Raw genomic sequence first — 71,148 nt, 5'->3', positions numbered from 1 at the left:
GATTAAACACTATATGCACTTGGAGATGAGCTCCCAGATCAACAGATACGGCGAAAGTCTCTTCACCCACTAAATGCCCGTTTCTGTATTGTAGTCGAAAGACAGATTGACGGTTCGCCTTTCCATAGGCTGTAGAAATTATAGTTTGAACGCAATAAAAGAAATTCAAAATGACGCAAAGGATTTCGGAATAAGTGAGATACCTCGGTCGTGGCGCAACGAGAGTGGTAAGAGCGGCTATGGTCCGAGACTGGAGAGAGTGATTTGAGCGAGTGTGGACTTTAGTAATTTGAGCAGTGGTGGAGAAAGAGGGACTTGAGCGGTGGGTTGATTGAGCAAAATGAATCTTCTAAGAGAGCAAGTGAGTTTTTTTCAATTAATTTGCTCATGTTCGGCTAATCAAATAGAGCTTCCAATTCATGCCAGATAATTTGCTCATGTTCGGCTAATCAAATATAGCTGCAACACTACACCGCCAAAATCATACATTGTGAATTTGGTTATCTAACGATTATAATCTGTTTATTTTATAATTATTATTAATAGTAAAATTGAGTCCATCTGATAATGACAGAAGCAGCCAAACAATACTGAACTCCATGGGCTATGAGGGCTCATTCCACCTTAATTTGATGATTTTCCTCCTAGAGACTCGTTTTTTTAATTATTCCATTCCACCTTAAAAAGAGCTTAAAAGAGGTAGAAGAGCATTGTTTTTTGTTTCTGTTTTGGGGCAGTAGCATCATATAGTCGTTAATTAATAGGGTTATATAGCTGTATAGCCATTTTGTTATAAGAGATTTAAATTTAGCCAATTTTTTGTTAATTTTTAGTAAATAGTCACACTCACCAATTTACAAAAGGTAAAAAGACCAGACCAACCTCAGTGTCAAATTCCCGCTCATTATTTTCAGTCCATTAATTAAAATGGAAATAAAATATTAGGTCGTAATTTCTGGCACAAATCAAGGGACCGTCATTAACAAACGTAATTAAACAGCACCACGAATCTTTTCTTCTTATGTCATCTTCTTTCTTCTCCGGGGAGGCAACAAAGAAGATGACAGAAGAAGAAAAGATTCGTTTAAAAGAGGAAAATATTCATTTGTCCACGCCGTGATGTCGGCCATGGTGTTCTCCGCCGTGGCCATGTTCGTCCAGAGCGATGAGGATGGGATTACAGGATTTCTTGTATTATGATGATCCTTCAGTTTTTTTTATCTCTTCTTTTTCTTCTTTTTCATCGAAATTGCTGGTGATTTTGAGTGTATGAGATTTATTTCAATGATTCTGAATTTGCTGAGATTTTAGTTCTGGTGAATTCTTATCTAGTATTGTAAATACGACGTTGATTTACAGTTAATACCAATTGTTTCAGCGTAATGCACTGTAAATACAAAGATTATTTATAGTATATTCGTGTAAATAAACTGAAAAAAATTCTGAAAATATTTTGGACGTTCTAAAATTATGATAACAAATAATATCAATAAATGAAGAATATATTTACAGATTTTATCTATAATGAATTGCCACGAAAATAGAAGCTACATAGCTAAAGTCAACGTTGAAAATTTTCAAATACACGTTAACAATCTTTCCAAATCGGTTAGATTCAAAATTTTAAAAATAAAATGCCTAATTCAATTAGTGGGCGCAATAAATAAGGGCAAATGTGTAAAACTAATTCAATTAATAAGATGTCACGTAATTGAATTAGTTTCAGTTATTCTTATCAAGTATTGTAAATACGACGTTGATTTATAGTTAATACCAATTGTTTCAGCGTAATGCATTGTAAATACAAAGATGATTTACAGTATATTCGTGTAAATAAATTGAAAATTTTTTTGGACGTTCTCAAATTATGAAAATAAATAATATCAATAAATGAAGAATATATTTACAGATTTTATCCATAATGAATTGCCACGAAAATAGAAACTAATTAGCTAAAATCAACGTTAAAAATTTCCAAATACACGTTAACAATCTTTCCAAATCGGTTAGATTCAAAATTAAAAAAAAAAAAAAAAAAAAAAAAAAAAAAAAAAAACTGCCTAATTCAATTAGTGGGCGTAATAAATAAGGACAAAAGTGTAAAATTAATTCAATTAATAAGATGCCACGTAAGCAAGATGACTATTTACGGGAAATTAACAAAAAGTTGGCTAAAACCAAATTGCTAGTGTTTAAGATACGTAGTCAATTATATGTAATTAATATTCTTTTACTTTCTATTTTTCACCAATGATTAAAGGGAAAATAACACATTTATACCCTGTGTTTTAGTGAAATGTCGAGTTTAACCCTCGGTTTTCAAAAATGTCGAGTTCATACCCTCTGTTTAACTAAAATGACGAAATTATACCCTCTGTTTAATTAAAATGACGAAATTATACCCTGAAATAGACAACAGTGTCACGAATATTCTTTTTATTGACTTTTCATTGACGTTGACTATAATATTTATATATAAACACCAATTATCTTTATTCATTCGCGCCATATATGTAATTTATTTAAAAACTAAAAAATAAACAACAGTCTCTTAATCGTGAAGAACACAGAAAGAGGCAAATGGGTAAACATCGATAGTTGATAGTCATCAAAATCGCATATTCGAACAGAGAATCCAGGATTTAGAGTTTCAATTCGAACACGGAATGAAGTCATTTCTTAGGAGGTATGAGTTTTATTATTTAATTTCAATTTAAGGCTATTTTTATTTCAAAATTGAGAATTTGTAAGTTAGGGCACTGATTTAGATTTGATTTGGTTTTTCTTATATAAGAGATAATATCAATGAAAGAGAGATTTGTAACGCTGTTATTCATTTCAGGGTATAATTTCGTCATTTTAGTTAAACAGATGGTATGAACTCGATATTTTTGAAAACCGATGGTTAAACTCGACATTTCACTAAAACACAGGGTATAAATGTGTTATTTTCCTATGATTAAATTTGTTTTTCAGAACTGGATGGTGAATGGAAGCAAATCCCGGGTGTCGAACGATGGGAAAAGTATATAGGTATATAAATAAACTAAAGGTTTTCTACCAATTTTTATTAATCATATCACACATTTATGCATTTTTATTAATCATACCACACATTTATGCATTTTTTAAAACCTATGCCAAAATTTCGAAATTTGAAAATAAAACTTCATTTAGTTTTAGAAAGTACTGTCCGGTTTCAAAAAATTTTGAGTCATTTAAAAAAATTTATGTTCTCAATTGCACAGACTTACGGTCATAGTTGTTACGCAAAAATCAACCCAAGAACTGTAGCTTCGAAATCAACCCAAACTAAGAAACTTAAAAAAATTGAAATTAAAGAAACTCTAAAACTTACAATTGAGAAATATCACAGGTCCGTAAAGTGCGACGATAGCCAACAGCAAACAAAAAGATGGCAACGTGGGAAGGCCGTGCGTGGTGAGATGGGATTGATGGAGAAAAAGCGTGGGACTGCTTTTTTTTACGCTTGCGCGAGTGAGACCAGAGGAGAATGATGAGTGATTTAACTGGGAATAGAGGAGAGAGATTGAATTCATTTTAAAGGTAATTTTGACAAGCCATAAGTTCAAAAGCTTAGGTTTTTTCTAAAGAGACCAAAGTATGACTTGGTTTTCAAACAAAGTACTAGTGTCATTTTTGCTCTTATCACATTTGTAATCCCTCTTATAAAGCTTACATTCAGTCCGATTGGTCCCATCTTTCTCTTTGAAATCCTCCCAACCATTAAACCACAAATAAGACTTTATTTCCCGAAACAACACTTGATGCCGCAGCTTAATTTTTTCGGCCATTACAGATTAAGACTTGAAAAAAATATACAAAACATTAATTAAGTGAATAACATCAACAATATTATAAGACGAGATAATTGCTAAAGGGTCATAAGAAAAATAAAAGATATTGATATACAGTTGTGAATGTGAGTGGGTATCAGACAGACCGATGCTAAGAAAATGTGTCAGGAATATTAGAGTTCCAAACAAGGAAAAATTATATCCAAATATGTTCTAAAATTTATGTTAAATAGACAAATAAATACCCGTTACCATTAGCAATTACCAAAACATTTCAAGTATTACACACACTCGTACAAAACATCAACACCGAAACCGAAGTCACAACATAACAACAGCAACCTTCCATCCACAATAACACTATCCGAGTTGTTAACCAAATACGCAAAATACCAAAAATTATAACACACCAACATAACAGACACCAAATATTATGATCAAAGATTCAAAAACAGTAGAGCCAGATCAAAATTAAAATAAAATAATAAAAAATACCATCGATCGCGAGTGGCGATGATGGTTGGGAAGAACGGTTTGAAACAGAGCAGATCAATGATAAAGATGTGGAGTGATGGTTGCCGAAGGGACGAACGATGAAGTAGAGATGATGGTTCACCGGAGATGAGCATATCTAGGTCAATGGTGAACGAAGGGAGCAAACTAAAGTCCTGTTTAGAAGCTGTTTTACTCGTACACTAGCACAGCTACTTATTTTTTTTTATTTTTTATTTTTCTAATTATGACCCGTCCAGTTCAACTGGGATTTCTAAATTTTGACCATTTATAAACACAAACCAAACGGTTTAAAAACCAACGGACAGCTTCAGTTTTTGGGTTTTCTGCACAGCCGTAGAGAATACTATAATAGGCTTTCCTTAATGTGCAAAGTTTCCAAACCTCAATCAGAATACGCATAAAATTATCCAAGGGTAAATTTAATATCATAGTTAAAATTCTCCCATAAAATACAACCGAGAATTATTCAATTAACAAAATTTTGCAACTTCATGTATAATAAGCCTATATCCTAGTAGAACAAAAACAAAAGCCGTGCTATCTCAGCAGCAATAATACACACAAAATACAAAATGCATAAACACTGCAAAAATTAGGACCACAATTTCATGCCGATCACGGGTTAACAAACTTGACACTTTTCTCGATCGATGATTTCAACTCCGGCATCAAGCTTTCCAGTCCTTTCTTTTTGAAGTCTGAGAGATGACCCAGTCCCAAAACCTCTACTCCATTCTTTCCAAGACGAACCTACAAAAATAACAACGAACACGATTATTCACCAAATGGTCATGAAACTCAAAGCAGGACATTGGACATAAAATATCACCAATTCTGGGTTTGGACACTTATATCACCATTTAATTACGGTATCGTACTATTTCATGAAGAATAAAAAATGGTGATAAAAAGTATCCAAAATAAAGTTGGTGATATTTGCGACCAAATCTTTGTTATTGGTGTTCATTGTCCAACTCCCCAAAAAATAAATCATGCAATCTAATCTGTAGAATTTAGAGAGAGGTTGGGAGAAATTCTCGATGATATTAACGTGATCAAATGATCAGTTTTATACACGTTACAAGATAGGAAAAAAAAAACATAACTACTTGCTAATACTCAGGTAGCTTAACAACCAAGCTATTTATTCTAACAAACCCTAAAGACTAGGAAACAAACTTAACAAGATAACTAATAATAGGATAACCCGGAATTCTATACTCCCCCTAAAGCTCGGTGATAGATGTCGATCAAAGCGAGCTTAGAACAATTTTCCATGAAGGGTTGTCGTGGCAATGGCTTGGTGAGAATGTCTGCCGCTTGGTTTTGAGAAGTGACGTACTGCATGGAGATGATACCTTCTTCGATCTTCTCGCTCAAGAAATGTCAGTCAATTTCAACGGGTTTTGTGCGATCATGTTGAACTGGATCCTTGGCTATACTTATAGCTGATTTATTGTCGCATAGCATCTTCACTGGACCATCAACTTGAACCTTCATATCTTCAAGGAGTTTCTTCAACCAAATTCCTTCACACACCCCGTGAGCTAGTGATCTTAGCTCTGACTCAGCGCTGCTTCTTGAAACCACCGATTGTTTCTTGCTACGCCACGTGACTAGATTCCCCCATACAAATGAACACATGCCTGAGGTTGATCGTGAGTCGGTCTTTAATCCAGCCCAATCCGCGTCAGTGAAAACTTGTACTTCACGGTAGCTGTGTCTCTTGAACATCAATCCCTTTCCTGGTGACGATTTGAGGTATCTGAGGATCCTCATCACAGCTTCTAAGTGTTCCTCAGATGGATCATTCATGAACCGGCTCGCCATGCTTACTGAGAAACTTATATCTGGTCTAGTGTGAGCCAAGTAAATAAGTTTTTAAACAAGTCTTTGGTATTGACCTTTGTCTACTCATGTCTAAGTATTTCTCTTGTTCAACTTTACTATAGGATCCATCGGTGTGTCTGAGGGTTCACAACCTATCATACCTGTTTCTTTGAGTAGGTCGAGGGTGTATTTTCTCTGTGATACAGTGATTCCGAGCTTGGACCGTGCTACTTCCATTCCCAAGAAGTATCTGAGCTCTCTAAGGTCTTTTACCTCAAATTCTATAGCCAAGACTGCCTTGAGCTTTATTATCTCTTCTTGATCATCACCAATGAGGATTATATCATCCACATAGACACTTAGGATCGTGCATTTCCCTTGACTTGAGTGCTTTGTGAACAACGTGTGATCTGCATGGCTCTGAGAGTAATGACAATCTTTGAAGACTTTAGTGAAGCGGCCAAACCAAGCTCTTGGACTTTGTTTGAGTCCGTAGAGGGATTTGTGGAGATGGCATACCGAGTCTTTGGATCTTTTTTCTTCAAATCCTGGAGGCAAGTCCATGTAAACTTCTTCCTCGAGGGTGCCATTGAGGAAAGCATTTTTCACATCTAACTGGAACAATGGCCAGTCCAAGTTAGCTGCGATTGACATTATCACTCAGATTGTGTTCAACTTCGTCACATGTGCAAATGTCTCTTGGTAGTCAATTCCATATGACTGTGTGTATCCTTTAGCAACGAGGCGTGCTTTGTGTCTCTCAATCTAGCCATCTGACTTGTACTTCACGGTAAAGAGCCATCTGCACCCAGCTGTCTTATTCCCTTTAGGCAGTTCAACAATGCTCCATGTCTTGTTCTTCTTGAGTGCCTTGATCTCTTCATTTGCAGCTTGTCTCCACTCATGCCTTGTCATAGCTTCTTGTATCATATCTGGTATGGAGACTTGGTCCATTTGAGTCACAAAGGCTCGGTATTGCGTGGACATATTTCCATAGTAGATGAAATCTTGGATTTGGTAAGGGCCACACGCACGAGTTAGCTTTCTCAAGGCAATCGGAAGATCGAGATCTGTTATACTTTCAGCATTACTAAGCATAGATGATTCAGGACTCATGTTACCTTGATTTGACTCATCTGTTCTCGCTGGGGATTGAGTAGGAGAAGCTTCATGGTGATGCTGAATTGTGTGGACCTCTTGAGGCATATGGTCTGGATGAGGGTCAGGATTGATGGGAGTTTGCTCGGTATAGGGATCCAGAATAGTGTCTATTAGGCTTATTTGGTCAAGGGTTGAGTTAGGATCTTGGTTTTCATGAGGGAGTGAGATCAGATTTTCTCTTGGTCCTTCAGAATTGGCAAAGAAATGCATAGTCTCATGAAAGGTCACGTCATAAGATATATAGATTTTCTTATTTTGAGGTGAGTAACACGTGTATCCCTTTTGTGTAGAGGAGTAGCCAATAAAGACACATTTGATAGACCTAGGGTCAAGCTTACTATGATCATATATGTGAACAAATAGCGAGCACCCAAAGATTTTAGGAGAAATGGTAGATATGAGCCGAGTGGTAGGAAATGACTCATGGAGGATCTCACAAGGGGTTCTAAATTTGAGGACTCTAGAAGGCATCCTATTGATGAGGTAGGTTGCTGTTAAAATGGCTTCCCCCCAAAGGTATTTAGGCACTAGAGATGTGAACATGAGAGACCTAGCAACTTCTAACAAATGTCTATTTTTCCTCTCGGCTATCCCATTTTGTTAAGGTGTCTGAACACATGAACTAAGGTGAATGATGCCATGCATTTGAAAATACTGGTTGAGTTGAGAATTGAAGTAGTCTTTGGCCTTATCTGAGTGAATGATCTGAATATCTGAAGAGAACTGGTTTTTGATCATTTTATGGAATTGGATTATGATTGAACGAGTCTCAGATTTTTCTTTCATAAGGTACATCCAGCTAAGTCTAGTGTGATCATCAATAATGGACAAGAACCACCTAGCCCCATTTACATTTTTTACTCGTGAAGGACCCCAAATGTCACTATGTATGACTGAGAAGGGTTTTGAGGGTATATGTTCCTTAGGGCTATAAGTACTACGAGTATGCTTGGATAATTAACACACATCACACTGAAATAAACTTGTATCTTTATTGATAAAAAAATTTGGAAACATTTTCTTGAGGTACACGAAATTTGGATGACCTAGTCGATAGTGATTCATCATTATATCCCTATCATTTTTAGAGGAGGCTAACTTATTTTGCAGGATTGAAGTTGAGGCTACTTTGTGGGAATCATTGTTGGTCTTGAGGAGATAAAGTCCACCACACATTTCAGCACTGTCAATCGTCATCCCTGATCTCTTTCTCTGAATAGAACAAGACATTTCATAAAAAATGATTAAACAACATGAATCCTTAATCACTTTGTAAACTGATAAGAGATTGCAGTGTAATTTTGGCACATATAAGACAGATCTTAGTGTAAGTTGTGGAGAGACTGTTACTGATCCAATCCCAGCTACTAAAGCCTTTGAACCATCAGCTATAGTGACATACAAGCTCTCATCACTCGGAGTGTAATTGGTGAATAGATTGAGATTGCTGGACATGTGATCCGATGCCCCAGAATCCATGATCCACACACTAGAGAGGTTTGTAGTCACATGGAAGGCTGTTAGGGCTTGAATAGTTGGAATCATAGTACCTCTTTGTGCCATCGAACCAGATGAACTTAATGTAGAGGAATTAGCTGATTGGTTTGCTTTTCTGATGAGGCAGGTGAGCATCTCCAGCTGCTCAGGACTGAATGGACTGGTGGATGCTAAGTTGGCTTGAGTGTCCGATTTTTTTGAGTACCTTGAGGGCTTCAAGTTTGTAGGTTTTCCATGGATCTCCCAACAAGTCTCTCGCGTGTGCCCTGGCTTCATGCAGTGATCACAATAGGGTCGTCCCTTCTTAGCCTTGTTGTAGGGAGCCTTGGCGATGAAGGCTTGTGACTCTTCGTGGGCGATCAAGGCCGAGGCATCGTGACGATTTGGTGATGATGATGAGAGCTGGCTTGTCATCATGAGTTTCCGGCGGCTTTCTTCATGTCTGACCATAGAGAATGCCTCGCGGAGTGATGGTAGTGGCTTGATGCTCAAGATTCTCCCCCTTGCTTCGTCTAGCTCCTTGGTAAGACCTGATAAGAGCTTAAAGACCTGCTTTGTTTCCAGGATTTTGGCGTAGAGGACTGAGTCTTCAGGGCAGCTCCACCTGTGCTGATCATAAACATTAATTATCTGCCAAAGTCTGGTTAGATTGTTATAGTATTGAGTGACTGAGGCATCTCCTTGCTTCAAGTTGTGAAGGAGATTCTCAGTCTCAAATGGCTCAGACGTGTTTTCTGAATCTGAGAATGTGACTCGAGCTGATTCCCAGATTTCTGAGGCAGTTGAGTAGAGAAGGAAATTCTCTCCTATCTCCGGTGTCATGGAGTTGATCAGCCACGACATGACCATGTTGTTCTCGGCCTTCCAGATTCTGTACTTGGGGTCATCTGTCTTCAGTGCCTTGGCTTCTCCGGTGAGGTGGTCGTCTTTGCTGCGACCACAGATGAACATTTGAACAGATTGGGACCATTGGAGGTATTTTTGGCCATTTAGTTTGTGGCTAGTGATAGTGTGCGGCTTTTGGTCGGCAATGGATGAGTTTAGGGTTGGTGTTTCGGAAGAGGAGGCAAGGGTGTGGGGTTGGCCATATTTTGTCATGTTGATCGGATTTTAACACCGCTCTGATACCATGTAGAATTTAGAGAGAGATTGGGAGAAATTCTCGATGATATTAACGTGATCAAATGATCAGTTTTATACACGTTACAAGATAGGAAAAAAACATAACTACTTGCTAATACTCGGGTAGCTTAACAACCAAGCTATATATTCTAACAAACCCTAAAGACTAGGAAACAAACTTAACAAGATAACTAATAATAGGATAACCCGGAATTCTATATAATCAAAGTCCTTAAAAACATTGACATTGGGAGGAAAAGAAAGGTACGTAGTTCTGTCACGGTTGATTGCACGTAAGAGCATTCAACAACATCTGGAACTCTGTTAAGTCCCTTCAGACAAGCAACGGCAAAAAGGGCTCCGAGATATCTTATTATTTCATAAATCTTAAATAAATAATCACGTCCTAATAAAGGTCTTACAAAAAAAAAAGGGCAAACATTCATTAGGAAGAAGCATTTAATCATAAATTCCATAATCTGTAGACTGAAACCTGAAAAAAAAAAAAAAAAATTATTAGAACTCGTAGTCACTGCACCCATAGTAAGAAAAAACAAAAACCACACTTGCGTTGGAAAAACACCAAGGATCATGGTGTCATAATTGTGGATTGTGGAATCGGCGAAGCACATGTGTGATTTAAGGACGGTAGGCTTGGCTTGATGATCAAACGAAATCAATGAAATGGAAAGAGCAACGTCATCGACCCCCTCACAAGCCCCGGGATTGAAGCCTCCTGTTTCGACCACACAAGCCCTCAGCCTCTCAGTCTCTTCCTTGGCTTCCAGCCTGCCGATTTCCCGGTGCCTCCAACATAGCGGCGTGGGTGGAATACCGTTCATGATCGATCGTCGCGCTTGCACCGACTCGCGGCTGTCAATGATTTCCGGAGAAGGTGATAAGACCAAGTCGCCGTCCTTGATGCAGCGCTTGGGATAGGGAGAATGCTTGTGCTCGAACAAATCACGCACCTCCCAAACAGCTCCTTCGATTCCGAAATTGAAGCGGAACGAGCCTTGACAAGTGTTCACGAATAGCTGGCTACCCTCAGCGTAGTAGGAACTCACTTCAACTGATATAGAACCGTTCTTTCGAGGCAAACATTTCGTAAAATCGATCGGGAGATCCGGTACGAGCGACCAGGAGTCCGTTTTGGGATCGTAGAGCTCGAAATCATGCTCGCCCGGCCGAAGGAAGGAAGAAAACACGCAGACGAGGTTGTTGTTGATCAACGCTGCGCGAGGGATCATTTTGGGAAATTTCATTGGGGATATGTCCATCATGTTTTCCTCGAAATACTTCATAGTCCTGTTGGTCGGCGGTAATTCGCAAATGAATGACTTGAGGGACCATTTACCGTGACCCAAACCGCCAAACATATACAGAGTGGAATTTATTACACTGAACGCCATTTCAATCGGGAAATTTTTGCCTATGCAAAGGTCCGCCTCTGTGCGCTTCATAGCATCTATATCTTTCACGTCCTCAAGAGCTGAAAGATCCAACATATAGATATAGTACCGATATTGGCTATGCATCATAGGACGGAGAACGACACATACTTTCTCCGCTGCCATCGCTACTGATCTGCTAGAATGAAAACGAAAAATTGAGGAAAATCGAAAAGGAGATCGGGATTCTTAGGTAACCAAACATTCAGATTTACTAGAATGAATACGACAAATTGTGGAAATTCGAAAAGGAGATCGGGATTCTTGCCTTCGAACTCCCGAGGGAGAGCAGAGAATCGATCGATATTAGGGCTGTTTTACCATTAAATTTTGTAAATCCTATCAATATACATCCTTCCGTCTGATTTTTTTGCTTTGGCCGTCGTGTTTTTGAACACGTGCTAATCACGTGATGCATAGTATAAGGGCAATACAGTATAAAAAAAAAAAAAAAAAAAAAAAAAAACACACATGGAGATTCGATTCAATTCAGGAAACGGAACCTTAAAAAAAAAAAAGTCCAGCGATTATATAACCCAATAAAACTTAAACTTTTGCAAAATAACTATAGTTTGCAAACTAAGAGCAAAATAACCCAAATTTCCAAAAAGCCCAATTATACCATCGGCCCAATAACGATTCTGAACCCTAATTCTTCTCAAGCTATTCTGAACCCTAATTCTCCCCGACTCTCTCTCCTCCGCCGTGCCGATGCTCATGCGCCGGAAGGAGGTCAAGGACTACGGCACCGCCAAGTCCATCGAGGGACACTTTTCCGCCGGAGAGACCTGCCTCGTCGTCGAGGACCTCGTCACCAGCGGCGCCTCCGTCCTCGAGACCGTCGCGCCTCTCCGCGCCGCCGGGATCGTTGTCTGCGATGCATGGAAGAGAATCGGAGGGTGACTGTTTCGGCTCCGGCGGCGACTCCGACGAAGGCGTGGAGGTTCGGATTGGTCTGGATAGTGGATTCGGCGAGAGAAGCTGTGGTCTGGATCGTGGATTCGGCGAGAGAAGCTATGGTTAATCTTTAGCTTGTTTGAATTTTGTTGTGGTGGATTGTAGTTTTATAACCTAAGATTAAATTTAATGAAGGGAGATTAATCAACGAATCTGGATTGATATTAGATTGTGGAAATTGATCAGCTTATTGATTAAAGATTAACATGGATTAATTAATTTTTTCTTATTGTTGGTACGAAATCAATCAATGGATTAATATTACTGAAGCTTGGATTAATTTCATTGGAAGATTAATCCAGGCTGGACTAAAATTAATCCTACCTTAAACTCATGAAAAATATGAACAAAATTAATCTTGTCAATCTATTCCAAATATTCTGAATTAAACTACAATGTCAAACAGTTTTCACAGCCTAAACATTCCTAAACACTAAAATAAACAAGATGACACTTCATTGATAGCATGTTTATAACATGGATTAATTTCATTGAAAGATTAATCCAGACTGGATTAAAATTAATCTTACCTTAAACTCATGAAAAATATGAACAAAATTAATCCTGCCAATCTATTCCAAATATTCTGAATTAAACTACAATGTCAAACAGTTTTCACAGCCTAAACATTCATAAACACTAAAATAAACAAGATGAATTCATTCGAAGAACGCATCCTCTTCTTCTGAGGCCTACCGGGAAGAGTCTTGAGCTTAGGCGGTTTGATAACGCTTATATCACCCGCACGAACCAATGAGGCCTGATTCTCGTTTACAGGATAGACGCATCTGGAATAAGTCGACCACCTCGAAAAGCGTCTATAAAACAAAATCGTCTGCACTTCGTCTTCCTCGTTTCAACAGCCAATTTTTTTTAAAAAACCAGTCCCTCTCTCTCTCTGCCACCTCCGCCGCGCTCCGCCGCCGCCAGCAGCTCCTCCACCAAGCCGCGTGCGCCACCAGCCACGCTCCGCCGCCGCCAGCAGCTCCTCCACCAAACCACGCGCGCCACCAGCCACGCTCCACCGCTGGTGGGACCTCCGCCGCCGCCGCGCTCCGCCGCCGCCAGCAGCTCCTCGGCCACCAAACCGGTATTCCTCTCTCTCCCGCTCACTGAATTCGCTCCCTCTCTGCCTCGCTCTCTCTCTTAGTGTTTCTCTCCCTCTCTCACAGCCTCGATCGTCGTCCCGTGCCTCCGGACCTCGCCCTGTGCTCAGCCCCGGCCCCGCTTAAGGTGAAAAATTATTTATTTCTAACTTTCTAATTTTCTGATAATTTTTTTTTTATCGAAACTAGTTAATCCAAAGATCCGCAAGATAAATATTATTTTTTATCAACAAAAATTTATTGTAACTAGCAAATTTTCAAGTTTTTTTCTCATTAAGATGCCATGAATTTAGCTCTCTCTATACATTATATCCGTTGGTATCGAATTTTGTGGTATACCAATATGGTTAATGATTTCTCCATTATCATATACATATTAGTCTCATTATTTCAATGCATGAGTGAGATATATAAAATTTATATTTTTATTTTTTGTATTTACCCCGAAATCATATTGGCTATATTATATTATTCTCATTGTCCAAATAATAAAAAGGGAAATGGCCGGATGTAGTAGTGTTTGTAATGATTTGGACCAAAATGTAGAGTTTCTTGTTTTGGACACTTTTAGTAGTTGTTGAAGTGAGCAAGTACATATTTGCCCTTGAGTTAATTTTTTGTTTTGAAAATACCCATTTCCCAAATACCGAGTATATCAAAATCAAAACGAAATTGAAACCCATTTTCATCTCCTTCTTCGCGCGTATCTAAAACCCTCACCCAGTTCGCCTAAATCGCCGGGTGCCCTACCCCACGTCGCCGAAATCCCGGGATCTGTCACCCACGTCGCCGAAATCGCCGGGGCCGTTTCTAATCTCTCCTAAAAATCTCAAGTTTGTTGCTCATTATTCTTTCAAATCTCTACGAATCCCATTTTTTGAAACCCAAAATCGCAGAAAATGACGGCCAAAAAACGCGCGCCGGTTCGGAAGAGTCCGAGGACGATGAAGAAAGCTCCGGCGCCGCTGAAGAAAAATCTTTCTCCGGCCAAGAAGCCAACAAAGTCTCGAGTGAAGAAACCAAAACCGGTCATTGACTCACCGGCGTCAAATTCAGATGAGACATCGCAATTTCAACTCAGAAAACGAAAACCAACTGTAAATGAGGTAAATTTCTTCACTTTGAGTGTTTTGGGTAACTTTTTTATGCCATGCAAAACTGAATTTGGGTTATTATTTAGATTTCGTTGATCTACATTTTCTGTGTTTTGAAAACTGCATAGGTTATAATTTCTGTAATTGTAGACATTTAAAGCTATAGTTCATAGAATTGTATATGTTTATGTCTACAATTTCACACCATTTTGTTGTTGTAGACTATTTTTCGACATCTACAATAGCTGTAATTGTAGACTTTTATTTCTAGAATTTTTGTGAATGTAGCCATTTATATGAACTGTAGATGTAAATGGCTACAGTCATCAGAATTGTAGACATAAAGGTATACAATTTCAGAAATCGTAGACTCTTTTTTGTATGAGTACTGTTTGTGTAGATATAAGTCTGGTGATATGTGTAGATTTTCATGTTTTTTTCTTCACTTATGAAGTAAATTTCTTCACTTTGAGCGTTTGGGGTAACTTTTTTATAGCATGCAAAGATGAGTTTAGGTTATTATTCATGTGATTGTAGAATGTTTGATCTACATTTATAGTGTTTTAAAAACTTAATAGGTTATAAATTCTGTAGTTGTAAACATTTATAGCTATAGTCACTAGAATTGTAGATGTTTATGTCTATAGTTTCACACCATTTTGTTGTTGTAGACTATTTTTTTCGACATCTAAAATTTCTGGAATTGTATAGTTTTATGTCTAGAATTTTTGTGAATGTAGCCATTTATATAGCTATTTATATGAACTGTAGATATAAATGGCTACAGTCACGCGAACTGTAGACATAAAAGTCTATAATTTCAGAAATTGTAGACATAATAGTCTACAATTCCAGACATTGTAGACATAACAGTCTACAATTCTGGAAATTATAGACATAACAGTCTACAATTTCAGAAATTGTAGACTGGTTTTTGTATGAGCACTTTTGTGTAGATATAATTCTGGTGATATGAGGAGTGTTTGTGTAGATTTTCATGTTTTTTTCTTGGCATATGCAGGGATTTCTGAGGTTTGTTGCCGAAGAACAGATTGTCGACCATAATTTCAGCTTCTTCGGCGCATTGGACAAGTTTGAGGAGACGATGGCCATGTCTCCTGAGGAGAAGGAGTTGTTTAGTGCGTCATGTTTCGGCCAGTTCCTTGATCATCCAAAAATCACCAAATCATCTAAGATTATTAATCACCTGTTGATGAGGGTTGGTGATTTTGAGGGGGTCGAGTCAGATGACGCGATCTACATAGAGATTGGTGGGGAACCGAGACCTTTTACAGCAAAGCAGTTCGCGGAGATAACTGGTCTTCGCTACGTCGATGACTACAGCCCCTGTGACGTGGAGATTACCGATGTGGAAGGTAGCTTGTTCAAAGAAATCTTCCTTGGAGGCGTCGTGAAGAATCGGGGAGTGTTGACGTCAATGCTAAGTAAAAGCAAGTCTTGGGAGAACACTCAAAAGCGAGTGAAGTTGTTACTACTTCACTTCCTGACGAACATTCTCCTCGCCGCTCCGGCTCACACCCCGATACAAAACATGTCTTGGGCAATGCTTGTCGAGGACTTGGATGAATTCAACAAACATCCATGGGGGAACGTGGCGTGGAATTTCTTCCACGGACAGGTGCGGAAGTATGTTATGAAGATGGCCTCCAAGGCGGAGTCGAAGCAAAAAATCAACTTCCCGGGTTTCGTCTACCCGCTTCAAGTCTGGGCGTACGAGTGCCTGCCTGTGCTGACTGCTCTAAAGCTCTGCCAACAAGTGTCTGAAACCGCCGTACCACTTATGCGGCGGTGGAAAACAAATGCGCATGTCTTGGATTCAAGACTGAAGGAGATTAATTTCCAGGATGTAGAATTCAGACCACTTGGCGCTGAGGTTGAGGATATACTCCCTCAGAAGAAGAAGCAGAAGTTTAAGCAGAATCATGTACTTTCCCTCGCGTCCACCTCCACCTCGAGGTCCAACAATGATGATTCACGGGTGAGTACATTACCTTCCTATATATCTACAATAACCACTACTGTAGATATTCAGGTCTACAATTTGTACCAATTGTAGACGTAAATGTCTACAATCAGTTCAATTGTAGACGTCAATGTCTACATTCATAAATTGTAGACGTAATTGTCTACAATCAGTTGTATTGTAAACGTCAATGTATACACTGTTTTGATATATTGTCCATTTTCTAACCTTACAGACCCAACTTAAGCTCATAGAGCTGGAAGATTCAATCCTTCAGTTGAAGGCTGAATGGACAGGGTTTAAGGCCGCCAATGAAGTTTTCAAGAACGAGATTAGGGGAATTGTCAAAGCTCTCTCGGCGAAGATTGATCCACAGCCGGAGAAGAACAACAACAAGGAAGCACAAAGTGAAACAGAGACGGGGACAGAAAGTGAAACCGAGTCCGAGACCGAGTCCGATGGTGATGGTAAGCCAGACAACAAGCCAGATGCCACACCAGTGAAGGAAACGGTCGTTGAAAAAAAAAATGAAAGTGAGAGTGAATATGAAACTGACTCTGATGATGAATCAGAGACAGAAGAAGACGAAGAAAAAAACAAGGTAAATTACTGACTGAAATTGTAGACCTATACGTTTACACTTTCTGAAATTGTAGACTTTTAAGTCTACAATTACTAAAACTGTAGACTTAGAAGTATACAATTTCAGAAATTGTAGACCTATAAGTATACAATTTCAGAAATTGTAGACCTATAAGTATACAATAAATGAAATTGTAGACTTAAAAGTCTACAATTACTGAAATTGTAGACTTATAAGTACACAATGACTGCAATCGTAGAATGGATTTTAAGTAGACAATAATTGATATTGTAGACTGTTTGAACTTGTTGATTGTTTGTCTAGGGAAAAGAGGAAAAGGAAGAGGAAAAGAAAGATGAGAAGGAAGAAGAAGAGAAGACAGAAGAAGAAGAAAACAACAAGGTAAATTACTGACTGAAATTGTAGACTTACACTTTCTACAATAGTAGACTTTTAAGTCTACAATTACTGACACTGTAGACCTAGAAGTATACAATTTCTGAAATTGTAGACTTCAAAGTCTACAATTACAGAAATTGTAGACTTATAAGTACACAATGACTGCAATCGTAGAATTGATTTTAAGTAGACAATAACTGATATTGTAGACTGTTTGAACTTGTTGATTGTTTGTATAGGGAAAAGAGGAAAAGGAAGAGGAAGAGAAGACAGAAGAAGAAGAAAACAACGACGGGGACAAGCCCGACGACAACGACGGGGACAAACCCGACGAAAACGACGGGGACAAGCCCGAAGGGGACAAGCCCGACGGAGACAAGCCCGAAGGGGACAAGCCCGAAGGGGACAAGCCCGAAGGGGACAAGCCCGACGGGGACAAGCCCGACGGAGACAAGCCCGAAGGGGACAAGCCCGAAGGGGACAAGCCCGAAGGGGACAAGCCCGACGGGGACAAGCCCGACGGAGACAAGCCCGACGGAGACAAGCCCGAAGGGGACAAGCCCGAAGGGGACAAGCCCGATGGGGACAAGCCCGACGGAGACAAGCCCGATGGGGACAACCCCGAAGGGACGAATGAAGACAAGAAAGAAGACCAAGTTGGTCAAGAAGAGTATGTACTTCCGTGTTTTTCTGAAACGGAATCAGAAAAAAGAGAAAGGTTGGACCGTCAAGAAAAACTACTTGAGGAAGAGGCATGGGATGATAGCCAACCATGGTTTTATGGTACGGTTCCAGAAGGCAAAACTAGAGCGCAAATTGAGGAAGAGTTGTATGCCGCAAAGAAGTTGGCAGAACAACATATTATCATTGAGGACTTACCTCAAATTGAGGATGAGTTGTATGCCGCAAAGAAGTTGGCAGAACAACATATTATCATTGAGGACTCACCTCAAATTGAGGATGAGTTGTGTGCCGCAAAGACGCCGAAAGAGAAACAAATTCTCATTGTCGACTCACCTCAAAAACCGAGAAGTAGAGTACCTCCGAAAAGGTACATTTATACATAAATTGTAGTCAGTTATACAATCAATTGTAGTCATTTATACAATCAATTGTAGACATTCGTGAAATTGTAGACATTCATGACATTGTAGACATACATGAAATTGTAGACATACATGAAATTGTAGACATTCGTAAAATTGTAGACATACCTGAAATTGTAGACATGTATGTTTACAGTTTAGAACAGTGTAAATAGATTTTTGACATAGTTATTTGTTTGATTTGACAGGTTTACACCGACTTCGATGCCACGACCATACGTTAAGTTCACGAAAGATCAGAAACGACCCGCAAAGATCCCGCTATCTGGTATTTTCATTGTGCCAACAGATGAAGAGACTACAATCATGGAAAAGTGGATTGGGGTTGGGTTTCGAAAAAATTACAAATCATTGCCGCCCGGTTCCGCAGTTTACAAGAAGGAGAGTGAGGGCTTGCCGGGAAATTGGAACTTTAACGTACAGGTCGTCACAAGCAAAACCTTCTTTTATACCCTCTGGACACCGGCGGCATGGCTGAGTGACGAGGTGAGTGTAATTATAGTGTGACATATTTGTACAGTTATACATCAATTGTAGGCTTATATGTCGTCATGATTCTGCGTTGTTGTTCGTCATGATATCGTACCTGTTTTCACGAAAACAAGATCGTGCCCACCTTTGATACCCAACCTCCTTCTCCAGGTATGGGCGTATTTCTGGATTTTCAGAGTCCAACATACACATGTACTTCTCAAATTCCGGCTGAGTGTACGCCTTTGCTGCGGCGTAAAATTTCCACTTCACTTGCTTTGTTATGCTCCCTTTGAATGTGGTCTTCAAGTTACCAAGCAAATGATGTACGCAAAAACCGTGTTCACGGGTTGGATACACCTCCTTGACTGCATTAACTATTCCTTGGTGCCTATCAGATACAATTACCGTATGCTCCCTATCCCCAATAGCGTCCTTCACCTTTCTCAAGAAGTAAATCCAAGTCTCATTAGATTCATTAGAACCATGAAAGAAGGCGAGTGGAAATATTTGTTCATTTCCGTCCATGGCACACGCTGTATACAAAGTTCCTTTGTAATAGTTCTTCAAGAAAGTTGCATCAACAATGATAATAGGCCTGCAATACTTCCAACCCCTCCTCCACGGGCTAAGTGACATGAAGAAGCTAACGAACTGATTATTCGACCCCGTAGTGACAAGGTCAAAGAGAGAACCTGGATTTTTAGTCTCGATCATGTACATCAACTTAGGTAGGAACGCGTAGGACTCTGCTTCGGTGCCGTAAAGGGACTTAAGAGCTTTTCCTCTCGACCGCCACGCTTTTTTGTATGACATACGAACTCCGTAATCCATTTGCATGTAATTAATGATCTCCTTTGGTTTACACAATCCCAACGTCGGATCTATGCACTTGTGCTTCACAACCTCTCCCACTACTTTGGATGTGGCTTGAGGATGATATCCTTGTCTTTCATTTATAGGACAAATATGTTCACTCTCAAACCTGAATAAGAAAATTCCAAATTAAACATTACTTTCAATTTATATGTATAATTGTAATAAAAACTCTCATAAACTGTAGACTTATAAGTCTACAATTAACGATAATTGTAGAGATATATGTCTACAGTTTCAGTAACTGTGTACTTATAATATCTACAATTGTTTTCAATTATAGAATTGCAAGTCTATAATTTATGTAAACTGTAGACTTGCATGTCTACTCATGGAGTAGTTTGTAGACATGTAAACTAACAATTATTCTATTATGGCAACCTAATAATTACCTTTTAATCCTAAAAATCGGAGAGCTGGGAATTCTAACTGCTCGAACACTCCATTTACAATGCTCTCCCGGACAAACTACATGGAGACATTCTTTAGATGAATACTTTGTCCGAAACGTACAGTGTTTGTTAATGGCATACAAACTCAATTGTTTTTGCAACACCAATTTGCTAGCATACATTCCATGAAGCTTGAGTGTCACAGGGGAATTGATATCCAGCACTTGCTCATCGCTACTTGGATGAGGAGGAGGAGGATGAGCGGACTGCCTACGTGGAGGAGGCGGAGGATGGGACTCTCTACATGGAGGAGGCGGAGTAGGAGGAGTCTGTCTAGGTGGTCGAGGAGGGGATTCTCTACATTCTTCCGTTGCATCGTAGAAAGTATTCATGTCCTCAAGTCCCTGCGTTGGCTCAACCGTGTTAGGAGTTGATCTAAATCCTGGAGAAACTACGCTATCCCACGCTGCCTCATGCCCTTCCCGTGGCTCTTCAGATATTTCCAAAATCATATGAAATCTTCCGACGTCAGGTATCGTTTTCCTCAAATACAAATAAGCTTTCAATTGACCGTTGTCTTTAATCTCAACAGGTTTACATGCACCGTCAATCAAGTACTTCAAACCGATCCTGTGAGTTGATGGGGAAAGGCCAAGCTCCGCGAACAAAATCTGCATCAAACTAGGGTAGTTCACCGAAGACGACACCATAATACCCAAATTTCCTCCCTCGACGTATACTGTGGGTTCGACCCATGTACCACTGTGTTTCAAAAATATATATATTTCGGACATTCCTGCATAGGAGAAACGCATATCTGATTTTGTTATTATCATGTATGAAAAAAATTAAATGTCTACAATGAGAATATTTGTAGAAATGTATATCTACAATTACACCAATGAAGTGTAATTGTAGATATACTGTCTACAATTATTGTAATTGTAGATATACTGTCTACAACTGTAGACATACAGGTCTACACCTTCAGCTGTTGTAGACTAATACGTCTACAACAACGGAAGTTGTAGACCTATATGTCTACAATTACAACATGTCTACAGTCTACAATTTTAGAGACTGTAGACATGTATGTCTACAATTCAAGAACGCGAAAAACAATGAAGAACAACACACAAACAAACCCAGCAACAAACAACACAGAGACGGCGGGTAATGGCACCAACAAACCCAGAACGACACAGACCTAAAACCCAGACAAACGCACGAAAACAAAGATGAACGACGAAAAAGAAGCTTTCTTTTAAGATGCACGATAATGACGTTGAACAAACATGAATCCGAAACCCATAAACTCAAAAACCCCACGACGATGAACGAAAGCCCAGAAACAAAAAGAGAGGAGAGAAGACGACGAAGACGATGAACGAAAGAAGCTTACTTTTAGACGAGGACGAGGTGGCCGGAGAGCTGAGCTTCACTTCATAGACACGCAGCTCATGGAGGATCATGACAGGGAGATGAAACGTCCTTCACACGCAGAGAAAAAAAAAGAGAGGAGAGAGAGAGCTGTACATGGCACAATAAACAAGACCGTATGAGAAGTCTTATACAGCAAGTTTTGGTTTGGGGGTTTGAATGAACAAAATTACAAATTCAAGGGTAAACCCGGTATCAAACTATTATCTCTCCTCAAAACACTACTAAAAGTGTCCAAAAACAAGGTACCCTATATTTTGGTCCAAATCATTGAAAACACTACTACATCCGGCCATTTCCCTAATAAAAAGTGAATTTCTATTAACCCTTCAAGTATTAATGCTACCATGCGAATTTTGTGAAAAACCAAAGCCCATCGGATTTGAACTGATGTCTTACCGCATACCATGGCATTACTCCACCGTTGGGTTAAAAAGGCATGATTAAATCAATTTTTCAATAAAAATCGCCATGCATTTAGTGTCTACCTTCTGTTCATATTGGAAATGAGCAAAAATCACATTTCAATTCTTTTATATTAATTTGGTGCAGGTGTAGCAGGCTACAAATATTATATCAAATCGTATATGAGCTATTATACATGTGAAAGTGTGATTCCTAAATTAATTTCATGAGCAAAATAGTCATTAAACTATTGATATTGTAATATTTTAATAATTTCTATAAAACCGTAAATATTTGAAATGATATCCAAACACCTCGACAACTTTCCAGCAAAAAAAAAAAAAAAAAAAAAAAAACACATCGACAACTTTAAACATATTTAAAAGCTTTTATAACTTCTTCATTATTTTAAGAATCTCTTTTAAAATTGCACAAACAGTCCCTTATAGTTAAATTTTTTTTTTTTTTTTTTTGTATATTTATGTTATATTATAATTGTTAATATTTTATATAAATATAAAAAAATATATCGAGTAAAAAAAATAGGTTGAGTTTTTCATTTGATATAATAATAATAATAATAATAATAATGACGACGAGGAGAAATAACTGTTTTACTCTATATTAATTTATCAACCAAAATGCTAAAAACATAAAAAAATTTAGGGCAATTAGACCGGTAGCTCAATAGTCCATTTTTTTTTTTTTTTTTTAAAAACCCAAATTTTATTTTATAAAAAAAAAATAGTCCACCAGACCAAAGTTAATTAAACTAATTATTCAATTAATATAATGGGCATTGTAGCAAAATAGCCAATTTGAAACTATAGAATTTGTTTTTAACCTATGTTTCATAACTTTTAGGGAAATAGCCAACGTGCTTAGGTGTCAATAATTAATAGACTAATTTGCCCTTTTACTTAATCAAATGGAAATAATGAATATAATTATATTAAATAATAGGCAATAATAATATAAAATAACAGACAATTTCAAAATTGTTATACGTGGCGCGCTAATCTAGAACGGCTCACCAAGATTGACGTTACTGTTGGGAACATGTCAACACAGATAATAAACGTAAATTACTGGAAATTATCTCATTCTCCACATTTAAGTAATTTGAATGGAAATAAATAGAAATAATTGTAAATAAATCATCTGTAAACAACACAGTCTGTACTATTTTTTATAAAACCAGATCTTAGATCTGGGTTAAAAAAAAACCAGATCTGGTTTCGAGGAGAGAGAAAGAGAGATCCAGCGGGTGGAGTCGCGCATCTGGCAGGCGGAGGAGAACCGTACGGCGCTGCTGCGGGCCCACCGGCAGCGGCGCGCCTCCCTCGGGGAGCGGTCGTCCCAGACGCTCCTGCGCAAGGCCGCCCGCGAGACCAAGTACAAGGAGCGCGTGCGCGCCGCCATCCACCAGAAGCGCGCCGCCGCCGACAAGAAGCGCCTCGCCCTCCTCGACGCCGACCGCCGCCGCGCCCGCGTGTCTCGCGTCCTCCGCGTCGCCAAGTCCGTCTCCTCCCAGAGGTACCTCGACGCCCGCCGCTTGCGAGAGAGAGATTTCAAATCGTGTGTGTGTGTGAGAGAGATTTCAGCAATAACTACTTCCTATAAAATATATTGAAGGATAATTAAAAAACTACCTTAAAATATTGAAGGATAAAAAAGTAAAATATATTTTGCCACCTAATACGTTTGGCTATTTCCCTAAAAAACTCCAAACATAGGCTAGATCCCAAACCCAACATTATAGATGGCCTAATTGCTTATAAAACTCTAATTTAATTAACTTCGACCGGGTGACTATTTTCCTAATAAAATGAAACTTTGACTAAATTCTTAAAAGAAAGAAAATGACATTTGTATTAATTTGGTGCAGGTGTAGCAGGCTACAAATATTATATCAAATCGTATATGAGCTATTATACATGTGAAAGTGTCATTCCTAAATTAATTTCATGAGCAAAATAGTCATCAAACTATTGATATTGTAATATTTTAATCATTTCTATAAAACCGTAAATATTTGAAATGATATCCAAACACCTCGACAACTTTAAACATATTTAAAAGCTTTTATAACTTCTTCAATATTTTAAGAATCTCTTTTAAAATTGCACAAACAGTCCCTTATAGTTTTTTTTTTTTGTATATTTATGTTATATTATAATTGTTAATATTTTATATAAATTGAAAAAATATATCGAGTAAATAAAATAGGTTGAATTTTTCATTTTATATAATTCATATATAATAACAATAATAATAATGATGATCAAAATGCTAGAAAAGAAATAACTATTTTACTCTATATTAATTTATCAACCAAAATGCTAAAAACATAAATTTTTTTAGGGTAATTAGACCAGTAATCCAATAATCCACTTTTCTTTTAAAAAATAGCTCAAATTTTATATTATAAAAAAAATATTCCACCAGACCAAACTAATTATTCAATTAATTTAATTAACTTCGACCGGGTGACTATTTCCCTAATAAAATGAAACTTTGACTAAATTCTTAAAAGAAAGAAAATGACTTTTGTTGCATTCCGCTTTCATTTTATATATTAGAGAGTAGAAATTCGACGTCCAATGACAGCAAAAAAACCTAAAGCGCTATCTAGTAAGGTCAAGTGCCGGAATGATACATATCATACCTAGAACGCTTCCGTTTCTGATTGATCAGGGTTTCTAGGCAGAAAAGTTAGGAGAATAACACATCACAAAGAAACCATGCCAAGGCATAGAGCTTTCCTCATTTATTAATTAGCATACATGTATTAAATATTCACTAGGGATTCTAGATCTAGGCTAGTTTTGGGTGCGTCGCGGCATAGATCGAGCAAGTCACATCTGCTTTCAAATGAGAGAAAAGATGCTGTACGTCGGGACGCAGACTCTCCGATACTCTTCCAAACAGAGCCAAAACTTCGGGCCGAGGCTTGCTGTTAGGCTGCACCGCCCCTCCTTGCCCTTCATAATGGATTATGTGATGCCTACCAAATTGCACAAATATGCCAATACTCAACACCTTAATACTCAACGATGACGATGATGACGATGATCATTATAGCACTTACAAGAAATCAATTAGGTCTGTTATCTCTGATGCTTCAGCGGGAGTTGAGGACGGCTGTGAGTTCTTCCCAAAGACATCCACCAGTATATTTAGCAGCATTGAGAGGGTCTGAAAGAAGTTCGAGAAAATAAATTTTGTATATGAACCGAGGAAGGTCTACTTTTTATTTATTTATAAATAATTATAATGAAAAGCAAAATTGTGAGCCCACAGACCAGGAAAGTCAGAACAGAAAACAGTAGTGTGAAGTGGAACCGTACGGACAAATAATTAGTTTACTATATTATAAAAACCTGCATTGTATAAGTGCCCTAGAGAAAGCCCCACTCATGTAAAACCAAAATCAAAAGCTGTATTCTTCAAAATCAGAGATTCTTAGCAGCTTCTACATTAGTTTAGAAATTACAAACTGCCGTATAATAGCACAAAATCGGAAATAAGCATTAGCCTAATCAAGTTAAAAACTTCCTAAATTGTGGTTTGGCATGCCTTTAGCTAGTCACACTGGGAAAAGTAATCGTAATAACATACCTTAGTGAAAAGTGAGTGAGCATTGGCAAGCCTTGGGAGCAAAGGACTCATTATGCGGAAAGCTATTCTCAACATTGCAACTGAGGTCACCGGCCGCAGATGTTTGATGATGATGTGGGTCCCTTCTAGCCATTCCTGAGGGAGGTTACTGAAGAACGAATGAAGCAACGCTACTACGTTACCTGGAACCACAACAGGAATAGTCTTAGTCATGATTCTGATCTAAGTTCCAGACTCGAGATCAACCAAAGTATAATAATAACAATAATAATGATAATAATATGATACTCTTTTGTTATAAACACTATATATTTGATCACTAACAGCAACAGTTTCTTTTGACAAATGACCGCGTCTGTAAGATTAACCTAAAAAGTTCAGCTTTACATTGAAGGTTAAGTTTTACAATTACAAAACTTCAGCGTGATTGCAAACGAGAAACCCATAGTGTAAGACTTACTTAACTGCAGCGCAGAAAGTCAAGTTAGTTCAATAGTAGGACTTAAATACCCAGAAAATTTCTTTATAAAGAAGATATTCTCAATGTTCACTCTCTCGAATCTGGTTATACCCGGTTATGGCTAGAACAATAATTAATCAAATTAGACACCTAGATTCTCCCTCAATTCCATGCACTTCACTATGGTGACGCTTGGGGAAGATGGCGACTTTATTTGAGGGAAGTTATAACTAGAAGATATTTTAGCCTTCTGATGCAGAGTTCTGGCTCTGCGATCCCATATGTGTTTTTTTTTTTTCCCAAGAAATGGAGAATTTTTTATTAGAAACGGAAAAGTTGATAAAGTACAGAGCCTGCTGGCGGGGGCAAGGAAAAGAGGAACCGAGCAGACGCAAAAAGAACACGCCACCGGGGGACTCAGAACGATCCCATATGTGTGTTGTTAGAGATGGAGAATCCAAAGAAGCTTGTAAAAGATTCTCCAAGAACAGCTTTTTGCAGCTGATCAATTTTCTAGTCAACAACAGGGGAAGTATATGTGACTGATCAAGGTTGTCCAAGGAGTTAGCAGGAACGTGATGGCGCTAGAAGGGTTCAACAAAATGTAGTGCACAACTTTCAAGGGAGCTTTGAGCAGATAACTCAATACACGGAGAGACGATAACAAAAAACAAAAAAAAAAATGTTTAGGAAATAACTAAAACAGCAAATAAAGAAGGTTTGTTGAATACCAATTGCTGTTGAAGTGTTATCTTGAGCAGCCCATGTTGGATCCAATAAAGCATATCCGACAGCAGAGTCTAGCTCTCCCATTGACCTTTTTGAATCAGTTAGCCACCAAGTTTCTTTAATTACTCTCGATGTTTCTATATAAAGCTGTATGTGAAAATCAATAGGGAGGTGAGCCAACAAAAGACCACAGGCTTGGATCATCAAGCAAGATAATTGTTGGCAGCTATAACCACTTCTGGACACCATGTTAGAGGTGTTTAGGCCTGAAACTGGAGTAGTTGATCTGCTTGCACCCAAAGAATCGGCGCTTCCACCAGAAGGCGATGTTGGCAATACTGAACCTTGCCCACCACTGTTTGGAGCTCCATGCTGGCCATTGCTGGACTGGATTAAGGTTGCTTGTATATTGACAATAACTTGTACAAGTGATGACACGATTTGGGACGCTGAGACAGGAAGAGAGAGAATCTCAATGACCGCTGTCTCAAGAACCAGCTGAGTATATGTACCGGGATCCTGAATTTGATAAAAAGCTTTTTGGCCATCAGAGGCACTTGTTTGCCCAGGCGGAGATGTTGGACTTTTGCTGTGTGTAGGCCTTAGCAAGTTGGTTGAACCATCACCGACTGTGCCAGATTTTGAATGGTGTAAAGGGGGTATAACATTATTAACAAGTCCTAACAGGAGCGTCGCAAAATAATCCGGAGGCGGGCACATAACAGGATTCGCTGAACTAATGTGTTGTGGAAACGACTCAGAAAACGGAATCTGAAATAAATTCATGCCAAATTAGGAATTGAACAAAAAAAAAAAAAAAAAAAAAAAAACTTCGTACTTTTTTTAAATTCAATGACACACACACTTCTTACCTTACTAAGGTCGAGAACATTTAATATTCGGACTATGAGCTTTCCAGGTAAATGGCCATAGAAATACGCAAGTATGTCACGAACAAATGTAAACCTTAGAGGGTAACAGGCAAGAAATTGTGAATACATGACCAGAATCCTCTCAGCCGGATCAATTGCATCATTTTCAATAAGTCGATAGATCATTAACGGAATGACTGGAAGCAAACGGGCAGCTATATCATCAAAGAACGTGGGGTACCTGTAGGATTGTAAAAGAAGCGTCAGAGACCATTCAGCTCAATGTATGCCTGGGCCTACATATGAATCTTAACCATGGTACATAACATTTGACAAGTTCAATGGTATTCATTGTCGGTCCATTGTTTTTTTTCCCCCAAATACATATATATATATATAAATATAAATTAGAAAGTATATTTGAATGTGTAAAGCCGTAGATGCACTGCTCTCTAAGCCAGGCATACTTCAGTTCAAGATATCTCACCTGTCCTTCCATGAAAGATGGTTCCCCAAGGCCTTCTGCAAATCAGTTCGCTTGAACATTCCACTGTAAAGCCAATGCTCAGAAGTCCCTCTATTCATTATGTACGACTTCACTCTTTGTTGAAGTTCTTGCCTATCAAGTAGGCTAATCTGCTTGACACAACAGTCAATCATTATTGCAGATATGTTGAGAAAAAAAAAAAAAACCGATGATCATGATTGTGTGAGGACGTCTTTGTAATTTTATTTACAATCCTTTGCAATTAGTAAAAAAAAAAAGTATTTTCTTTTTAAGGGTTTGTTTGAAACCTGGAAAATAGGATGGGAAAAGAACGAGAATATTGAGGGAAAGAAAACCATAGGGAAAAATAAAGAAGTGGTTTTGTATTTTCCTCGGAAATCCTGTGAAAAATGAAAATTCACTTATGTTTGTATGTGTGCCCCGACACGTGTGTCTCTCACCTTTATTTTCTATCATATTTTCTAGTCTTCCAAACAAAATCGTGAAATTACACACACACACACACACACACACACACACATATATATATATATATATATATATGTGTGTGTGATACACACACACACACACATATATACACACACACACACACACACACATGAAACTTGTAAATTATGGACACAATGTGCTCAAAATTACATCAAGCTAATTGTTAAATCCTCACAATTTTTTTTATCGCTTCGCGATTTTTTTTTTTTTTTTTTTTTAATTCTCTTAGATCAAAACCCGGCATCTTGAATATACAAGGCTTTTATTATATTGGTGTACACCATCCAAGAGGATAATACCACCACATCATGGCCAATCGATAAAGAGAACTACAAAGATTCCCCAAAATAGGTATAAAATTGGTTGCCATTGCCATAAGAAAAATATAGAACGCTAAAACTTGAGAGTTTTTTTTTTTTTTTTTTCATGTAAGCATTAATATTCAGCAACACTTCTGATCTTTAGTACCTTTAGAGACAACAAATATTTCTGAATTATATATATGGGAAACGCAGTTTACAAACATTTCCGCCGAAAAAAGTAGTAAGAATTAACAAAGTAATTGCATACCACAATACGCAGTGCATGAGGATCATCATCACGGTCCATAAGAGCTAAAAGCAAAATATCCAATGGAAGCAACTCGTGAGTCCAAATGAAAAATGATAGGTTTGTTGAAGCTTTCATTACGAGATCCTGAAATAGAAAATTAATTTGAAAAGTCTGGTACTATGCATTGAGCACATGGAAACAAAATTTATAATTTCTTTCGAAAAGAAACTAAAATATTATTAATAATTATAAGAGTTTTGGGAGAGTTCCAACAAGAAAACTAGCATTTAGAATAATAGGTGGAAAACACTCGCACCTGCAAGGAAAGTCCATGTGAAAGTTCTAATTGAATGTGATGAAGCAATACATCAACCATGGTGTAAATATTTGATGTCACCTCATCCGGTGAAAACTCTCTCAAGACACGTGCCTGAACTCAATTGTGAAAACAGAGTACTTATTTAGATTGATGGAAAATCACATTTCTGAGAAGGAATAGAGATAACAACGAAAGTATATCCATCCTATAAATGTTACAGCTAATATTGAAACACTCGTTCAGGTTAAGCAACAAACCAAGTTTACGCTGTTGATATTTTCTGGATGCCCTTGCATTAGTATCCATGCACCAGCACATAGATATTTCCGATGTTGAGGAAAGCTATGACTTATGTACGTCATGACATAAGTAGGATCAGCTGAGGGAGAAAGAAGCTGAGTGCATTGATTAATCACAGTCGTTTCGGCCTACAAATAGAGGGAACACCCAGGTGACTCATAGTAGACCATGCACGAAACACGAGTGATCAACACTGTAAAATATTTATAACAACATTATGACATGTCAACCTACATCAAGAAGCCAATTTTAAATTTTTTATGTTTTAATCTTAGAAAAGAAGGCAATTTTGTCTTAAAAAATAATGTAATTTTACATATTATGCATGAGAAAATACAATCGACCAGTCTCGGACTAGACCTGAAAACAATATACAACTAAAAAGTTTCTTTGAAAAATACAGCCACAATGCAGTCCGCATGTTTAAGTTTTAATTTTCTCATAGCTGTTTCTTCAAATTTTCTATGCCTTCATGGTGTATCATCCAAACTGGAGTGTGAATTATTTGATATTCCCAGGCTTCGCCACCAGGAAGGAACGAGAGATATTTCAACCAGATTCTGTTGAAGAAGTTAAAACAATTTTTTTTACAGCATTAATTGTTTTAATGTGATTTATGATCATCTTAGACTGATATCAACATAGCCTCAAGGTAAGAACTGCCAGCGTGCTTGCCAGAGCAGAAAAGATATTGTATTTGAAATGGGAATTTATCTCTTTTCTAAGAAAATAATATTCAAATTTGAGATGCTTGAGAATAGAAAGAACCTGCTGCCATGCTTGAATGGCAAGACCCCTCTTATCCATTCGGCCAATCAAGGCATCACGAAGGACAGATGGGAAATAGCGTAGCGTTTTCTCTGACCAAGTATGTTGACTAGCTCCCATTATTTGTTCTAACATGGGTTGGAGATAGAGAAGGTTATCAGCTTCAGCGATTCCACGCGTTTTAATGAGAATGGCAAGGGTTATAACAGTTACTCGATTCAAAGTTTCTGTAAATTCTGTAGGACCCTGCCACGCACACACAAAATATATAACATAAGTTTAAGATTCTTTTATGGTGGGAAAATAATATAAATAAAGAAACAAATAACAGATACAAGGGTTTCAGTTTGGAGACAACCTTCCCTTCTCTTTTGACCATGAAAAACTCTCTGAGTGACAGAAGAAGGTTCATGCACAAGTTTTCTGCCAATCTGAATGAGCGATGATCACCACGTTTCCCTTTGAGTGCTGAAATTATTTTCGTAACATCATACATCAGGCCTTTGTGTTTTCCTTCGTATCTACACAAGACAGTTTCAGTGCAACTTAGCTTGTTGTCTAAATATGATATAGATGATAAACATAGACATTGTGGAACCTACCAAGCCCCAACCCTAAATAAAAACAAGTAAACAAAAAGGAGTGAGGTTTGGAAAATGGCTGTACATGGCCAGCAATTTCTAATTACAATCATCTTATAAATCGCTTCCCATGGGTGATGTGATTATTATACAAGCGGTGCTTTATTTTTGTGATCATCAAAAAGGATTGTTGAATAGACCATGATTACATTTGACATAAACTTTTAAAATACAACCACCAGATAATTCAAAATTGGAATTCACAGACATGCAGTATGGATTATTTCTCACCACACATCGTAAAAATCGATACCTGTAAAGTGGAAGCAGGCGATAGTTCAAGATTTCAAGCACCAAAAGACTTACACCTGGCTTGCTCAATATTGATGGGTTCCTTTGCGCTAGACTCTGAAGCAAATTATTTTTTTAGATAGTTTCTTATTATATCAACAAACAGTAAGTCTTTTTAAAAAAAAAAACAAATTAGTAAGAGTCTGAAATCTTATTCGTATTTCATAATTATAAGTAAATCGTTAAAAAGGGGCTTGTTAGGTAAAAATTAAAAATTAAAATAGCAAAAGACGCACAAATGCCTACAAAAATGAAATTACACTGAAATGAGAGCGGAATAGGGAATGTGGTGCAAGAAGAAGCAAACGCGTATATGTTTCCACCATTGCAACGTTTGGCACGACCTATCATTTTTTCAAACAAAAAAATATAAAGTCATGTAAGCATAATTACATTGTTTGCATACACTCCATTAATTAATATAATTTCCGATGTCATTGCTGATGCTATACATAACTTGTCTCCATTGAACATGCAAGCTGTTGAAGATCTTTGCTTTCTTCATTTTGTGTTCTTTGGATAGATATTTAACTTCTATTTTAGACATAAATGTTCATGATAGATATGTGACTACATAAACCCCATAATTGTTCCTGAATTTATTTTTTCAGAAGAAAAAACTAATAAAATGTTTTTGGAGATAAAACTCCGATACAAGACTAGAGAGCCCTTGCTTTTCTTTTTTTTTTAATAGAAACGAAAATTTTTATTAATAACTGAATAATCTCCGAAGCAAAGGAGAACAGTACACGGAAAAACAAAGCTCAGGCAGGCCTAAAACAAACAGCCACCGAAAATAACCGAGCCCACAACCTCAGACCAGAGCTGAAACCCAGTCTCTAGACAAAGTAGAAAAAGGGAAATCATAAAAATCTTTACAATTGACATGTAACCAGAGAGCAATACAATGATTAATGCTTTCCATCACCGCTCCGAAGCACCAAACCTCGTCCTCGAAAATGACCTTGTTTCTTTTACCCCAAATACACCAAGCAGCGGCCAATCTGGCTATCTTGAAAGCAGCCGTCCATTTAGGATTCCTGTTGTACGTAGCTGGCGACGAAAAAAGCTCGGCCACGGAATTAGGCCGATAATTTTCAATCGAGAAATTCTTAAAAATCCAGTCCCAGACGAGGGACGAACAGGGACACTCCAGGAAGAGATGCTGGATGTCTTCCGCTGCGCTTCGACACAAGGGACACCAGCTCGGAAGAAGGATCCAATGGGGATTACTCCGTTGGACGAGGTCGGCCGTATTAACCTTGAGGAGAGCCAATCTCCACCCAAAAAATTGAACCTTTTTAGGAACTTTTGCCTTCCAAATCTCATCAACCATGGCCACTGCTGGAGAGGGAGAGACAGGAGCCAAGTCTAAATACATAGACTTTGAAGAGAAGGACCCTGTGTCATCGAGCCATTTTCTCCGGTCTTCGAAACCAATCCAAAGGGAGATGGGATCCAAAAAATGACTAAGCTCCGCGAACTCAATCGCTTCTCTATCCGAAAGGTTCCGGGGGAAGTTAAAATTCCAATCAACTTTTCCAGAGAACTCGTCGGAAAAGATGGCGATCCGATTAACTTTGACCGATTTAAGCGGGCAAAGACGAGCGAGCCCTGGAAACCTTTCTAAGAAGGTCCCGCCTTCAACCCAATCATCTTCCCAGAACCTCACCACTGAACCGTCTTGCACTTTCCATCCACATCTCGAAAAGAACTTATCTTGAATAGAACAGACCGACCGCCAAGGACTTTTAAAGGTCCTGCAACTAGCATCCCCCGCATCCCACCCGTTCGTGTGCATCCCGTGGATAGCTTTAATGACCTTGTGCCAAAAAGCCTCTTTCTCCAAAGGGAAACGCCAAAGCCATTTAGCCAAAAGAGATGTTTTTGTCAACCACTCTTCCGATTCCGAGCCCACCTTTTTCCTTGGATCTGCAGCAAACGTCCCAGGCCACTCCCCCTCGGTTCTTCGACCCATCAAAGTTTTCCCATAAAAACAATCTCATTTTCTTCTCTATCTCATTCGCCACACCGATTGGCATTTTGAAGATGGACATATAGTAGGTAGGGAGCGCCGATAACACTGCTTGAATAAGAGTTAATTTGCCGCCTTTCGAAAGATAAGCTTTCTTCCACCCGTCAAGCCTCTTCGAAATTTTGTCAATCACTGGATCCCAGAACGCTTTCCTTCTGGGATTGTCCCCAAGCGGCATACCCAAGTACGAAATAGGCCAGCTTCCTTCGGGACACCCCAATAAAGTAGCAATGGCCGCTGAAGCCGCAGGAGCCAGGTTTATGCCCAGGAAATTACTCTTATTCTTGTTGATCTTAAGACCGGAGGCGGCACAAAAACTATTTACCACTTCCATAAGATTCAGCCAGCTTTGTTCCGACTCGTCACCGAAAATAAGAGTATCATCAGCGAATTGCAGATGAGAGACTTTGAGCTCGGTAGCCCCCACTTCCATAGGACTGAATCTATCTCGATCGATGGCTCGCTGAATACGACGAGAGAGTGCGTCGGCTACCAACACAAAGAGAAAAAAAGACAAGGGATCTCCTTGTCTAATACCTCTCGAGCCGAAGAATCTCTCACGAGGACGCCCGTTGATGAAAATCGAAAACGAAACTGAAGAAAGACACCCACGAATCCATTTTCTCCATCTCGCGTCGAAACCTTTTTTTTCCAAGACAAAGTCTAGAAAATTCCAATCAATTCGATCGTAAGCCTTCTCGAAGTCGAGTTTAAGAAGGGCTCCTGATTTCCCTGTACGGCTGTACTCTTCTACCACCTCGTTAGCGATCAGGATTAAATCCGTGATTTGACGGTCTTGCACGAACGCACCTTGGGCTTGGGAGATGGTTTCTTCCATGACGGACTTCAAGCGTTCCGTGAGGACTTTGGCAATAATCTTGTATAGACTTGAGACCAAACTGATAGGTCTGAAGTCTGAGACCTTTGTGGAGTTTACTTTTTTAGGAATGAGACAGATGTAAGTCTCATTAGAAATATTATTAATAATCCCATTACTCCAAAAATCCCGAAAAATCTGCAGTAAATCTTCTCTTATCATCTCCCAAAAGTCCTGGAAGAAACCCATAGAAAAACCGTCCGGCCCCGGAGACTTGTCACGCTCACAAGCAAAAATCGCTGATTTAATTTCTGACTCTTCAAACTCCCTAGACAGCCCCGCAGCACTGTCTAAAGAGATAGGGTCCCAACCAATGTCATCCCAGCTGGTTTCCTCAAGAGGCTCTGACGAATACAACTTCTTGAAAAAGCCGTTGATCTCACTAACAATCTCGTTTTCTCTAACGGTCACCGATCCATCGTCCCTTTCAATTTTCCATATGCCGTTCTTGGCTTTACGAGCCGACATAAGGGAATGAAAGAGTTTGGAATTACCATCGCCATCCTTAGCCCAACTCATCTTAGACTTGAACCTGGTCGAGCGCTCATCCTCTTCAAGAATAAAGTTCAGCCGATTCTTAAGAGCTATCCTCTGCAAACGAGCCTCGTCGTTCCAAAACGAACTCCCTTCCAGCCTATCAAGCCTTCCAAGCTCGAGAAAGATACGACTTTTTTCCCCTTCTCTTTTTTCTTTTACCTCCAGCGCCCACTCTCTGATTTTTTCCTTAACCAACTTAAGTTTAAGCATAAACGAGTACCCCTCTTTACCTTGAATAGGAGTCTCTGCCCAAATCTTTTTCACAAAAAGCTTAAAATCTGAATTGGCCAGCCAAGCATTATCGAAGCGGAAAGGACCCGGGCCCCATTTGATCTGATCGGTATTTAAAGAGATAGGAGAATGATCCGAAACCCCCCGGGGAAGAGCTTCTTGTCTATTAAACGGAAAACAAACTCTCCAACCTTCTTTGAAAAGGAAACGATCTAGCCGAGCACACACCTGAGAGTTCGACCAGGTATAAATACCATTCAAGAGGGGCGGATCGAAAAGTTCAAGCTCAGCGATCAACTCGTTGAAAAGGCGCATGCTTTTTCTAGCTCTCGTTGCTGGATTTCTCTCCGCCTGAGACCTAGCAACATTAAAATCTCCCCCAATACACCAGTTCTCGCCACAAAGAGCTCCAAGCCCTGCAAGCTCATCCCAGAATTCCCGTCTACCTTCAAGCCTGCAAGCTCATCCCAGAATTCCCGTCTACCTTCAACTCAGCAAGGCCCGTATACACCTGAGAACCACCAAGAAGAATTATCCTGAACAATCTCGATCGAGACTGAAAAATCTCCCACTATGTTGTCCACCACCTTGACACGTCCCGTATCCCAAACCACCAAAATACCTCCACCAGACCCCAAAAGAAGGAAGAAGGATCCATTCCTTAAACCTCGAACTCCAAACACTACCGATAAAGCTTCTATCAACGGTTCTCCTACGAACCTCTTGAAAAACCACTAGGTCGGGATTCTCTTTACAGATGAGGAAACGCACACCCCTTCTTTTAGTCTGAGATCCCGAACCACGAATGTTCCACGAGATAATCTTCATTTAAAACCAGACTTTTCCCCTGCTTCCTTGGCTCCGAACCTGACCTGGAAGTCCAGATAATGTAACTCACGTTGTTGTCCTTTAATTCTTGATGTGCGTTTTTTCTTCCTGCTGGTTTGAGACTGCCAACCCTCAATAGCAAGGAGGTCTTGATCTGCTGACGCGGGAGCAAGATCTACGGGCTCAGAAACCTCCGGGTATACCATCGCTAAAGGCACCTCCTGTTCTTGATCAGAAAGGGGAGGCAAGGATACGGCCGGACCTGAAGGAACCCCGGGACCGTCTTGTTCTGTGAGCAAAACATCCAGTCCTTCTAGAGCAGTGTCAGGTTTAGATTCCTCGTCTTCCACGGACGACTGAAAACCATCCTCCGAAGAGCCATCTTCCACCGATATTTCTCCATCACTTCGAATGAGAAAATTCTCAGGGAAATGTTCAATATCATCATCGACCAAGAGAGAGGGGTTTCGTCGGGACTCCACTTCCTGATCCCGGTTTCTGTTCCTGGTGTATGTCTTCTTCCAGAAACGGGAAAACGGCCGGCCAGACTCGGGGTCACTTTCGTAATCCGGGATATTCTTCCTAACAGGCGGAATATATTTTAGTCCCTTGGAGAAATCTGACCATTTAGAAATCAAAGCTTTTTTGAAACAAGCCTTTTTTTTTTGTTTCCATCGTTTCTCTGAACAAGACCTTCGTAAAAGCTCTGGAGGTTCTTCCAACCCGGAAGAGTCTGATGGGTTGTTGAGAACTGGGCCCAAATCTGAACAAACTATGGTCTGGGGAGGAGCCACTGGGAAACTGTTTTGGGCTTTTAAAAAGGGCTTCTCTTTTTTATTGTTTGAAGAAGAGGCAGGCTCTAAAACAATAAAGGGACGTGGTGTGGGGACCACATCCAATAACTTCGGAGCACTCTTTTCATGACACTCCGATATTATTCCTTTGCCCTTCGACTTCAAATCAAAGTTACGGGGAACTCGCGAAATTCCTTCTGTCGACGTGCCTTCTCCCGAGGGCAATAATTGCCTTCTCTCTGGCGCTATTTCCAAAGCACCATCTTCGACAGGATTCGCCAAGCCACCCATGTGTGCTTCTCTGGGTTTTCCGAGGGCTCTGGGAGCTTTCCGGCCGTGAGGTTTATCGGAGATGAGAAAGCACGAGAACTCAATCTTTCCTGCTTCGGATTCTAGGACTTGAGACTGAGTCAACAAACCTTTGACAGATCCTTTGACCTTTATCTTAGCAAATTTCAGGAAAGATAAGTTCTTTGTACTTCTATCAATCTGAAGCAATCCTCCACACAGCTCTCCTACTTTCAGGAACAGATCCTCCGACCAAAGATTAGGAGGAATACCCGCGATCCCAACCCAGCAGTCTTTGGCGAGCGGCTCAGAGACCTGGGAATGATCTTCTGGTTTCCATGCAGAGAACACCGCCACTTTCTCGCTCCTATCGAAAATATGTTTTAGACTTTAAAACTTTTTCTTTTTCCTCAGAACTATAGCACCAAAGCAAAGCTTTGTCACTCCCAAAGGGTGTGTAAGGGCAGTTCCGAGAGAGAGAAAAGCTTAAATCATCGAAAATAAATTTCCAATACGTTGAAGGCGAGAGCCTGTGGACTGTGACTGCGAGGTTCCAATCCTTCTGAGAAAAAAGCGAGGAAGAGGATGAGGGGGAGATATCTTTCGCTGGCGTCTTTTCAACGACTTTCGGGCAGGGGGGTCTAGCCGACGTGCATGTAAGGGGACGAGATGTTACACCGTTCGAGGACACCACTGCTGCGTAAGACCTCGGGGGAAAGACCTCTCTGAAAGAATGAGAAGACCTAGCACTTTCCCTCCAACCGTTCAAGAGGCTACTGAAAGAACCAAACATACACTTCCATCCTCTGCTTTTGAAACCTTCAGGGACAAAAATGGCACGGTTGTTCCCACCTGAAACTTTAAGAATCCGAAAGCATCGTCCTCTTCTATTGGCAAAAACATCTGCAATAATCACGTAACCATTGCCATTGAACTTCCTTCGGAATAATTCTGGTTTATGACTAGCAAGCAGAGAGGGAAGGGAGTCACAAATCCAAAAAAGAGCATTCCTGTGAAGAAGGATACTGTAAGATCTAGTTCCCATCCTCTCAACCATTCTGACGATATTTCCATCATTACCTATTGCTAAAGAGAAACTTTTAGCATCGGATTGGAAATTCGTGCAGAACTGGTTATTCCGAACAGTAGCCATGGCAGAGGTTAGAACGGACATAAGAGGAGAGAGGAGAGAGAAGAGAGAGAGGAGAGAGAAGAGAGCATTTTTCTAAGTACTTCTGTTAAATCTTCAGGGCACTAGACCATTCCCTGACTAAATTAGACATTGTACCTGAAAATATGCCACCAAACTAAGATGATGACCAAAAAGGATACCAATGTGACAAAACACAAGTGATAACTTTCCCTCCAAGATTCACACCTCCCCTCTTCTTTGCTCTCTTCCTGACTAGAAATTGACACTTACTTTCGTTCGTTTGAACTTTCATATTTTTACAAGTGCGTGAATTCCGTCAAACTTCACTGCTTAAGCTGAGTTTTCTAAAATCACTATTTCCCTTGACTATTACATTACTGTTTGCATCTAGAATTTATCATCTTTCCCTATATGCTATTTTAATGTAGTCAATATCAACAATAGATAACGCTAAATATGAACTGCAAGCTTAAAACAAGAGAACTGAGAATGTACCTGTCCGGAAAACAGTGATTCTTCCATAAGATATGCTAGCTTTAAACACATGTTCATGGAAAACCCAGACAATAGTGACATTGGCAGTGGATTAACTTCCCTCATAACCATTATTCTGTCGTTAGGCTGCAAATTTGGTCCTGGTAATAGTTCTGTAACTCCACCAGAGGATAACCAAGTCATTACTGTTTCACAAGCTGGCTGAGCCATTGTGTAAGACACAACCCAAAACATTCCAATTGATCTATCATCCATGTTCATGTAGTCCATCATGCGATCACCTGAGTTCATACAAAGAATTGTCTCTCAAGAAGCTAATTAAATCAATTTTTAGCTTGAGAAAGAAGTGATGCCATACGCACTTATAAGATTATCCCTGACGCATTCTAAGTTTGAAAACATCCTTGGACCTACTGAGTCTTATCATAACAAATGCGCAGAAAATACCACATATCAAGTTTCATTGCGTAACCCAGCCATGTTATCCAATGAAGTTAAGCCAGATAGAAGTTTTTTTTTTTTTTTAACAAACAACTGGACTTTATTAAGAACCACGGCAAACCAGACAGAAGATGTACATGTACCTTTGGTTGCCTGCCTCCACCATTCATCTATTTGTTTTCCTTTCTGAAGTTGCTCACTATTTAGATATTCTCTTGTAGATGCATTCAATGACCAAATACGCAAATTCTGACAACTGCTGATGAAGTCAAGCAAGATGACTTGCGGACTATTTGGATCAGAGCTTCTATCTTCCCTGTGAAACGATAAAATCTTTCTCGTTGTCTCCGCCTTAAAAAGAAAGTGTGTATAGCAAAGAGAAGCAAAACAAAGTAAAAGTCAAAACAAAATGTCACAATAATAGGAGAGAAGAAAGGAAATGAAGATTCGCAATTTAATAACCACCTTTCTGGAATCTGTATTCAGTGCATTCATCACAAGCTCAACTCGGATAATATCTGCTATTAGCAATGTTACATGATTTGTTCTAAGAATTTGGTAATCACCCTCTCTAAGGCGTGAAACAAGCTTGTCCACGAGTTCAACAAAATCAATGCAGCCACTTTTTACTAGAAAGAAAAAAATATCTGTAAAGACACGCCACTCCTGCCAGTAATTCGTCTCTGCGAGAAGAAAGATACAAGTAATAGCTTAGTTAAACAAGAATCTCAATTATCTTCTAATTATTATTAAATAAACATATTGCAATGTGTTCTTCTGATATCATAACTGAAACGACAAGCTGAGGTATAAAGTTATCTCCTCATGCAGATAGAAGAAAGAAACTGAAGTTGCATAATAATGATGTGAATTTACACAAACATCTGTAGATTACCAATTATGATTCATATTTAACTTCATTTATCTTATAAAACGGGCAAGAAACAATAGTTAAAGTCTCTTTCATTGAAAATCAAACCGGTAAAAAAAACAGAAATTACATGCCTACAACACATTCATCGAAAATCAAACGATATAAGATAAAGATAAATCTTGACATAGAAAAAAGTCTTCTTTAAATATAAAACAATAATCACCTGAATTTGTCAACTTTATTAGCTCAACTATTCTATCAATTGTTCCCTCGCAAATCATTTCAGAAGTAAATACAGCACCAGGAGTAAACCCATGGGCAGAAGACCTAAAGCAAGGAGCAACTAGGAGTACACGCTTCCACCAATCAGGAGATGGAGTAGTGCGAAAAGCATGTCTAATGCAACGTAAAGCTCTCTCCCAATCCAAACTTCCTCTCTGTATAGAATTCGCAAGATCCTACAACAGTCCAAAAAAATACCAATAACATAAAAAATCAATCCAGATCTGCAAATACAAAGACTTCTATGCTGAAGTTATATGATTTCAGAAACATAGCCATATGAGCTCAACAAAGAATCTGGATCTCACCCAGTAGTAATCCATCTATCTTCACTTTACAATTTTTACCATAATATTTTAGGGTGCACGAAATCGAAATACCATCTGTACCCTAAACGTAGGGTAAGAAGACCATGTTCTTCTCTAGCATTGATAAGAAGATTCTCCCAGAAGCACTGTTAAACGGTACTTCTTCTTCTGTATATTGCATTTGATTATTTAGAGGAAATATACTTAAAAATATTATTTAGATGTTAATTAAAATAAGAATTTTCATTGAGGAAACAATCAACACAAGCACATTTGATAAAATTCTAATGGATAGAAGTTTATCATTTTATCCTAAGTCCCTTGTTTCTTTTTAAAAATAAATAAATAAATAACTCTAGCATTTTACATGTTAGGAAAAAAAAAAAAAAAAAAAAAAGATGACTCTAACAGTATATCACCATCAACCACTCGAGTGATATGTTTAAGATCAGTTCTAACGAGATCATATTCAAGCCATACCACATCAATGAGCTCAAAGTGATTAAATTAATATTTCAGCCATCTTGTTGTTTATTACGAACGACTCACTAGAAAACAGCTCAGAAAATAAAAAAAAATAAAAATAAAAAGGTTAGTGCTACTTCCATCTTTCATAAACCTGTTCCATAAAATTATTTTAGAAAAGTCGTATAATCAGGTTGACTTGAAAAAGACAGTGACAGAATACGAAACATAAATCAAGAAAGACGAAAATCTTTTTTTTTTCTTGTATAAGTATGGGTATCCAGGCTTCATCCGACTAAGCCCACGGGGTCCTCCCATCACATCGACTGGGAGACCCTTCCGGTTGCCCCAAGTGTTCGGTTTTAGGTGGAATCAAATATTCATTTTATATGAAATCACTTTTCTTTTTTATAACCAAGGGTATTGGGCTTCGGCCGACGAAATCCATGGTGGCAGGTCGACTGGGAGACCCTCCCAAAGGCCCCTAATTTAAAGGTTCTATGGGGAATCGAACATCGCGTACCCACCTATCTCGAGATCAGCCCTTACTCCTAGACTAATCCCTTGGGGATTGAAAGCTGAAAATAATTTCATACTGATGTGACGCACAAATCTTCAAGCCCACATGATAAGTTGGACTGAAAAGATTACATGATTGTGCAATTCTAATTTCTTACTAAATTGAACAGTACAAGCTAAACTATATGACACCATGTTCATTAGTTTTCATTTATAAAATGAAAAAAAAAAAAAAAAAGACGAGGTTCATTTATGATTATTTTGGAGAAATTCATCACCTCACCATGCAATGGTTCCCCAAGAACACTTGGATATGTTATCGGTGAATATCTCATGTTCACAGCAGCTTCCCCTGGAGTAGTTGGAGAAACATTTGAGATGATCCGCTGAGTCCCGAAAGTAGGGCAATGAAGATGCTGGTCCAACATTTGCATGTGCATAGCCATCATATCCCGCCTCCTATGGATCTCCAAAATAAGCGTAAATAAGGCTTCATCGTCAGGTATGTTTTCGATGAATTGCAATCCACCTCGCAGCAGTTCATAAAAGGGAACCCGACACTTGTCCTCATCAACCAGAAGCCATATGACATCTAAGCAGCTATGCAGCCACTCGATCAGAGCCTTGTCAGGTCTACAAGATTTCACGGCACCAGATTCCTCACCCCCGAGTTGCCTATGATCCGAATTAACCAGCCAATTCAACATGTGAGAGAAAACGTCCGCGACGGTCACTGGTTTCAAGCTAAACTCAAGACCCGCCAAGATAATCTTGCAACAGAGCTGCCGTAGACTGCTAATGGCATTGTCTCTCGCGGACGAACTCGCCCTCGACGCGGAATGTGGTCCTGCGGACGACATGTCAGGCGACTTCACCGGCGACATAGCCGCAGAGGAAGCGGGCTCGATGGCGGGGGACCCGATCCCTTGAATGGATGGCAACGGAGAGGCCGGGTTCGAGGAATGGAAACCGGCGGGGTTGGACGGAAGCGCGATGGGCTGCTGCTGAAGCGAAGCTGCGGCGCTCGTCTGACCAGCCGACATCTCCGCCGTTGAGACTGCAGAGAGGAGCGGAGGTAAAAAAGTGTCCCAGTTGATGAACCCGATGCTGCACAGGCCGCGTAGAGCGCACAGCAGAAACTCAGCCCGCGGCGCGTGACCACTGCACTGCACGACAAGAGATATAATCACAGACTCCGTCATGGCACGCAATTGTTCCTGGTCCTGAAGAAGAGTGAGGTACCGGGTCATGTTGGTTCCGATCAGAAATTAAAAAAAAAAAGCATCACGGGAACAACAATCAAATAGCATAGTGGCATACAGGAATCTGACTCTGAATCTGCTCGAAATCCAAAATGAACTGCTCATTTCTAGGGGGTAGCTCTCTATTAAGAGCAACAACACGCTTCTGTGTCTTGTTTCTGTATGATTTCAGAAACACGGTCAAAATATTACCTTACAGTTCGAAAGAATCATTAACAAAAACACTTAAATCAGATCAACTAATCCTTCAAGCTCACTCCACCCATATGTGAATGGCCAGTTTTTTTTTTTTTTTTTTTTTCTGGTTTACTAAGTTTTTGCTATGAGAGTTCAGAAGCACGGTCAAAAGGTTTGCATTATAGTTCAAAATTCTCATACGAAGACATAGGTAAATCAGGGGAAAAAAAAAATTAATAATCTTCTTCTAGCTCACTCGAAAACATAGGTAAATCAGAAAAAAAAAAAAAAATTAACAATCTTCTTTAAGCTCATTCTTCACATATGAAGCATCAAGCAATCACATTTACGAAAGATTGAAGCAATCAGGGACTCACGGAGGCTCACGCACTGCATCTTCAGGTCTCTGGTTGGAACTTCGCTGCGATTAACAGCAACAAGAAGAAGAAAGTAGAAAGGGAATGAGTGGAATTATTTTCGGGGACAAGAAAGGAAATGGAAGAAAGAGAGGGAAAATTTACTCCTAAGTAGAGGTCGAAGAGATTGACGATAGATGCCCGGCCTGGGTGGAACTGGTAAGCCCTCGAAGCTGACGAAGCTCTTTGGTTTTGGTTTTGATCCATTTTCGCATAGCACACGATCGGAAGAGAATTCGCACAATAACGGAAGCCAGAAAAAGAAATAAAGCGAGAGATACGAAAAGTACTGTTTCTTATCTAATTACAGTAACTACCCTATATGAGCCAGCGAAGTCAAGTCATTGTTTAATTGATGTAAAACAAAAATAAACAGTTAAAAACATAAATAACATTCAGAATTTATATTTTCTCATTAAGTCTTCTATAGAAACTAGTTCTTCTAAGGATCCGCACCAATGATTTTAAAATTGAATTTGTTATTATCAATACAATTAAATACAGATTTATACATAATAAGATTATCAACTACTAATAATTACGGGTGCTTAGTTAAATAGCCTAATCAAAATATAGGTAATCGCCGTTTCATTTATATAGTAAAATAATCATGAACTGGACGAGTTGAGAACGAAAATGGAGATAGACAGATTGAAACGAGCGAAAAAATTGTAAGATTGTAAGATTGTAAGTGAATGATCAAGTTCATACTTTCATTCATTTCTTTTATATCATACACGAGTATTACACATGTTACAATATATTAGTTTGGTTTAGATGCCATGTTAGTGTGATGTCATTACTATCATCTGCATCTATATAATCCCTCCCCCGAGCTAAACGTAAGGAACAATAATTAGCTTGGAACGCAAGGCATTGAATTAGGAGACGAGAGAGGTTTATTGAGGACATCAACCACCTGATCCGAGGTAAGAACATGAAGCATTTGAAGTTCACCAACGAGAAGTACATATCAATCTCCACATGCTTTGTACGAGTATGAAGAACATTGTTTGACGAGAGGGAGATGGTGCTCATGTACCAAGACCATCGGTTCAGCAGATGACAAGGTGATGTGTCTGAGAAGAGAGCGAACTCAAGTCAACTCTGCAATTATGTGCGCAAGACTTTGAAATTCAGCTTATGGTTTACTCCTTGAGAGTGTGTCTTGTTTCTCACAGAAATAGGAAATCAAATTGTCACCAAAAAATAGAACGAGTAATAAAAAGTGCACCTTCAATCATCGAGATTAGACGCTCAATCAGAATTTGAGAATTTCATCATGTTTGAGTGTCGAGAATGGCTTGAGTTTCAAACCATAATCCAAAGTGCCGGCCAGATGTCTCAAGATTATTTTTGTAGCTTTCCAATGAGGAAGGCGAGGGCAGTGCACAAACTGACATACCTTATTGACAATATACCCGATCTCAGGGCAAGTAATGCACTCATACTAAAGAGCACATGGAGCTGCAATTGTATGCGCAAGACTTTAAAATTCAGTTTTTGTGCTACTCCATGGTACTATGGCTTGTTTCTTAGAGAATCATAATATCAAGGGTTATTAAGTTATATAGCCACACGGTTATAGTGAATTGGGATATAGCCCACATTTCGTTAATTTTTTGTAAATAGCCAAGTTCACTTATTAACAGATTAATAAAGTACTTATTTAATCCAGCCAAACACGTAAAAAATGTAGTTAATAGGCTGTCACGTATGCAAGTTGGCTATTTACAAAGTATTTACCAAAGGTTGGCTAATTTACAATTCCTATAGTTTATGTGGCTTACGTAGCCAATTTTTTGTAAAATCAAATTACCACCATAAAACAGACACGAACCAGAAGTCATCGGAATTAGACGCTCAATTAGAATATGAAAATGCCACCATGTTGAGTGTCGAAAATGGCTTGAGTTGCGACTTTAATTTTAGGTTGCGAAAATTGGCTACTTATTTACCAAAGGTTGGCTAATTTACAATTCCTATAGTTTATGTGGCTTACGTAGCCAATTTTTTGTAAAATCAAATTACCACCATAAAACAGACACGAACCAGAAGTCATCGGAATTAGACGCTCAATTAGAATATGAAAATGCCACCATGTTGAGTGTCGAAAATGGCTTGAGTTGCGACTTTAATTTTAGGTTTTAGATCTACAAAAACTTAAAAAATCAATTCCAAAATAGCGCATGAGAGGTTAATGTACAATGTCACCCTAAATGTTTTGTGACACTAATCATTATCGTATTTATCTGTATGTATTCACCTTTGGTCATTTTAAAGTTTTCAAATTACATAACTAGCCAGAAAAATAAAAAGATAGATTTGTATTTCCTCCCAAATAATTAAAAAGCGAGTTCGGGTTGAGATTATTTGGCTACTTATTTTCACATGCCTAAATGTATATCTGCTTTAAAATGATATATATATATATATATATATATATATATATATATATATATGTATAATTGGTTGCAGATGCTCTTATGAGATGGAGGAGAGTGAAAAAAGTGTATTGATTTGTTCCCCATTTGAAACAATATACTAGTTGTCGTTTTTATCATATTTTTTAGTTATGCGTTGTAATAAGTATTATAACCCCCACTTAACCTTTATTATTATAACCTTGGTTGCTTAATAATATTTATTAATATCGATATCAATTTATTAATATTAATAATAGAGCGCTGATATGCATCAGCGGTCAACAACCACTGATATACTAATACAGGTGGGACCTCCATGTGAGCCTCAACATCTATTTCACAGCAGCGGCCGCTGATGAAAATCACTAACCGTAATAATATTGACTACTTGACTAGTATATCTTATTGATTTACACTTGAAAAATCGTTTTTACACCACCGTCCGACGAGAGCATCTTTTCGTTTTATCATCGCTTATCTTTTCGTCCGACGATTTTTTTGCCATTTATGGCCAATTTTGTTTTTAGTCATTTTTGTCTTATTATCATATTTTTTTTCGTTTTTTTATTTTGTTGTTTTTAATTTTTTCTTCAAATTGGGCCTCATCTTCTCTTGTATTGGGCCTATAGAATAAATGTTCTTCATCAGTTGGACTATACAAAATGCTCTCCTTTGTTTTTCGATTTGGTAAGTTGGGTACTTGTTGCCTAGCCAATAATATGGGCATGTAAATATTTTGTTTCGGACTCATACAAGTATATTAGTATTTTAGAAGATTTTTAGCAAAACCAACCTAAAGCATAATCATGTGAAAAGTATTAGTGGACCCTTTGTTAATTTTATCCTTTCTATTTTATCTGTATATCAACAAATCTATGTCAACAAATCCTTCATTTGGTGACATGTTATCAACTCCTATATTTTATGACATATATGTCATCAAACAATGATATTTTCAAAACTAACGATTTTATAAATAATCACTACTACAAATTAACATATTAGGTGCGGAAGGGTATTAGGTGCGACATGTCGCACCTAAATGTCGTACCTAAGCACATATTAGGTGCGACATGTTGCACCAGAAAGTCCTCCAAGCGACTAAAAATTTCGCTGATGATTAGTGCTATCCGGTGCGACATTGTCGCACCCAATATGATACTGTCGCACCTGATACTATTGGGTGCGACATTTGTCGCACCTAATACCATTAGATGCGACATATGTCGCACCTAATGGGTTAAAAAATTTAAAACGGTCAGAAATTCCCTCCGAAAATTTTTGGTTCTGGAATTTCACATTAGGTGCGACATGTCGCACCTAATAGTCATATTGGGTGCGACAATGTCGCACCTAATAGTTTAGGGTATTTTAAATACCGCGCGTCTTCTTTCTCTCGCCCAAACCGTGCGCCTCTCTATCTAACACTCTCTCTCTATCTATCTTCCGCCGCCGTGACCTCCCCCGCCGCCGTGACCTCCCCGCGCCGCCTGGACCAAGGTATGTCTCTCTCTCTCTCTCTCTCTATCTCTTATTATCTGACTCTCCGACTTGCAGGTCCCCCGCGCCGCCCGTGACCACCTCTGCTCAGCCCGGTCTTCCCCCGCCACCCGTGACCACCTCAACTCAGCCCGGTCGTCCCCCGCCGCCCCTGACCTCCCCGCGCCGCCTGTGACCTCCCCGCCGCCCGTGCGCCTCTCTGCCGCCGTGACCTCCCCGGCACCGTGACGTACGTCTCTCTCTCTTTCTCTCTCTCTCTCTCTATCTATCTATCTCTCTCTCGCTCTCACTTCTGAGTTTGGAATTGATTTGGCCGAATCTGTGTGTTCTTGGGTTTGAAGGTTTTTTTTTTTTGGGCTTTTGTTTTATGAGGATTGATTGATGTTCTTAAGATTTTTTTAAGTTGTTTGATGCCTGGGTTTTTGATTGAGAATTTTTGTTTGAATTATGATTGATTTTTTTGGACGAATTTCATTGGAAATTTTGTCATGGCCGTGTGGTTAGGTGGGCAACTTGGTTGAGTATTCTAAAGGTTTGTCATTGTTGAGGCTATGAGGAATTTTGGGAATTTGATGAGATTGATTTGGAAAATTTAAGTTGGCCGTGTGGTTATTTTTTTAATTAATTAGTATTGAAATTGGTTAATTAATTAATTAGTATTGAAATTGAATTTGAAATGGATATATGTTTAAATTAGAATATTGAGTTAAATGGTTGAAATTAAAATGAATAAATGTTGAAATTGAACTAAAATGTTTAATTTAGTTTAGTTTTAGATTATCGTAATTATTTGAATTGAAATTGAAATGTTTATGTGATTGTTACTTAGTAATTTCGTTAGTAAAGTTGAATTGAAATGTTTAATTTAGTTTAATTTTAGATTATCGTAATTATTTAAATTGAAATTGAAATTGAAATGTTTAAGTGATTGTTACTTAGTAATTTCGTTAGTAAAGTTGAACTGAAATGTTTAATTTAGTTTAGTTTTAAATTATCGTAATTATTTGAATTGAAATTGAAATGTTTATGTGATTGTTACTTAGTAATTTCGTTAGTAAAGTTGAATTGAAATGTTTAATTTAGTTTAGTTTTAGATTATAGTAATTATTTGAATTGAAATTGAAATGTTTATGTGATTGTTACTTAGTAATTTCGTTAGTAAAGTTGAATTGAAATGTTTAATTTAGTTTAGTTTTAGATTATAGTAATTATTTGAATTGAAATTGAAATGTTTATGTGATTGTTACTTAGTAATTTCGTTAGTAAAGTTGAATTGAAATGTTTAATTTAGTTTAGTTTTATATTATCGTAATTATTTGAATTGAAATTTAAATGTTTATGTGATTTAATTAGTTAAGTTAATTTCAAATAACAATTAACGATTAACGATTCACTCTCAAATTCATAACAATTCACTCTAAAACTATTAACGATTCACTCTCAAATTCATAACAATTAACGAAATTCATAACAATTCACTCTAAAACTATTAACGATTCACTCTCAAATTCATAAGAATTAACGAAATTCATAACAATTCACTCTAAAACTATTAACGATTCACTCTCAAATTCATAACAATTAACAAAATTCATAACAATTCACTCTAAAACTATTAACGATTCACTCTCAAATTCATAACAATTCACTCTAAATTTCAAATATTAACGATTCACTCTCAAATTCATAACAATTCACTCTCAATGTTTTCCGGTTTGAAAATTGTGTGCCTTTCGGGATGATGAAGCCGATAGTTTTAGACAACACCAAAAAAGAGGATGTCTACTTCAGGTCAGGACCCATCAGGAGGAGAGCGTGACCCCCCCGCAGATGCCGAGGAAGAAGCGGGGACCAACGACTGGCGTCGTTTCTGCGAGAGCTCGTGTTGGGACCCCTGGAGCGAACACAGTTCGCTACGATCAGACTGCGCAGGCGTTCTACCAAGACGTCAGGGAGCAAAATCCGTTGATCGGGACGTTCCAAAACCGATTAGGAAACCTGATCAAGAGTACCATTCCAGTCGACCTCCCAGACTGGAATCATGTGCCTGCGCAGAGTGTGGCGGCTCTTATGAACTCGATTCATAACGAGTATAACTTCGTTTATGAACATCCCGAGAGTAGCGAGCTTATGCCTGCAGATCCTATTCGTAACGAGATTGATATGGCTATCATTCGCGATGCGAAGAGGATGCGCCGTGGCCAGAAGTCGAGGTTGTCGCAGCTCTTCTTCAAGACATTTTGCGGGAGTAAGGATCTCGCTAAAAATGAAACTCCCGATGGCTACAACCAGGAAGCCTGGTTGAAAGCAATAAAGACGTTCGACTCGCCGGAGCATAAGGTATGAGTTGAACTTCCGATGATTATTCGAATTTCTTAAAATTAAACTTAACGAATTTATGTCTTGCAGGCGAAATCTATCCGCAACCGGGAAAATTCGAAGATGAAGAAGACGAAGGCGAGACAAGGGTCGCTTAGTTTTTTTGGTCATCGCTCGAGGAACGTAAGTCTCTTAATATTAATATGCAATATACATGTGATACATATTTTAATGTTGAAAAATTACAGCGAAGGGAAGATGGGAGTATATGCTCGGCTTTAGCGATATGGTTAGAAAAACACCAGGACGCCAAGGGATCGTGGACGACGGACTTCGCGAAGACGCAATACGTAAGTTAATTTTTTTTATTTACTATATTTAATTACTTTATTTCTTCTTATCTGATAAGTTTTTTGTGTTTTTATTTTGAAGAATCAAGTCACCGCCCAGACGATAGATATTTTGCGGCAAGCGGAGGAGCAAAACGTCGTGATCTCCCAAGAAGCTGCGGAGATGTACGCGATGCGCGATGTTATGGGAGTGCGCAGAGACTGGGAAGTCGGTTTAGGGCCTTCGATCCCAAGGTCATCGTTGGGTGTTGCCCAAACGTTAGATGGAGGCTCGTCAAGTTCGTCATCTCAGACCGATCCATTGGTTGCCGAGATGCGAGCTCAGATGAATGTCCAACAAGCCGAGCTGCAAGTGATGCGGCAACAGATCGCCTTCCTCAGCCATCAGCACAACCAGCCTCCCACGACTCCTCAACCTCCGCCTGCATCGCAACCAGGTGGGACGGATCAGCAGACGCCAGGTTCCACGCCGGGTTCTACGCCTGGTTCTATGGATTACTTGCGAGACCGTCCTTACGGAAGCGGCGGAACGAGCGGCAGCGCGTCAGGCAGCGGTGGACGAGGACGCGGAAGCGGTTCTCGAAGTTCTGGCAACTTATTCGGTAGAGGAAATTCTACTATCGATAAGTTTTATAAGAAAAAAAAAAGGAATTCATTTTTTTCGCTTTTTTTGGAAAGAATTTGTATTTTTAATTAAGAATTCTATTTTCAAAATATTATTTCTAATTCATTTAGAATTTTGTTAATTAATTTTTATTTAATTTTAAATGAATTTTAATTTACTTTTTTAATTTTGTATTTTTTTTTTAATTTAACAAACATATTCGGTGCGACATTGTCGCACCGAATACCATGGCGCGAACATATTCGGTGCGACATTGTCGCACCCGATATGTATTTACCCGCCAATTTTATAAAATTTGGCAGGAAAATAGGTGCGATGTTAGGTGCGACATGTCGCACCTGAAAGTGTCGCACCTAAAGATGTACTTATTAGGTGCGACATGTCGCACCCGATACCTTCTGCGACGGGTTATCCGGTGCGACGCTGTCGCACCTAATGTCGCACCTAATAAACTTTTAGGTGCGACATTTGAAGCATTAGATGCGACATTCGTCGCACCGGATAACGTATTTTGTCCTAGTGAATGTTAACAATATCGATTACTGGTGTATAAATTACTCGTATTGTACAAACAAAACATACAAAATTGTACAGCATGATTACATATTAAAAATTACACAAGCATAAATTTGTCAGCAAGCAGGTAAGCAAAGAAATTATACATTGAAGACATTAAAAAGATTAAAAATCACGCTAAGAATACCAATATAAATCATCCTTTTTATATCCAAATTATTTTTCTTCCTCCTCACTTTCCATCTTCTTTCTCTTAACTAGTACATAAACTTCTTCAGGCATGCCACAAAAATACATAAATAATGTGATTCAAACTCTATTCACAATTACACACAAATAATCCAGAGCAAAACGAGCCTACCTCAGGCATGTTCTTCGCGATAATGTACGTACCAAACACAGAGGCGATCACTACAATTTCCTCATGTGAATATTTACCATGAATTATGAGAGTGCAATTCAATAAATGCGATTCATTCACACTTATCAATAATTTTTAGAGTGAATCGAGATTTGTTCTTGAAGCTTTTGATGTTATTTTGTAGTTTTAGTGAATTTTCATGTTTTCGAGTCAAAAGAGAGCTTTTGGAGCTTCGTGGAGAAAAAATGGGATATTCAAGAGCTAAACGAGAACATTTTGGAGTTCACAGAAAGCCGAGAAAGCAAGTTTGGAGCATGGCGCGCCGTGCCTATCTTTGGCGCGCCAGGCTCGAGGTGTAAAAAAAGAATCAGAGTCTTGCACGTGGATCGCGTCGCTCCGGACACGACGCGTCTTCAAAAGTGTTTGCACTGGCACAGTGAGCCATTGAAGTGGTGCAACGCACCTTCACAAAATTTACACTGGCACGGCCCGCCACTCCGTAGACCCAGTCTCGTTTTCTCTACCTTTTGATGTGTTTTAGACCCTTGGATCAAATACAAGGGTCTAGAAGGCTCCGAAAATATCCATATACTTTGGGTTTATTAGTTCATTTTGGATTTAGAATTGATTTTGGAAAAGAAAACCTAGAGCGAAGGAGAGCTTGGAGAGAGAAGAAAAAGCCATTGAAGGAGATTGAAGCTTTTGGTGAGAAGAAGAGGAGGAAAAAGAAGAGCTTGTGGCACTCTCTCCATTCAAATTCCTCATCAACAATCCATAGTTTTATCTTCATATCCCTTACTCTCTTTATTTGTTTCTCTTGAACTCTATTTTGTTTATCTTTTCCATATCTTAGTTGAATCTTGTTAGTCTTTTGAGATAATATTGTTGATCTTGATTTAGACTTTGGATTTCGCTTAATTGGATATTGATTGTTGAATGACTGTGTCTCTCCTTGTGTTGATGCTATTGTTCATTTCAATATTGCTTTGCTTAATGCCCGCTTCAAAAACCTAGCGTTCTTTTTCTTTCCTATTTTCCTGTCTACAACAAGTGAGCTCGCAAATGCATATCGAGTTGGCTTTTGCCAAAGCCAACTCGGCCAGTTCGATCATTCTTTGGTACCTTGGCTGAGTGTATGCAGTGTCCAGCTCGTGGCCTTAATGGATTAATGCCATGGGCTTGGGCTGAATTGCTTCCAATTTGGGCCTGATCAGTTGCGTGTAAATGGAGAACGAAGTCCAACATTAACAATTTTCCTGCTGACCGGGACTATAAATACATTTGAAAAGTAAGTTTAAATAAATGTATTATGATATAATAATATTATAAATAGATGAGTATTGATTTATATTTGAAAGATAAGTTATTATAGTTTAAATGCCATGTATTCTATAAGCTTAAAATTAATCATATTTTGCAAAAAAATTTCTATCAGCACATGAGTTTTTCATCGAAAAATATTTATATGTTTCTAACATATATCCGTTTCATTTTTTTTTCGACATATCAATTTTTAGTAATTTAGAAGCGAAACAACATGGAAAACATTCTTTTGAGACAATATTGCACGAGATCCGTTTAGAAATCTTTGGTGATGATAGAAAAAATTGTTAAAACAATTGTTTAGTGAAGAACAAATTGGTACAGAGCTGTCAAGCATCGATACTCATATAAACTGGACATGGTCATCTTAAGTACATGCGGATCTAATTAATAAGAGAGAGAAAAGGTTAGGGTTATGATTGATTGGTGACCTATCCGAGTGGAGTGGGTGGTTATTGTTATCTAAATCTTGTCGACGCTAATTGTCTAGGCAATTGTTCTTGGGTGGTTAATTTATTTTTAACACGTAGCAACTTGTATATAATTTGACTAATTTTTGACATGTCAGTTTCTCTTCTCTTCAAGATTCTGCTCAGAAGGGTTTGCTATTATCTTATGAACGGTTAGTTCTTTTATTTAGTATCTCTAGAGTTTATTTTACTCGGGCTTTATTCTTGGCGGTTCCGAGCTATTTGTTAGGCATGTGTAAATTTAAGAAGTAACATTTGGGTTGAAAAGTTAATAAACAAGATAAAAAGTGATGATCTCGATGCATACTTATTATGAAAGTCATGCCCTGAATATTGTTCTTAATTTTTGGGCTTTATTTTCTTAAGATTGAGAAAAATGAATGGTTGCACTTCATCGTCTTTCTACTCAGTCTGATTTGATTTTGAGATGTAAGACTTTCTAAAAATAATTACACAATCTAGTAGTCAGATCATTGTTATCAAACCATTTCGCCTAATTATTTTTCTTTTTTTATCATAATCTGTTTGGTCATGTAATAATATAATAATCATTTTAGTCTTATTTATGATCTCAATTGACTCATAACTTATCGGTGGTCTTCTTAATTGACTTGTACTATACGATATGAGGACCAGGACATCGGCTTACACCATTCATATTACTGGACTTCCGCTTGACTTCTCATTTGGCCAACACGGCAAAAAAGAAAAAGAAAAAAAATACATACATGTAATAAAATTCCACGAACTTCACTTGCTCAACCATAAAAATAAATAAGAGGGAAAATATCAATAATATTCTTTGTATTTAATCGAAATACGAAATTTATTTTTTCAATTTTCAGAAATATCATATATCTCCCTTCAGTTTAATATAACTGACATATACTTCTCTTATAAAAATACATAATATCTCAAGTACCATCATTTTCGTTTATTTAAAAAAAAAGTTTAAATTCCCCAAAATACTCTTAATAAAATAAATTTTTATTTTCTATTTTCTATATAAAAAATCAAATCAATTTTTTTTTCATTATAAAAGCTAAAGATTTTATTATAAAAAGAGGTTTTAGTTTTTTTTAATAAAATAGTAAATAAATATTTATTTTATTAAGAGTATTTTGAGGAGTTAAATTTTTGTTTTTTTTTTTAAATAAACGAAAAAGTGATAATTGCAATATAACATATTTTCATGGAGATAATTGTCATTTATATTAAATTGATTGGAGATGTTTGATATTTCTGTAAACTGAATGAATGAATCGCGTTCGATTAAACACAAGAGATGTTGTTCATATTTTACCAAATACCCCCCCCCCCCCCCCCCCCCCCCCCCCCCCCAAAATAAGAGACCAGCCAGTCTGATATTAATTGCAAGGTTTCCAAGCATTGGAGTGATTGACGGGCTAATATTATTAATGGGTTACTTGGTAAAATAGACGTACATGACCCGTTTATGAATACCACTATGACATTGGATTTTCTTCTGCAATCAAACGAGTATATATATACATGCATAGAAGGGAGTAACGTATTAATTTATTCTTCAATAATATCTGCTCAACCTGATGACTTCCATAGTATTGCTAACGCTTGGGCTGTTGATTACTATATCAGGTGATTATTCTCTCTCTCTCTCTCTCTCTCTCTCTCTCTCTCTCTCTCTCTCGACTTTATATGTGTGTTTTTGTACTGTAAATATTTTCCACTCTGGAGTTTATATTATCATATGATTTAAATGTCCGGAATGTACAGGGCGTCTTAAACAATCATAAAAAGCAATAAAGAAAAAGATTTCGGTGTATGTTTTTTTTTTTGTTTGTTTTTCTTTTTTGATCATATTTCAGCGAATGATATATCGACAGTCGATCAAAACTACTATTTGATTTCTTTTCCTGATGCATTTTTCACTAATCACCAATAAACGCAGTAGTTAGCATATTGTGGCTCGTACACAATAATTGATATCTCAGCTTTAGAATATCAATCTATATACATGCTTTTTGCACCCGAAAGTTCACTTTTGCATGTCCATGCAAATACAATCCAAAATAGCACTACATAAATAAATGACATATGACGACCTGGTAAATAATTCCAGGCGCGCAAGCGATCGGTGTGTGTTATGGAAAGCTCGGGGATAACCTCCCGTCGGATTCCGAAGTGATCTCACTCTTCAAATCCAACGGAATCGGAAAGATGCGGATTTACTGGCCAGACGTCAACGCCCTAGAAGCCCTAAGAGGGTCTGGAATCGAACTCATCGTCGACGTCCCCCGAGATAGCCTTGAAGCCCTAGCCGCCGACCCGGCGGCGGCCTCCGGCTGGCTCCGCGACACACTCCTCCCCTTCAGCTCCGACGTCAGCCTCCGCTACATCGCTGTTGGGAACGAGATCCACTCTGACGAGGACAACGCCCGCCACGTCCTCCCTGCCATGCAGAACCTCCACGCCGCCGTGGCCGCCGCCGGCATGAGCGGCGTCAAGGTCTCCACTGCAGTGGACATGGGAATCGTCAAAGACTCGTACCCGCCCTCGAGCGCGGCTTTCTCCGTCATAAATTACGCAGGGCCAATCGCGAAGTTTCTGGCAGAAACCGACTCGCCGCTGCTGGTCAACGTGTACCCTTTCATGGCGTATGGGGGAGGGCAGTCAGGGATCAATCTCGGGTACGCATAAAATTGGACAAAATAGTTAACCGGTTCAATTTTGAACTATTTTTAATGGTTAAGGATTAATCATTGACCATTCGAAACAATTAAGAATATGACCGATAATAATTGTATTGTTAGAACGGTTTACCAATTAATCGTCAGTTTCAATAATTATTTTCTTGATGATTGGTTATTTAGCAATGTCAAACCGTAAATGTGATTATTTACTTAATAGATCCTAAAATTAATTGTTTGGTTAATTTTGAGCCAAAAGAACTGTCAAAATTATTCGATTAAGATTAATCGGTTAAATGTAAATTAAATCAATCGCTTAATTTTAATTGGTCAAAATGTCCACCTATAGGTACGCGTTGGGAGTCTCGGGGGAGACGATGCCGGACGGGACGCCGTACGGGAGCATGATGGAGGCACAGGTGGATGCGGTGTACGCAGCGCTGGAGAAGGCTGGGGCAGCCGGGGTGACCGTGGTGGTGTCCGAGACGGGGTGGCCGTCCCAGGGAGCCGGCGGTGCCTCGCCGGAGAACGCCGCCGCGTATTACCAGAGCGTGGTGGAGCGAGTGAAGACGGGAGCCGGGACGCCGATGAGGCCTGATAAGGGACCGATCGAGGCCTACTTGTTTGCCATGTTTGATGAGAACAACAAGAAAGGTGGCGATGAGGAGAGGCATTTTGGTCTTTTCTCGCCGGACAAACAACCTAAATACCAGCTTAATTTCACCTAATTATATATATATATACACACACACACACTACTACTGCAATATAATTATGTTTTCGTTATTGTTATCTCTTATAGCCATCAGTGTTTGTGTGGATCATCATATGACCTACGTAATGATGCCAATAATATTTGTGTTTCAGTTAACGTCTGTTGTGATCACTTGTTGTACTCACTAAATTTTGCAAAAAAAAAAAAAAAAAAAAAATAGTAGTTTTTAATTGTTGTTTATTCAGTATATTTTTGGTTTAACGGAATGAGAGACTCGGCCGTAAGCACGGAGACACAATTGGAGTGGCTGGGGAGGTCGAGATAATCAATATACCGAGAGAAAATCTTGAAAGCATAAAAAAAAGAACTTCAAACCGACCATAGACTAAAATAAAACTAAAAAAAAATTCAAACCTTGAGCGGCCGGTGGTGAATATTAGCGGCGGGGTAAAAAAAATATACTAGCGGCACGATGACAACTAGAGGGGCGGTACCGGAAACTATAGAATTAGGTCAAAAACCATCACAAATTCAAACTTTCAAATTGGAGAAAAAACCATAGAATTAATGAATAACCACGAAAATTCAAAAATTTCTTAGAAATGTTTAGATAGACGGAATAGCGAGGACCGGCGGAAGCTTCCAAGACCGAGAAGAAGAAACAATGGCGGCATGGGTTGGGTTTAACGGAGAGAAAAATCACAGAGGAGTCGCGCTGTGAGAAAAATCAGAGAAGAGAGAATAAGAAGAGATGGAAAATTTCGCTTACCGAAGGCGCTATGAGAATTGGGGCGTCGCTCATCAAATTTTAAAATCGGGAAAAAAAAATCCTAGAATTAATGTATAACATGTTGTCCCTAAAAATTAAACAACGATTTATGACTTCAGGGAGTTTGACCCAAGACCGTACCACGTGGCTGCGCCTAAGCCGGGTATGCGGACACCTGGTGTGCGCTCCGACGCTCTACATTAGTCTGATTGCTTTAGTCGAAGTGGGAGCATCGATATTTGTAGTGAATATTTTTAGGAGATTTAGGGCTCGATAGAGGAAATCGGGTGCAGAGAGTTCTCCAGGACTCCGGAATAGAGTAGAGAGCGTTTATAAAAAGTTTTTCTTCTTCCCTTTGGATGAAAGGTCTATTTATAGGTGAAGGAGGGCTTAACGAACTCTAAAATTCATGGGTTGGGCGCATAAGGAGCACCACGTGCGCTACGCAAGGTTTAGGCGCGGCGCGCCTTGATGACGCGCTGGGCGCGCGAAGGGAAAATGGTGTGCGCGCCAGGGCCCTTGCCCATCATAGTCCCTCTTTATTTTAACATCATATGTACAGAGAAATTGCACAAACTAAGGAAGTTGAAACTATAGTAATGAAGAAATTAATAACCAATGTTTACATATTTTTAAATAATTAGCCAATATGAATTTAGACAATTTTTATTTAAAGAATTTTTGTTTTTTTTTCCTTCTATTATTCTTTGTTTTCTACTATTTTTCATTTTGTATTTTTATTTTAGTATGATTTAAGTAGTTAACTTTCCTATGTTAAAGTATTCTAGGGTTTTAATTAATAGTAAGTTATTTCCCATTTAAAAAATGTTGAATAATCATTTTTTTATTCAGTGTTTACTAAATAAAATACTAATTAGTTGCACTACTACAAACATTGGATTATATAACGGAGCTTCTACAACAGTACTAATAATCATTATAGAAATCAACTTTCTACAACGGTACAGTCATACAAATCAATCACTAAATAAATAAATTACGACAACCACTAAAAAATTCCATTAATGTACATTATTTATCTATCAACCATGAAGCCTATCACATGTGCATTATAATATATTGTTAGTCATATTGCTAATAATAAGCGGAAAAAAATAATTAACTAACTGCATAAAATTATGAAAATAAATAAACAACGAAACTAATATAATAAGCATATGTAGATGAAATTCTGATTAATCAGATGAAATATGTCGCACACAATGTACAGTCAATGTATAAGAGAATATATTCTGATGCAATTGATGGATTAGAATAAGACAGTGCGTAAAAGTAAATGCACATAAAATGGTATTCCAGTTCGGTGCAACATACCTAGTCTGGAGGGCAGTATGCCCAATGGAAAAAAAAATCACTAAATGAAAAGTACTCAATTGTACAACAATGTACTTATATGAACGATCTCCGTTTCAATGCCATTTTCCTATTACCGCCTATGAATTCCAATTCAGGCTCCCCCTGAATTTGAGATCCACTCACTTCCACACTTAAACACTCCCCAAGTGTTTGGTTATCTTCAATTTTCAACGCTCGAGAGATCTGAAAAAGTGTTTATCGAATTACACTACACACATCAAACAATTAGTTTATGATTCCGCCGATCGTGCACATCTAAGAATCCTAAAAATATGATGGATGCGTCAATACTACTAAGGGCGAAGCCCTTGGCTTTTACAACAGTCAACACCCTTGGAAGAAGAAGTAGGGTTTCCATGAACAAATAAGATAAATAAGCACACATCTCATACAAAGTCAATTGAGCCAACTAGATAAATGGGTCATGAACATCTACACCGACCGCTCTAGTAAATGCTATAAATTGATCACACAAAGTCCAAGAGCATGTCGATGAGCTTCAAATTTATTTGCATCCAAGGCTTTAGTGAATATATCAACCAGTTGCTTATCAGTACGAACATGCTCCAAGCTTATCTACTTTTCTTCTACAAGCTCACAAATAAAATGATGTTTGATCTCAATATTCTTTGTCTTGCTGTGTTGAACAAGATTCTTGAAAAGATTGAAGACACTCATATTGTCGTAGTACAATGTCATGACATCTTGCGCAACATCATACTCGGAAAGCATCTGTTTCATCCACAGAAGTTGAGTGCAGCTACTTCCTACATCAATATATTATGCTTCTGTAGTGGACAACGAAATACTATTTTGTTTCTTGCTAAACACGGAGATCAAGTTATTCCCTAGGAAGAAACAATCACCAGACGTACCCTTTCTATCTTCAGCACTTTCAGCCCTGTCAGCATCGCAATATTCCACTTTGGTATCGAAACAACACTATAGCCCATAGTCAACAACTCTAAACATGTATTTTATGGTATGTTTGATTTGAGTATGAAGACTAACATTGGGTATGCTTGATAGCGAGCCCAAACACCAACAGAATAGGTTATATCAGGATGACTAACTGTGAGGTAGAGCGAGCTTCCATTCATACTTCCGTACATACTTTGATCAACAGCTTCTCCCTGGTCATCTCTGATGAGCTTGATGTGTGTGGCAGCAGGAGTACATTTGTGAGAAGCCTTTTCAAGACCAAACTTCTTCACAATGTTTTTGGCGTACTTGCTTTGGGAGATAAAAAATATCATCCTCTATTTGCTTGATCTGAAACCCAAGGAAAAATTTGAGCTCACCAACCATGCTCATTTCAAGCTCTGCTTGTATTTGTTGGACAAAATGATCCACCATCTTGGCAGACATCCTTCCAAATACTATGTCATCGACATATATCTGAGCAATCATGCGACTTCATTTTCCTTTCTTCATAAACAGAATCTCGTCAGCTCCTCCACGAACATAGCCATTCAGAATAAGAAATTCAGTGAGTCTCTCATACCAAGAACGAGGGGCTTGCTTGAGACCGTAGATAGCCTTTCTGAGTTTGTACTGTTTAGGAAAGTTTGGATCAACAAATCCTTTAGGATGTTCAACATACACTTCTTCATTCAAGTACCCATGGAGAATAGCACCTTTCACATCCATTTCGTAGAATTTGAAATGAAGATGACACGAAATTCCAAGCAATAATCTGATGGCTTCAAGACGTGCAACATGAGCGAAGGTCTCATCTAAGTCTACTCATTCCACCTGAGTATAACCTTGTGCAATAAGTCTTATGCGAGTAACATGCTCGTGTTCATCAAACTTATTCCTGACAAGGACAAAGTCTTCAACAAGCCCAAGAAACAAGCCAGTGCCACGATACCTGACGATTGTTGGTTTTGATGATATTAACAGACTCGGGCCTTGGGACAAGTTCCTAAAATTCATTTTGCTCATACTGCACAAGCTCCTCTTGCATAGCATTAATCCAAAACTCATCATCAATAGCTTCATTTACGTTCTTAGGCTCAATCTTATAAGTAAAGCCCACATTACCAATCATCTCCCTGTATTTGACTCGATCTTTTCTTCGAGTCTGGATGCCTTCTTCTAGATTGCCAATGACTTCATCAACATGATGATTTTTATGAATTCTAGTGGAAATGCCTCTAGTCTTAGTAATCTTGTCATCTTCATCATCGGAGTTGTGCTGATCAGTGTAAACATATGCTTCAGTATCATTGTCGCCCAGATTGTCAGCAGCATCATTCGTGACATATGTACTATCGAGATGACTATCATCCTCATCAATAGAGCTCACAGAAACATCAGGATTATCATCAATCACCACATTAATAGATTCCATCATAGATTTATTAATCCACTTATTAAAGACACGATAAGCACAACTAATTCTGGAATATTAAAGAGAAATACCTGATAGGTGCGTTTATCACGCGTAAAACTCCTATGTCCCGAACCGAAAACCGACGAGTCCTCAAGTATTTTAATGGTTTTTAGTAGGTTTTTGAGTAATTTCAGGTTCAGAGGAGCATTAGAGCATCTACGATCAATTTCGTGGAAAGATGATGAGATTCGGAGTGAAAATGGTCAAAATGGAGTCAAAATTGAGAAGGGCAAGAAATTTGGCGAATATGCGCGCCGCGCGCCCTCCACCACGCGCCGCGGGAAGACAGGATCCGAGACCGCGCGCCGCGGGCCTCTAGTCGCGCGCCGCGCATACTGGGAATCAAACAGCGAAATCGCACAGAGTCTTATGCGCGGAGCGCGCATAACCTGGAGCTGAGTCCGCGCGCCGCGCAGGGACTACCGCGCGCCGCGCGCCTTCGGATTCCTGGAATAGGAAATTAGCAATTTTTGAGGATTCTTGACCCTTGGATCGAATTGGAAGGCTCAGATCGCTCTGAAAAACACACACTCAGGGCTAAAAACACCTTTTGTAACCTAATTAACTCATTCTAGTATGGTTTTAGTTTTTTCTACTTTTGGCTGCACTTTTGTTTTGAGAGCTTTTGTTTGGGAGCGAAGTTGAGTCGACGATCCGACGAACGAGCAACCGTGAACTCCCGTTTTTAATAGTTTTTACTTTCTTTACCTTACTCTCAATTACTGTTATTTCTCAATTAATTGATAGTTTCACTTTTCCCGTCATGAATTTCATAGTGTTTTTCTTAATTACGTTTATGTTGATTATTGTTTTGATTGTTATGTTGTTGACTATGGATTCCGTTAGAGGCTAGATTTCTAGCGGGGTTGCGATGTAGCCGGATTAATTTGGGTTAGGGGGTTTCGTTAGGGTGATATTATGCTGTGATTTGCTCAATTATTCATGCTAGTGTGGATGTGTTCTTAATGCGTTCTTTAGATTGGCCATCTTTAGGATTGTTTTTAGGAGTTTTCTGTCACTCGAGAGAGGGCGAAAACTCATGCTCATAATCCATGCTTCGTTTTGTTCTTAGGTTGCTAGACGGCTTAAGCTTAATGTAATCGTTTGAATTCTCGTGTTTATTGCTCGTGATTGTTTTAATAGGATTAGAGGCCGAGAGGATATATAATCCGTCAATTGCGTAGGTTGCTAGATCACTCGAGAGAGGCTAGTGATATTCTAGGGAGAATGAGATTAGCGTGAGTAGAGTAGGTCTAGTTGTTGGAACCCGAAACCCCCGAGTCTTAGCTTTCCGGTGAAGTCGTGACCCCCATTTTCTCTTATTTGAAGTTTCGTGTTAAATTTCCGTTGTTTTTAGTTATTTTTATTATAGTTAATTCTTGCACCTCCCACCTTAATACAGTGAAATCAATTTTCTTTAGGTTGTTTAACGTCGCTAGAGTAACTAGTCTCTGTGGGATCGATATCCGTTACTTACGTAACACTATTACTTGTTCGATACGTCCACTTGCGTGCTAGTTATAAAAATATCGCAACAATACCTTCATCGCTTTTAGGATCAAGTTTCCTTCGTTGGTCACGATCAGCAAGAATGTAGAAGATAGATCCAAATATATGACATTGGGCTTTCTCCCCCACCAGATTTCATAATGACTGATAGTAGTGAGCCGGCGAATAGTCACTCAATTATGAATATGATAAGCGATATTCAGTTCTTCAGCCCAAAAGTGTAATAGAAGGCGCTTAGCAAGAATCATAATTATTGCCATTTTTTGTAGCGTGCGATTCTTTCTCTTCAAAATCTCATTATGCCGAGGAGTAATGGAAGCAAAAAATTCACGATAGATACCTTTAGAGTCACAAAAATCAGAGAAGCTAGAGTTCTCAAATTCCATTCCACGATATTTACATCTTTCTCACGTTGTACCTTATTACAAAGGGGTTCAAAAACTGCGAACGTGTCAGATTTTTCACGAATGAAATCAACCCAAGTGTATATGGAGTAGTCATCAACGTAGACAAATACATTTATTTTCCCTCCAAGACTTTCTACCTGCATTGGACCCATGAGATCCATGTGGAGAAGCTCCAAAACACGAGACGTAGTAAAATGTTGCATCATCTTGTGAGACGTTTTAACTTGCTTTCCAACTTTGTAGTCACCACAGATTCTTCCTTCCTCAACATTGAGCTCAGGAATGCCAACAATAGCCTTCTCAGTTTTGATCTTCTTCATACTTCTTAGATTAAGATGACCAAATTTTTGATGCCACAGTTTAGCTTTGTCAACCTTAGAGATGAGACATGGTTGACTTTGGGAATATTTGTTGGGGAAGCACATGTAACCATTATCAGGGGATCGAACTCCCTTCATAAGGTCAACTTGTTGCTTGTCAGACATAATACAATCCTCACGAGTAAAGTTAATAAGCAAGTCTTGATCGCAAAATTGACTAATACTTATCAGGTTAGCAGTAACACCATAAACTAATAAGACACCTTTCAAATAAAGGAGACCAAGATAGTTTAGCTGACGTTTACCAATAATTTTACGTTTACCTCCATCACTAAAGGCAACATGACAATTTGAGTAGAGCTTTACATCTGTCAGATAGCTTTTGACACCTTTCGTGTGTCGGGAACATCCACTATCAAAATACCAATCTTCAGTAGTTGAAGCACGAAGAGCGGTGTAGGCAATGTTAGTCCGATAATTAGCTTTGACTCTCTAAACTTTGTGGCCGTTAGAAGACTGTAAAGATTGATGTCTACAGGAGAATTGAGGGCGATGAAGATTCCTCCTATAGAGACAATAGCAAAAAGGGCGTATGTGATCATGACGACCACAGTAATGACAGATCCAACGAGGTCTGGTGACTGGAGACCTCATTGATCTAATAACAGATTGATGTTCAAAATTTATGTGACGCATGTCAAGACTTGATGTCTGCAATATCTTGGGAGGCGTCTTTCTAGTTCTCTTTTGAGTGGAAGGAACAAACGTGGTCTTGGAGCTGGAAGCACCATGAGTGTAGCCGAGACCCTTCATGTTCTTCGTAGGCTTCCTAATAATGAGAATCTTGTCAAGATTATGTGTGCCATAGTTCAGCATTCTCACAGATTTGGTCATCTTCTCAAGTTTTGAGTTAGTATGACTTACTTCACGCTTCAAATCAACAATAGTCTCCAACAACCTTGTTTTTTCCTCTGTGAAAGAGTCAATCATCCCTTTTTGCTTCTCCAAAACTTGTGATTCTTCTATCCACTTAGAGTAAAGAATGTTGTAACTTTCGACAAGAATTTCATCAGGAAGTTCATCATCATAATCGGTGGGAATATAATTATTATTAGGATTTAAGGAGCTATCAACACCAATAGAATCATCAGGGTTATGATTAGAGATAAAGGTAGTAAAGGCAACGAAGTTGCTTATCTGATCTGATTCACTCTCATCAGATTGATCATCGGACAGAGTAGCATTGTAGCCTATTTTCTGCTTCCTAAGAAAGTTGGCGCACTCTTTTTTAGTATGCCCAAACTATTCACATTCACGACATTGAATTCCTTCAGACCTGTTGGAATTATTGAATCTATCTCCACCACGACCATTTCGTTGGGAATTTCCTCCCTTCTGGCTCTGTTGTTGAGGCAGGTTGTCTCTGACAACAGGAGAAACATTCTTTCCAGACATCTTTGGAATACACCTCTTCCTTTTGATGAAATAGTCTTTCCTCATAACCCTGTTATAATTCTTGGCAAGCAAATTAATGGTGTCATTAACTTCATCATCAACTTCGGAATATACATGCTCCTTTTGATCGAGTTCTTTAAAGCCAAGCCATTGCTCTTTTTTTTTTTTTTTTTTTTTTTTCCAGATTTGGGAAGAGATTCCAAATCTTTCAGGAAGATACCTCAAATTTTCTGAGCAAGTTTTTCATCACTCATAGGAACACCAAGAGAGAAAGACTCATTAGCAACATCTCGGACGTGCACATGATACTTAGAGATGGTATCTTCTTCAAGCATATTCATTCCTTCAAATTTAGTAGTGAAGAGCTGGAGTCTTTGATTGCGCATTTTGGAAGTTCCTTCATGAGCAACTTCAAGGATATCTTAAGCTTCTTTGGCACTATTTCATGTGTTTATGAGCTTGAAAATATTCTTGCCAGCACCATTATAAATAGCATTAAGGGCATGAGAGTTACCGAGAGCATCTTTATCTTCTGCAGGATCCCAATTCTTCTCGATTTTGGTGGACACAAGAACACCTTTATCATCGCTGACAGTTGGAGCATATCACCCATTTATAACAGCTTTCTAGGTCTTGTCGTCAATGGATTTAAGAAAGGCACACATCCTAGTTTTTCAGTACCCATAATTGGTCCCATCAAGGATTGGAAGACGATTGACAGATCTGCCTTCCCTAGTATTGTTCATCATAAACAGAAAAGGTGAACAACACAAGAAATACACCCTAAGATCTGGGTGTCCGCTCTGATACCAATTGAAATTTTGTTTAATCAGAAGCAAGATGTCGCACAAAATGGAGAGTCAATGTATGCGATAATCTGTTCTGATGCAATTGATGGATTAAAATAAGACATAGCGTAAAAGTAAATGACACAAAGAATGGTAACTCAGTTCGGTGCAACTTCAACTACTTTGGACGACAGTGCACCCAAAAGAAAAGAAATTCACTAAATGAAAGGTATTCAATTGTACAACAGTGGACTAATATGAACGATCTTTGCTTCAATGCATTTTTTCTATTACTACTCATGAATTCCAACTCAGGCTCTCCATGAATTTGAGATCTTCTTACTTCCACACTCAGACAATCCCCAAGTGTTTGGTTATATTCAATTCTCAACGCTCGTGAATCTTCAATCACAAAATTACAGAACCCACACAAATCCTGTAACACTCAAGAGATATGAAATAGTATTTAGAGAATTACACCACACACATTAAACAATTATTTTCTCAGTCCGCCGATCGTGTACGTCTAAGAACCCTAAAAGTATGATGGATGCGTCAAGACTACTAAGGGTGAAGCCCTTGGCTTTTATAGTAGTCAACACTTGTGGAAGACGAAGTAGGGTTTCTTTACCCATATACGCAAAACAGGAAAATTGCCAAAAATACAGTTCTGCAAAGAACGACCAAGATGTCTCATCTTATCCTGGAGCATCTTGCAAGACATCTTAGTGAACAAACTTGCAGTAAAATAATAAGCGAACGTCACACATAAAAGCAGTAGACATGACGTACAGTAAAATAAATAAATAAATAAACCGCCCGATATAGCTAAGAAATCGGTAGAGGAAGAGAAATGGGGAACGTCGATACTCGTTACACGATTTCCTTAAAGCGTTATTGTTCTCCCACTTGGTGCTGAAAAAACAAGAGCAACCGCCTCCCAAGATACATTGATGTACGCGATGAACAAAGCACAAACTTGTTCAACTCCGACGAACTTGAATACGTGTAAAAAAACTAGCACTACGGTAAGAGAATCGAGAGGAAAGTTTGAGATAGTTTGTGTGTGTTTGGCTTTTGCCTTTCAGCCCTGGTCTTGGCTCTTTTTCTAGGCACAAAAGCTGAAGGGTTATGTACACATACTAATGCACCATGAATTCATTTTAATGCCCATAATGCTCACCAATTCAGAACGTTTTTAATAAGCCATAATGCATTGTGTTATGTGCAATTTAACAACCAATGAAAAAGGAAAAAAAAAATGTTCAGCCCTTTATGCTCGTTTAGGAGCACCAAAGTAACAACCTATTAAAGCCAATTACCAGCCCATTTATTGCACCAAACTGTTTCTTAAAGCAGTTTAAAAAACGACAAAAAATGTTTTTCAACATACTTTGAGCATCAATTTCTTATTCTTCTTAGCTCCAATTTTGACAAATAAATAATCGATCTTATACCTCTCGCAACGATGAATAAGAATCAGTCAAAACATTTCAAGAGTGGACCCCACTCAAATATTTGCCACCAATCAGCCAATCAAATAATATTAAATACTCTTTAATATCATTAACAAAACAAATTTTCCAACAATCACTCACATGAATGAAATTGAGTTACGTCCACACAAGATATGATCCATTTTGATGTGGTGATAGATTTTACGGTCAATATCTGCATAGGATAGGTTAGTACAACCATTGATCATTTCCTCGTGAAAATATGTCATATTTAATTTACTAACTAATCAGTAGGCGCGATTGCCTTGAGCTGTTAGTCATTTTGTATAAAAGATATACATATTTCCGACAGATATCTTTCGATAAACGTATTTTGGCGCTGAAACATTCGCTTGGTTCTGCAAGAGTTTCTAAAGAATTAACCCAAATTTCTCTTTCGAAGCGGCTCCACTTCTCTCTCACATAGATGATTCTTTACCAAAAGTAAACTCGCATTACGTTATCGAAATCTCAAAATATTCGATATCACAAAATCATTAAAAGCTCAATACATTTCAGTTTTTAAGAGTGGACCCCACTCGAATATTTAATATAAAATAATATTATATCGTTAACATCACAAATTTTCCAAATATGTAGTCTTATTTCTAAGTCAAATAATATATCATCATTCTTCATTTTGCACATGTTATTAAATAAAATATGTAGCAAGTAAAAGTATACATGTAGTACCTTGATGTCTTTTTTTTCTTTTTCTTTTCGTGTTCAGACTTTCCTTGTCTTTTAGCTTGACCAATGAACATTTAAGGAACAAGGAAGACCAAGCTCCTAATAAATACGTGCACGTGCCAAACTCATTTCTTCATACTTTTTATTTTCCTTTATATGTTATATTTGCCTGATAAGTTTATTTGACCATGTATGTCACTACTTTTATACGATATATTAACTTGGCAAGAAGATACTCAACTCAAATTAGGACATCAATAAATGATAACATGATACATACAAGCTCATACGTGACCAACATGATATGCTTAGGATTAGGCTACTACACGATGATATTATATAATACAGATAATTGATAATGATAGTGATATATACTTATACATGTATAGAAAGCTACTAAAGTGCTTTTTTTAAAGGTCCGAGATCTATAGAATACAGACAATTAGATTCGTTACCATAACATTGTCCTCTTATATTTTGTATGTCAAGTCCTAATTTTTCAATTTCTTCGACAAATGTATCAAAAGACATTTACCCAATGTATCGTCCACTTGTAAAAACCTAAAAAAAAAATACTATTCTACGGTTGTTGGATCTTTTCTCATACAAACTTACCTTAATATGATAGAAATTTGTACTTAGTGATTTGAATTGGGAGTACAATCAAGTAGAACCGATAAGTATTTTGTATCTTTTATATTTTTCAAAATTTTACTTTTAACTTCATGCGCTAACATTTATATAAGCTCATTTTGAATCCGATGTCCTAGATAATGATTATGAATATCACCACTTTGAATATGTCGAACATGTTCTAGCATTATTGGATTGAATTCATCTAGCATTTCAACAAGACTAAAAAAATTTCCATTATTTTCTTGATAAATCTTTTCCTTACTTCCATGAAATGAAAGATTATTTTTAGCTAAATTTTTTACGATTGCAATTATTCTTATTAAGATATTTCTCCAATGGTCCTTATCTTCGTTTATTCTTTCTTGAGCATGTTTATCAATTGTCAATTTTTTAGATAATCTTAGCTCCAATTCAAACCCAGTATTCATACAATGTGATCATTATTTATCTCATGACATCTTAATTTTGCACTAAGATTCTTCCAATCATTTGTTCATTCATCACCTGATTGATCTTTGGCATGGTTGGCATTAAATAATTTACAACATAAGCAATATACTTTATCAAATTCCTTCGAATATACCGACCATCTTCTATCATGTTTTTCGCCATTTGGTAGTTTCATATAGTAGTTGGAAAACAAATTTCACTCTCTCGAATAGGACCTTTCTCAACTAGTATGTCTCTAAAATTGTATCAATATTGTTCTATCGTCCCGGATCATAAACATTCATTGGCATCTCATTCATGCTTTTTTAACCTCTCCTTCTATTTAAATTTCAATAAAATCATTTTCGGGTTCTTTCTCATCGTTAGTCTCTCTAGATTTTTCTACCCTCGTATAATCATCTGCATCGCTCACTTTTTCATCAACTATGGTTACTAAATCTTTTTTTATGAGAAATTTACCAAGAGCTCCTCTTTGAGAGTTAACCAGATCTTCTTCTCTCCTTTTTTCGACAAGACATAACTAACAAAGAAAATCAACACAAGCACAAAAAAAAAAAAAAAACTAACAAAATAACATAATTAGAAAGATGGAATATGGAAAGTGATGAACATAATTAGAAAGATGGAATATGTAAAAAAAGACCAAATAATGGTTTGATTTTCTTTGCGTTTCAAGTTCCTTTTTGTTTTAAAATCTCTTCTGGTCACTTCTAAATGTGGGCCTAAAAATGATAAAAAACAATAATATAAAAGCTTATTTCCACCCACATGACACAACGTCATAACCAGCCTTGGTCACAACCAATCATCATCAGATGAGTTAATTATTGGGATTTTCCCTACTCTAGGACTAAAATGGAGTGTTTTTCCAATACTTTTTTTTCAAAAAAAAGTCACAAATAGGACATGGTCAGGAAAGAGAGTTTAATTTTTCCTAATCTACCATTTTATCAGTTAACACATTCATTACCAAATTATTATCTAACCCCAAAAAGAACCCTACCCAATAGCTCGTGACATATATTCTGATCATATCTCTCTCCCCTTCCTCAACTTCTCCATTTCGTGACCAGCTCTCTCCCTCGTCTTCCTCATTTTCTCCATCTCAAAAATCATACCCAATACAATTAGCTCTTTATCTCTCTTCATTTCTCTTCTCATTAGATCATTATATCTCTTCTTTTCTCTTTCCATTATTCCGTCGAGCTCTCTCTCTCTCTCTCCTCCAGCCACAATTTTCGGCCAGACCCCTTCTCTCTCTCTCTCTCTCTCATCTTCCTTATTTTCTCAAGCTCACCTTTCTCTCTCTGTTCTCTTCCTATTTTTCTCAGACCAGTTGTGTCTCCCAGCCCAGCGACAAAGCTCCGCAGCATAACGACCAGTTCAAAAGCTTCGACATTAAGCTGATTACGGTAAGTTGTTCATAGACCTAGGTTTAGGTGAACGTTTTTCCCAAAATCTGTGAGATTTGTTAGTGATAGGCTCTGAAAATTACTAAACAAATCTGGTTTTCTGATTGAAGGATTTGTGAATATATTGTCATAAATTAGGATCTACATGAAAACGATGCCACTAAAACTTCAACGGAAAACCAGATTTGGTTATATATTTCGTGACAATATAATCACGAAATACCAAATTCGTGACCATGTTATAACGAAATATATCTATTGCATGACAACATTGTAACAAAAACTCAATATATATTATTAGAATATTTTGCGACAATATGATCACCAAACATGTGTATTTCTTGATAATATGTTATCAAGAAATACTCTTACCGCAATAGATATGTTTCGTGATAGCATGGTCACGATTTAGGTAATTCGTGATTAT

General features: G+C 38.2%; 6 protein-coding genes and 1 long non-coding RNA gene across 10 annotated transcripts in view; 2 read left to right on the top strand and 5 right to left on the bottom strand.

The window, feature by feature from the left end:
* LOC149402201 (uncharacterized) overlaps positions 1-935 on the top strand; it is a 3,496-nt gene extending 2,561 nt beyond the window's left edge. The window contains exon 3 of the long non-coding RNA XR_016295991.1: positions 1-935. This exon is cut by the window's left edge and continues 1,463 nt beyond it. This is a non-coding gene — a long non-coding RNA (uncharacterized LOC149402201).
* A 4,785-nt stretch (positions 936-5,720) lies between these two features.
* LOC149402200 (secreted RxLR effector protein 161-like) lies at positions 5,721-6,164 on the bottom strand. Its single transcript, XM_089608262.1, has one exon. It carries the CDS (start codon positions 6,162-6,164, stop codon positions 5,721-5,723), a length of 444 nt encoding a protein of 147 aa, XP_089464388.1.
* Positions 6,165-8,511: 2,347 nt separating this feature from the next.
* LOC149402199 (uncharacterized) lies at positions 8,512-9,773 on the bottom strand. The gene is made up of 2 exons (XM_089608261.1): positions 8,708-9,773; positions 8,512-8,537 (listed from the first exon to the last, which is right to left on the bottom strand). Exons 1-2 carry the CDS (start codon positions 9,771-9,773, stop codon positions 8,512-8,514), a joined length of 1,092 nt encoding a protein of 363 aa, XP_089464387.1.
* A 206-nt stretch (positions 9,774-9,979) lies between these two features.
* On the bottom strand, positions 9,980-11,776 carry LOC149402198 (uncharacterized). Of its 2 annotated transcripts, none has more exons than XM_089608780.1 (2): positions 10,511-11,776; positions 9,980-10,437 (listed from the first exon to the last, which is right to left on the bottom strand). In XM_089608780.1, the coding sequence occupies exons 1-2, from the start codon at positions 11,519-11,521 to the stop codon at positions 10,408-10,410; spliced, it is 1,041 nt and encodes a 346-aa protein (XP_089464906.1). In that variant the 5' UTR covers positions 11,522-11,776; the 3' UTR covers positions 9,980-10,407. The 2 variants fall into 2 exon arrangements, with proteins under 2 accessions (XP_089464906.1, XP_089464904.1); XM_089608778.1 differs by having other exon boundaries at positions 10,515-11,776.
* A 7,397-nt stretch (positions 11,777-19,173) lies between these two features.
* LOC149402197 (uncharacterized) lies at positions 19,174-22,066 on the bottom strand. Its single transcript, XM_089608260.1, has 4 exons — positions 22,053-22,066; positions 21,766-21,893; positions 20,364-21,159; positions 19,174-20,080 (listed from the first exon to the last, which is right to left on the bottom strand). Exons 2-4 carry the CDS (start codon positions 21,833-21,835, stop codon positions 19,174-19,176), a joined length of 1,773 nt encoding a protein of 590 aa, XP_089464386.1. The 5' UTR covers positions 21,836-21,893; positions 22,053-22,066.
* A 2,675-nt stretch (positions 22,067-24,741) lies between these two features.
* LOC149402196 (mediator of RNA polymerase II transcription subunit 23-like) lies at positions 24,742-44,037 on the bottom strand. Of its 2 annotated transcripts, none has more exons than XM_089608969.1 (21): positions 43,846-44,037; positions 43,702-43,745; positions 43,206-43,305; positions 42,164-43,108; positions 40,535-40,769; positions 39,903-40,120; positions 39,581-39,788; positions 38,997-39,277; positions 32,019-32,102; positions 31,721-31,815; positions 31,185-31,347; positions 30,827-31,072; positions 30,016-30,186; positions 29,756-29,869; positions 29,458-29,583; positions 28,378-28,526; positions 27,891-28,131; positions 27,021-27,789; positions 25,830-26,011; positions 25,300-25,406; positions 24,742-25,215 (listed from the first exon to the last, which is right to left on the bottom strand). In XM_089608969.1, the coding sequence occupies exons 1-21, from the start codon at positions 43,945-43,947 to the stop codon at positions 25,026-25,028; spliced, it is 4,770 nt and encodes a 1,589-aa protein (XP_089465095.1). In that variant the 5' UTR covers positions 43,948-44,037; the 3' UTR covers positions 24,742-25,025. The 2 variants fall into 2 exon arrangements, with proteins under 2 accessions (XP_089465095.1, XP_089465096.1); XM_089608970.1 differs by having other exon boundaries at positions 38,997-39,148.
* Positions 44,038-55,167: 11,130 nt separating this feature from the next.
* LOC149402195 (glucan endo-1,3-beta-glucosidase-like) lies at positions 55,168-57,252 on the top strand. Of its 2 annotated transcripts, XM_089609751.1 has the most exons (4): positions 55,168-55,247; positions 55,732-55,761; positions 55,822-56,299; positions 56,649-57,252. In XM_089609751.1, exons 1-4 carry the CDS (start codon positions 55,199-55,201, stop codon positions 57,025-57,027), a joined length of 936 nt encoding a protein of 311 aa, XP_089465877.1. In that variant the 5' UTR covers positions 55,168-55,198; the 3' UTR covers positions 57,028-57,252. The 2 variants fall into 2 exon arrangements, with proteins under 2 accessions (XP_089465877.1, XP_089465876.1); XM_089609750.1 differs by having other exon boundaries at positions 55,732-56,299.
* The last annotated feature ends 13,896 nt before the right edge of the window (positions 57,253-71,148 follow it).

The sequence above is a fragment of the Urtica dioica genome, chromosome 3 (assembly GCF_054948205.1).
Source record: "Urtica dioica subsp. dioica isolate 48M chromosome 3, U.dioica_male_clone48M_v1_H2, whole genome shotgun sequence".
NCBI classification, from domain to species: Eukaryota; Viridiplantae; Streptophyta; class Magnoliopsida; order Rosales; family Urticaceae; genus Urtica; species Urtica dioica.
Note: the sequence above shows the minus strand (reverse complement) of the source record. Positions and strands in the feature narration are given on the sequence as shown.

What these genes read in the sequence shown, in the direction of transcription:
- LOC149402196 (XM_089608969.1), bottom strand. Translation starts at nt 43,947, where the DNA reads ATGGATCAAAACCAAAACCAAAGAGCTTCGTCAGCTTCGAGGGCTTAC. An exon ending in CCATTCAAGCATGGCAGCAG is followed by an intron (nt 30,187 to 30,826) that starts GTTCTTTCTATT and finishes CTCTATTTGTAG; the next exon opens with GCCGAAACGACTGTGATTAA. An exon ending in CTCACTCACTTTTCACTAAG is followed by an intron (nt 25,407 to 25,829) that starts GTATGTTATTAC and finishes AACTTCTTTCAG; the next exon opens with ACCCTCTCAATGCTGCTAAA.
- LOC149402195 (XM_089609750.1), top strand. Translation starts at nt 55,199, where the DNA reads ATGACTTCCATAGTATTGCTAACGCTTGGGCTGTTGATTACTATATCA. An exon ending in GCTGTTGATTACTATATCAG is followed by an intron (nt 55,248 to 55,731) that starts GTGATTATTCTC and finishes AAATAATTCCAG; the next exon opens with GCGCGCAAGCGATCGGTGTG. An exon ending in CAGTCAGGGATCAATCTCGG is followed by an intron (nt 56,300 to 56,648) that starts GTACGCATAAAA and finishes GTCCACCTATAG; the next exon opens with GTACGCGTTGGGAGTCTCGG.
- LOC149402197 (XM_089608260.1), bottom strand. Translation starts at nt 21,835, where the DNA reads ATGATCCTCCATGAGCTGCGTGTCTATGAAGTGAAGCTCAGCTCTCCG. An exon ending in CACCTCGTCCTCGTCTAAAA is followed by an intron (nt 21,160 to 21,765) that starts GTAAGCTTCTTT and finishes TCTCCTATGCAG; the next exon opens with GAATGTCCGAAATATATATA. An exon ending in CCGATTTTTAGGATTAAAAG is followed by an intron (nt 20,081 to 20,363) that starts GTAATTATTAGG and finishes TTTCTTATTCAG; the next exon opens with GTTTGAGAGTGAACATATTT.
- LOC149402200 (XM_089608262.1), bottom strand. Translation starts at nt 6,164, where the DNA reads ATGGCGAGCCGGTTCATGAATGATCCATCTGAGGAACACTTAGAAGCT.
- LOC149402198 (XM_089608780.1), bottom strand. Translation starts at nt 11,521, where the DNA reads ATGGCAGCGGAGAAAGTATGTGTCGTTCTCCGTCCTATGATGCATAGC. An exon ending in TTGGTGTTTTTCCAACGCAA is followed by an intron (nt 10,438 to 10,510) that starts GTGTGGTTTTTG and finishes TTTTTTTTTCAG; the next exon opens with GTTTCAGTCTACAGATTATG.
- LOC149402199 (XM_089608261.1), bottom strand. Translation starts at nt 9,773, where the DNA reads ATGTTCATCTGTGGTCGCAGCAAAGACGACCACCTCACCGGAGAAGCC. An exon ending in GTATGTCACTATAGCTGATG is followed by an intron (nt 8,538 to 8,707) that starts GTTCAAAGGCTT and finishes TGTTCTATTCAG; the next exon opens with AGAAAGAGATCAGGGATGAC.